Source organism: Myiozetetes cayanensis, unplaced genomic scaffold, assembly GCF_022539395.1.
Source record: "Myiozetetes cayanensis isolate MyiCay16 unplaced genomic scaffold, myiCay2020 scf18, whole genome shotgun sequence".
Lineage (NCBI taxonomy): Eukaryota > Metazoa > Chordata > Aves > Passeriformes > Tyrannidae > Myiozetetes > Myiozetetes cayanensis.
This window is the reverse complement of record NW_026087389.1, coordinates 5,661,057-5,732,119: the sequence shown is the minus strand read 5'-3', so window position 1 is coordinate 5,732,119 and position 71,063 is coordinate 5,661,057. Positions and strand designations below refer to the sequence as shown.

The 71,063-nt window shown below is 44.9% G+C and overlaps 2 protein-coding genes across 2 annotated transcripts; both read left to right on the top strand.

Annotated features, from left to right (window-relative positions):
• The first annotated feature begins 3,342 nt into the window (after positions 1-3,342).
• KBTBD8 (kelch repeat and BTB domain containing 8) lies at positions 3,343-12,897 on the top strand. Its single transcript, XM_050313060.1, has 4 exons — positions 3,343-3,437; positions 5,503-5,713; positions 6,322-7,436; positions 9,201-12,897. The coding sequence occupies exons 1-4, from the start codon at positions 3,422-3,424 to the stop codon at positions 9,662-9,664; spliced, it is 1,806 nt and encodes a 601-aa protein (XP_050169017.1). The 5' UTR covers positions 3,343-3,421; the 3' UTR covers positions 9,665-12,897.
• Positions 12,898-30,163: 17,266 nt separating this feature from the next.
• Positions 30,164-54,975, top strand: LOC126638838 (monocarboxylate transporter 2-like). Its single transcript, XM_050313061.1, has 5 exons — positions 30,164-30,290; positions 30,732-30,961; positions 43,942-44,085; positions 49,336-50,193; positions 52,941-54,975. Exons 1-5 carry the CDS (start codon positions 30,244-30,246, stop codon positions 53,231-53,233), a joined length of 1,572 nt encoding a protein of 523 aa, XP_050169018.1. The 5' UTR covers positions 30,164-30,243; the 3' UTR covers positions 53,234-54,975.
• The last annotated feature ends 16,088 nt before the right edge of the window (positions 54,976-71,063 follow it).

Below are 71,063 nucleotides of genomic sequence, written 5' to 3'. Positions count from 1 at the left end.
ATTCTGCAAGAAATGTGTGGATTTCTTGGAACCGCTAAACAAAAACCTCTCTGCTTCAATCAATGGATCAATGTATTAAATTATTGTGCGACTAAATTAATGTGCCCCTTGGTGACAGAACTGCAGAAAATGAGCAGTGTTTTATGCATTAAAGACCAACTGGTAAAAGATTGTTTTTCAAGGTTAGATTGTTCCACAGTGAATATCAAGATTTTTCCAATTAAAATATGAGGGGTTTTCGGAGTGAAGCCGCATCAGCTCCATTACTCCTCACGGAGTCACAGCACAAATTAACAGGTACAGGTAACTGAAGAATTGTAAATAGTAATTGAGACATATTTGGGAGATAGCAAGTAATGTTTCTCTTTTTTACTAATCTTGTATTTAAATTTTATAGTTAAACAATTTTACTGGAAATTAATCTGAGATAATTTTGGTGGGATTTTTTTGTTTGTTTGTTTGGGCTTTGGTCTGGGTTTGGTTTTTTCTTTTGGTAAACTCAGGAGTCATGAAAAATGCCACCTTTCTAATGTTCCCATGAAAAACTATAAAGTCTTGTCAGGCTTCTGCAGCCCTTAGTTTCCTCTGTTTGGGCTATATCGTATATGTGGGGGGATGCTGGCCCTTCCTTTCTCTGCTATCTTTCAAGTTCTTAAATATCTTAAAAAAGTTTGTATTTTGTCCTGAAAATTTTTCCTTTCACTCTTTTCTTTCTTGGGCTCATGACAAAGACATTCTTCATTCTGAAGGCAGGGATCCCAGAACACGCAGTGCCAGTTCCGAGTTCATAAGGGGGGCAATGTTTCTAGTCCCTTATAAAGGAACAGACATGGAATCTGTGTTTCTTATCAGTTGATATTATTTAACTTTTATTTTGAACCTTAGGAATATCAAGTAGGAAAATTTCTCCACCAAGTGTTTTCAGCTGTATGTTTTCAAGCTTTATCTTCAGGAATGATAAATTAGACGTGAAATTAAAGCATAAATGCAAGCATCCCAGTCCCTCAATAGCAAGGATTTCAAATTCTTGCAAAATCTTAAAATGGTACAAAGGGTTTCAGTGCTTTGCTGATCAGAAGAATTAAAAAAAAAAAAAGTACCAAAAATTATTAAAATTATTAAAATACATACCAAAAAATATTACAAAATAAAGGAATTTATATGACTATATCTATTCACAGCTCCCTGTTGTCTCCTGGCAAGCCCAAATCCATGAAATCAAACGATTTGATCAACTGCATGCAGTAAATTAGTGGCAGCATCAAGCCAAAAGCCCAATTTTCTCACTTCTACACTCAAATATTGGCCTTGGTTGCTTCCCCAACAAAACAATGTCAGGAGAGAGAAGAGAAGGATGAAGCAGAAGGAAAGGGAGATTGAACTCTTCAAGCACCTTGTAATTTCTGAAAAACAGAAATATTTGTGTGTAATGCAGATGCCATTTATCACGTGAAGCTTTAACACGGGGTGTGACTTCCATGGATTTCAGAGCAACTTGCACAGACAACACATCTCACTCTGCCCTTCAGAAATCCAGATCCCTGGACTTCCATGGGAATGCTACTCAGTTCTACACCCTCCTGAGTGCTTGGGAGTGCTAATGGAGGTTTCCACAGAGGGGAGGGGGCGATGGTGTTATTACACTCGAGAAAGGCTTCAGTGCAAGTGAAAATGCTGCTATTGATGCCTCTTAAAGCACATCTAAGCCTATTTGTATGGCAATTTATTTGCTCCACCAGAAAACATACAGAGATAAGCTATTTTGAGAAAAGCTTGTGCTCCAAAGTGCTCGTTCAGTGCAGGATCTGTATTAAAAAACATTCTACATTTGACTTGTGCATTTTGAACACTCATCCAGCCCGGCCCACACTGAAGGAAATGAACTGTATCAGGCAATGTCATTTGCTAAAAGGCAAGAGTGGAGGAATTCTCCGGCCCTTCGTTTTATATTTCTAGGGACAATTTCACAGGCCGTGCCGTTGCTGAGCGGGGAAATTGGAAAACTGCGGAATCGATTTGCAGACGCGAAGTTCTATTTTCTTTTACACCTCCTTCATCAGGGCCTCCATCACCCCCGAGCTGCGCGGCATTATCGTGGACAGCCGCCTGGACACCGCTGATAATTGCTGAGCGAGGGGAAGGCTGTGCCTTGCAAGCGAAAGCAAACCCAGTCAGATGGCACTGCCTTTAAATTCATCTGCTTTACAGCACCGGTCATGTATGGAGGCTACTGTTTCTGAGGGCTAAAGGGGAATTTGTTTTGAAAATATTATTTAAATTGGTTTTGTTTTGCGTTTATTTTCTCTAGCGAATCTTCCCAGCTCAAAGCTGTGAAATTGTGTTAAATCTGTTCTGAGTAAACCCACAGAAACATACAGGACTTTGCAGTTCTTCCTTTATTTAATTATTTTGTTAATTTCACAAAGAAAAAACAAACCACCAAACTTCTTCCACAGCAAACTTCTGATAATGTCTCAGTCCCCAAGAAGGAGACCAGTGGCTAATCGCTGCAGAAAAAAGGAAAAGCTGGTGACTATCATCCAGTTGACCTCTGGGATGGAGAGAGAAATGTGCTTTTGATATTAAAGGTCATGGGCCACAAAACGGTCGCTTATGTGCTGGAGTCGTTCAGCTGCTCTCTGTGGGATGGGTACGGCTGGGTGACTGCCCACGGCGTGTTGGGGGAACAAACCTTGGGGAAATAAAAGAATATTCCTGGCACAACGAGCTTTCAGACGAAGTAGCTGACTATTGTTTTTCATTGAAGGCCAATTCAGCTTCACACAGCTCTGGGTCTCACATCCCCATCACTGCCTTGCCCCTCACTGCATCCTTGCAGCATCACATCCCCTCACTGCATCCTTGCAGCATTAGGACGTTTGCAGGTATTTTCTTTTCCCCTTTCCTGTGCGTCTGCACCAGTGATGGTCGTGGCAGCTCTGCCCAACCTGCTGGGCAGCCATCTCCGAGCGACACCTCCGCTCCTCTTCGGGAAGGGTCTGCGCCAGGAGCCGCAGCTCAGCGCGGACAGATAAATTGCAGGAACTGGGGGGGTAATTTATTTCCGTGGAGAGGCCATTTCAGCCGGTGGGCAGTGAACGAGTTCCAAAATTCCAGGACGAGGCGCTGGAGGTGCCCCATTGCCCCGGGGCCCAAAATGGCGGCTCAGCCCTGAGGCGCCCGCCGCCTCGTTGCTACGCGACGGGGCAGAGAACTACAACTCCCACGCACCCCCGGGGGGAAAAGCGACTACATCTCCCGGCACGCCCCGCGCGGCGAGGGCGGAGTGCCCGCACTACATTTCCCGGCAGGCTGCGGGGGAGGCGGCCAATCGGCGCGGGCGTTGCTGCGGGGTGCGCGGCGGCGGCGGTGCCGGCGGTGACATTTTCCTGCCGGGGCCGCTGCCCGAGCGGGGCCCAGGATGGCAGCGCTGGGAGGTCCGTGAGGGGGGAACCCCGGGGAGGGGTTGCTGTGGGGGGTGTGTGGGGTGAGGGGAGGTATGAGGGGGGTGCGGTGGTGGAGGGGTTTGAGGCCTGTGTGCTGGTAGGGGAGCGCCGTGTGGGGGTGGGATGGGGGGCCGTGAGGGTGCCCGGGTGAGGGTGTGGGGGCAGAGGGGGTGGTGTGAGGGAGAGGGTGTGTGCAGGGGCTGCGCTGGTGAGGGCGGGGAGGGGTCCCTCAGGACCCCTCCCCGCCCCCTCACACAGCGCAGCCCCCCGCGGTGTGAGGCGAGTTCAGCTGGGGTTGGTAAAGGGGGTTCTGTGAAACTGTGTGGGGGACAGGAGGAGAGACTCACGAATTGACGCGGAGAGCATTTTGGGGTGATGTTCGCGAGGGGCAGAGTTAAAAATTTTTGAGGTGCGAGCGAGCGAGCGGAGCGTTAATAGAGGGGGGTGAAAAAAAGGGACTGGAGGAAGGTTTTATGGGGTGAAAGCTGTCGAGGGTTAAACGGAAAATAAGGAATGCGAGAATGAGTGTCCCCAGCGCTGGAAGCTGCCCTGATAACATGTGCTCGTCGCCTGAGTGACTGGCACGGTCAGGGAAGAACAAATTTGCATCTTTTTTTTTTGCTGTTAGAAAGTCAGTGAAACTCTTGTGCAACAGTAAACGCATCAGTGTTCTTGTACATCAAAGCTTTGCTAGGTAGGAGGCTTTGGAACTGACCTAGCAAAGTGTTATTTACTTGGAACTGGTGATTAACATTGTTTTTTAACAAGTACAAACTCTCCCCCTCCCTACCGACTGGTTGGTTTCAAATGTTGGAAACATTGAAATTATCAGTAAGGATAAGGAAACTCTCCTGTTGTAGATTTTACCTTTAACCATTTGCTGATTTGCTTGGAAAAAACCCACAAGAAACCAAGTGTTTTGAAGACTTTTTTCTAACGATTCTTTGAAGAGACACTGATGATGTTTGGCCTCATTCCTGCTGTGGGAAATGGGTGCCCAGCAGCAGATCCCTCCTGGTTTATTGTGTATCCCTCTCCTGGTGACTGTGTCCGAATTCTGAATAAGAGAAATTGTAGCTGCTGTGTATCACCACGAGTTAGAGTTTAAACCTCCCATTCATCATCACTGATCTCTCTGCTCTTTGCCCCTTTGTTTCTCCCAAATTTTGTTGGAAGCTCTCTCTGTTGCAAGTCAGCAGCTTTACCTGTTTTGCAGCTCTTGCCACCTCGTGTTTTTCTTTTGGGCTTTCCTTTGTTGTTGTTGTTGTTGCGTAAAAATTTTGTCGCTATTACGAAACAGGTTTTTGTGCTTGAGCTGTTGCTCAATTTTCACTTTGGGTTTTACTTCATTGGGCTTATCAGGTGTTATTTAGCAGCATGTGCTCCACTGAATACCTTTCCACGGTGATGGGTGAACTCCTTCATACCTCGGCAATTTAAAACGATAATTGTGTTTTATTTACGGAGAAAAGCATGTAACTGTAGATACAAATTTATGTGAGTTTAAGTTTGTTGCCCAACATAGTAATTGTAGGGCTGTTTCTTCACGAGTCTGTACTCAAACCATCACTTGTGTAAGGCAGGAGCCAGTTCCTGTTTCGGTGTGAAGTTAAATATTTACATACAGACTTGTGTAATGGTGGGGTATGATGGGGACTGATTTTATTCCTCTGCATTCTGTCTTTTTTTCATTTTATAAGTCAATAAGCATTGTGATTCTTGATTTCCCTCATCCCCAGTGAAGTGTCATAAATATGTAGTACTTGTATTATTTTCCTTAACATTAATAGATATAATTTTATAGGTTAATGGTAACTGACATGTACATTGTGAAAAGGAAAAAAAATAATATTTGAGGTATCTTTATATATTTACCCTTGAAAATATTAGACTTGCTGTTGATGGATGTTGACACTGAGGAACTGTGGAATAAATTTGTGCTAATTCTTGGTCACGTATGGGGTTTTTTAGCATGTGGTGAATTTCTTTGAAGGTTGTTTTTTTGTTGATGATTGTGGTTGGTTTTTGTTAAAACAGTTTCGATTTTGCTTTGTAGAACCAAGTCAGTTTTCACAAACACTGAACGGAATTCCTCCCTCAAACCCAGTCAGCAGTGGAATGGACCCCTTCCATGCCTGTAGTATCCTGCAACAGCTGAAGACCATGTATGATGAAGGACAGCTGACAGATATTGTGGTGGAAGTGGATCATGGGAAAACATTCTCCTGCCACAGGAATGTTCTTGCTGCAATCAGTCCTTATTTCAGGTATGGCAGCCCATTGCTCTAATGGTGATCAAAACAGAATTAGAACTTGTTTTTGTTAAAAGAAAATTAAAAACCCCTGCACCTGTACTAATCTTCTGTGTAATTATAGATAATATAGTGCACCTGGCAAGTAAAGATTACTGTTCTCTTAAGGTCAGTGAATTATCAGTGTCTGTTTGCCAAAGGAAAGTCTCATCAGAGAAAATGTCACACAACTGTAAAACAAACAAAACTGCCTCCAGTTGTCTTCCTTTAAAGTTACATATTTTAACATGCTGGAGTATGCAGATGAAATAACTTGTTGAAAGTTGAGTGCAAAGACTCAAGGTGGTATGTCAAGAGCTTTGCTTGTAAACTGAGTGAATTTTAACATAGGGTTAGTGAGATAATTAAGCAAGAAGTTCCAGCTTGCTGCTTTTGTTTCAGTCAGTCCAGAACTGATCTTAAACTGTCCTGTGTGGGTACCTAAATGTGTAACACCTGTAGTAAGTGTATTTGGGCTGATGTGAGGACAAACACACTGGGATCAGCTGCACAGTGTAATTTAATTTCATGCCTGTAGTTGGGAGGTGATTCCAGATAAACTGCCGAATGTTCTTCCTCTGCAGATCGATGTTCACGAGCGGCCTTACCGAGAGCACCCAGAAGGAAGTTCGGATAGTTGGTGTGGAAGCAGAGTCAATGCATTTAGTGTTGAACTATGCATATACCTCCAGAGTAGTGCTGACAGAGGCCAACGTCCAAGCTTTGTTCACTGCAGCCAGTATCTTCCAGATCCCTTCCATACAAGATCAGTGTGCTAAATACATGATCAGTCACTTGGACCCACAGAACTCCATCGGGGTGTTCATCTTCGCTGATCACTATGGTCATCAGGAACTCAAAGACAGGTCACAAGACTACATTCGTAAAAAGTTTCTGAGTGTCACCAAAGAGCAGGAGTTTCTTCAGCTGAGAAAAGACCAGCTGATAAGTATCCTCGACAGTGATGATTTAAATGTAGACAAAGAAGAACACGTTTATGACAGCATTATAAGGTGGTTTGAACATGAACAAAATAAGAGAGAAGTGCACCTTCCAGAAATATTTGCCAAATGCATCCGTATGCCTCTGTTGGAAGAGACATTTTTAGAGAAAATCCCTCCCGTGTTTGCACAGGCGATGGCCAAAAGCTGTGTACAAAAGGGACAACCCAGTGCCAATGGCTACACACAACGGCTTGGAATGACCGCTTCTGAAATGATCATATGCTTTGATGCTGCCCACAAACACTCAGGAAAGAAGCAAACAGTGCCTTGTTTAGATTCGGTCACAGGGAGAGTGTTTAAACTATGCAAGCCACCAAATGACTTGAGGGAGGTCGGAATTCTCGTGTCCCCTGATAACGATATTTACATTGCGGGTGGTTACAGACCGAGCAGCAGCGAGGTCTCCATCGACCACAGAGCGGAGAGCGATTTCTGGATGTACGACCACTCTGGCAATAGGTGGATTCCAAAAGCTCCTTTGCTGCGAGCCAGGATAGGCTGCAAGCTGGTTCACTGCTGTGGAAAGCTGTATGCCATTGGGGGGAGAGTCTATGAAGGAGATGGCAGGAACTCCCTCAAGTCTGTGGAGTGCTATGACAGCCGGGAGAACTGCTGGACAGCTGTCTGTCCCATGCCGGTGGCAATGGAGTTTCACAGTGCTGTGGAATATAAGGATAACATCTATGTTTTACAGGGTAAGGTGGTTTGGCTGACTCTGTGGCACTTTGTTGGAAGTAGGGAGTGTGAGTTTTCTTTGCTCTCTTAAGCACCTTGGAAAAACCCCTGGGGCAATGGGATAGGGGAAAAACTAGGGAGAGCAGTGGGCAAGGAAGAGGGAGGTTGCTGCTTGAATTCTCATGCCCTGGAAACGTGTCACAAAATTGTGTTGAGTGCACAAATGGCAGTTTTGGTGGTGTTCTAAGTCATCAGGATAAAATATTTCTCTAACAATCCGGTATTAAATCTTTACCTGGGTGAAAGGCACTAATGTTGAAGAAAAAATACTGTCCCATGAAAAAGCACTTTACATTTTATTGGGCTAAAGCTGTGGAAATTTCTGGTGTCTGTGTTTTTGGTGACTTGTAAAAGTCAATTAACGGCTGTAGGTCTTTGTTTCCTGCCCTACTCTGCTTTCTGAAATCATTGTAGTAATTAGAAAGAGATAAATAGTCATTCTTGATTAGCTCTGTTTCTTTGGTCAGTAATTACAGTACTGCCTTTACATCTTTCCTTCTGGTAAGTGATCAGACTTATTGGTGTATTAGATATCGATTCTTAAATGAATAAAAAAGATCATTACGGCAATGGATCAAATAATTTATTCTTCCCTTTATTTTGCTTATGGAGATCTCACATAAAATATGTATTTGAGTGTGTGCATGAGCCATATAGAGCCTACTCTGAAAGTGCTGAGACTGGTCTGTGGGGCTGTGGTAAGAGGCCCAGGAAGTGGAAAGAAAGAAAGGAGGAGGATGAGGAGGTGTCTCAGTTACCACCCCTGTAAACACCTGTAGAAGTTGGTTCTTGGATCCATACCAGCTCCCTCTTTGGGTCACTTTCCATCCGAAGCTGGACCACAGGAAAGAAACAGGATAGGGAATGCTGTAAGGTCCTTGTTATTTACCTAGAAGTAGTCAACCTGATTTCTTGACTTTGCAATCCTGGGCTTTCATGTGATTTACAGAGTTTTCTTCCACTGTTTCTGTATCAGGTTTGACTCTTGTTGGTTGAGGCTTTAAATGATTCTCTTACATTAACAAGTTCTCTCAATGTCTCTCGGGTCAGACACGTGCTTTAGGTGCTTAAAAAGGAATGCTGAACTTCCATTATCTACAGTCTGTAGGTGCTGCTCTAAGCAGTGAACAGCAGAGGTGTTTTATAACCTCATCACAAAGCTAAGGATGATTCAGTACCTTCATGCAGGTATTCTCCTGGCCTCCTTTAAAGCAAATCAACCTAAATGTGTAACTCGACCACCTCACATGAGTAGCTTCAAAATCTGTGTGCAGTACAAGGCACAGGTATTTGCTCAGTTTTAGCAGCTTTAAGCACTGAATTCTGAGGCTCCTCAGTCTGTAGATGACACGTTGTGAAGATGTTAAAAAGTGAAACAAATGTACTTCAGACATTTCAAGACTGCAGTCTTATTAATTGTCCTGAATTAATAAGCATGGTTTAGAAGTAATAAAGGGTAGCTAGGAAATATGTAAAACATTGTAGTTTTGATACGCTTCAAATTCCCTTTTCTACAGCTGGAATAGAAACAAAGTAGTTTTTACTCATGCTGTTAATAATTTTGTAATGCACTTGAAAGGAAGCAGGTGATGGTGCTGGGAGTATTTGTTATGGGAAGAGCATTTCTGTCTGTGGAAGAACACACCTGAAAGCTTGATGGCCGCAGAACTGCTGCTCTGGAAACGAAGCGTAAGTTACGTTCTATTTTTCCTCTCTCTTTCCAGGGGAGTTTTTTCTCTGCTACGACCCTCAGAAGGATTACTGGGGATTTCTGACCCCGATGACTGTGCCTCGACTCCAGGGCTTGGCGACGGTGTACAACGACTCCATCTACTACATAGCTGGGACCTGCGGGAACCATCAGCGCATGTTCACCGTGGAGGCCTACGACATCGAGCAGAACAAGTGGACTCGAAAAAAAGACTTCCCCTGCGACCAGTCCATTAATCCATACATAAAACTCGTACTCCTCAAAAACAAACTCCACCTGTTTGTCAGAGCTACTCAAGTCACTGTCGAAGAGCACGTTTTCAGAACCAGCAGGAAGAATTCGCTCTACCAGTACGATGAGGTCACTGACCAGTGGCAGAAAGTATACGAGACTCCAGACAAGCTCTGGGATCTAGGCCGGCATTTTGAATGTGTTGTTGCTAAATTGTATCCGCAGTGTCTTCAGAAAGTTATTTAAATTTCTGGGGTTTTTTGGTTGGTTGTTTTTTTTTTTTTCTTCAGTAACAGGCCTTAGTGATTTCAGTGGTAATTTGATGCTAGAGAAAACATGTCTTAAAAGAAAACAAAGAAATTCTGTCAGTATTTATTGTAAGCTGAAACAGACAGTTTTTTGTATATGGGGATGGGTGCTCTTTAAAGGTTGCAGTCTGGGGAGGGAATTGCTGGTTCAGTTTCATATTTACTGCTATCTTCCTGGGAAATGAGAAGGAGGTTACAAAGTGCAATTATCAGCATTTTTTTTCTGGTAAACACTTAATCATGTCATACTAGAAGGGTGTTGGGTGGTAAAAGCAAATTAAGTGGAAGAGCCAGGATAACTATGCACTACAGTGAAAGAAAATCTAGCATTAATAGCTAAGGATGTCCAAGATGTGTTGAAGTGACTTTTCTTTTTTTCTCTTTTTTTTTTTTTAATACGGGTAAAATTTGAGGCAATATCACTAAGTTTTGTTGCTTTTTGGTTTGTTTGGTTTTTTTTTTTACTTTAGATTGGAAGTACATAGGAATGGTAGATCCTGAGTCATAATGATCTGTTCTTTTTGTACTGTTTTTGATGTTCGTGATTTGTTTGTGCACTACAATTTGGGAGAAAAGCTCAGTCAGAATTGGATTGTGGAGTATTTTTGCCCCAGATGGAGGCCTGTTCATATTGTTGTACCACTTGCTGTCTGTGGACTTTTGTTAAAATTGAGCTTAATGATAGTGGGGGAAAAAAAATCCCACACCTGTTTTTTGCCACGTAGATGTAGTGCTGTAAAAACATTTTTTTTTTTTTAAAACACTGATTAAAACCTTTTTTTTCATCCCATAAAGGGCTTTAACCCAAAAGCTGATGGTGCTAGTACATTTTTAATACTTGTTTGTCTGAAATGGGCCAGCCTTCTGCTACTGTTTAAGACAGCCTGTTATTTTTCATGGAGTGTGTGTCTGTCTTCAGGCCCTGTCCTGTCATCAAATTGTCTTTTCTAACATAACATTTTTACTGCAGTGGTATTCTTGCACAGAATGGTGACAGGATATGGCCTTAATAATATTGGTTCTCTTTTATTTTTTTTCTTTTTTGTGTGGAGTGTTCATTCTGTCTCCACTAAAGTACAGTGCTCTGTGCAGAGTTGGCGTGTGCTCCAGTGATTTGGAAAAGTGTGGCTTAACTTCACGAGTTGTTTTTCTTTTCTCTCCACAGTCAAGCCCTCAAATATCTTCTCTTCCATTCTGATCTATAATGTGAAAAATTGCACTACTGAGCTGTCATCATTATCCAGTGTATTAAAGCAAAATTGACAATAAGTGTCCATGGCTGAAATACTCTTAGAGAAAATACAGAATAAGGATCCAATGTATTACAACACTTTTCTCTATGTATTTAACATTTAGCTTATTTTTAGGAGGTAAATACGTTCAAAGTTCAGCCTCCACTTCACTAGTGAAAACTGGATTTAAAAGGGAAAAGATGAATCCCGGAACTTGTATCAGCTGTAGTTTGCCAGGTTTAATTTGTTAATTTTTGCAGAGCTGTTAAGTTATCTTACTCTTCCTTATTTTCTCCAACTGACCTAAGTAAACCAGTTAACTTGACATGGCACTGGCCATCACTGGCTGAAAGTGCTTACCACTATCTGGCTTAACAGCTGACATTTCAGTCAGCCAAATATTTAGCTCATTGTTTATCGCTCTGGCATGGCTGAGGATTTGGATAATGTTTGTTTACTATGTGGTCTTACTGCTCCCAAATGGAATCTTTCTAATACACAAAAATACTCTCCTGGTTCTATTTCTTAATTCTTGCACAAAATGTCTAAAAAAAAATACAAACAAAAAACTGTGAAATGAAAAGGAAAATAAAAATGCCTCTTTGCATTACATACCTCATCTTCCAGAGATTCAGCAAACGCTTCTCTCCAGTGCGAGCACCTGTGGTTCTGTTTGTCCTGAATTTGGCAATTCTCGCTAAGACTGCATTTTCCGACAGTGTTGAGGTGTGTTGTTCCTTTGTTTAGTTCTCTTCTGGGTAGTTTTATATGTATGCATAGCCAAGAATAAGAGGTTTTTTGAAAAGTACAACTAATTTAATTTTTAAAACGATCCCTAGTCCTTGGCTAGCTCTCCTTGCGCTGTTGTAGGCCTCTAGCTGCAAGCTTTCTGAAGCACCCTCCCTAACAGTGTTGCATTTGTGTGTAAGACCATTTTTTTTGCAAAGTGTTATGGAGCTTTTTCCTTGTTTCTTTGTTTTTTTGTTTCTTGGTTTGGTTTTTTTTTTTTTAAGCTTGGTTGAATATTTACAAGATTTCTTGCTGCTTTTTGACAATCTTCTATATTTATTTAGTAGAACAAATTTCAATATATTACTTGAAACTACGAAATAGGATTGAGTTAGCAGTTGACTGGTCATGTGATGTATAGAAGTACAATATGCTGTGGTTAATTCTGCAGTAGGTCTGTTAATTTTGTTTATCTGCACTAAAGTACGAAGATCTCCATTCTGTTTAACCATTCAAACTGAGGGTGTGATCCGAGTCTGTCATGTGTTTTGAAAGCTAAATCCTGGAACTTGCTGTGGGAGTAGAATATACTAAATCTTTTGCATGAGGAGTTTGTTGAGGCAGTAACGTAGCTGTGACATTTTGCCAATTCTTAAACGCTTCTACGTTTCAGATTCCTGGTAAAGTTTTGCTTTAGAGTCAGGCTTGAGTAAACTTGCACAGCACAAACAAACAAAAAAATAATTGCACCAAAGGTACTGGTAATATTTGAACAGTAATCTGTACATTTTGCCCATTTGGTATTTTTTTCTGCATTCTTTTGTTTCCCTTTATGAAACGAATTTCTAGCGTTGTAAGTAAGGACTTAGGTGAGTGTAAATCTCATTTCCAGAATTATTAGTTAACTTTAGAAGGAAACATTTTGTAACTTCCACTTGATTCCATCAGTAAAACTCTAGAATAACTAAAAGCAGTTTTGGTGCACCAGACATGCAGAGTATGTTCTACAAGAGATCGAAGAGCTCCCTGTTCGCGAGGCTGTTGAGAAGTGGCATCCAACATTCAGTGCTCAGGTATGTTAGTAAGAAGTACTGTAGTCCTATGAGGGCAAATGTGTGGATTTTTAAACATTTTGCCATAATTGCACAATTTTGCATTTTTACTTAATGTCATGTTATGTTTCTTAAAATAAACCTATTGTTGAAATACAGTGGAGTTCAACTGGTTTTGTGATAAATCTCTTGTGTGCATTTCAGTAGAGTAAATTTCTGAAAATTAACACAATGATGTATCTTTCTGATGTTTGTTCAGTTCTTCTGTTCCTACACTTGTGTATCACTTGTGTGTAATGTCACTTTTTGTTTGTTTGTTTTCAAGGTGGAAGGTGCTTTGTTCTGCTTTTTTGTCTTGTTCTTTGTGCCTATTCAGGTCTAACTTTTTACTTGTTTGCACACAGGTGACATGTTCTTTCCCTTTCCTTCCTTCCTCCTTACCTTTGGCTGGAGCTGACATCCCAGCAGGAATGTCAAGTAGGGCTTTTCATCCTAATAATACTGTGTGTTGGAAAACCCTGAAACACTTTGTACTGAATTTCCCAGCGTCTTTGCTGCAGAGCTGAGAACAAGAAGCCTCCTCTCCCCTGGCTGTTTCAAGCAAAACTCTCCAGCTTTATTTGTGGTTTCTGCTGCAGTGATTTTGCTCAGCAGAGCTGCTTGTGCATGATACTGGGTGTTTGAAAACCTTTGTTCCCTTCCAGAGGGAGCAACCAGTGGAGATGCCAAGTCATGGCAGCCTGGGAGAACAGCGTGGGGTTCTCTTGTTTGGGAAGGCCCTGCTCTTGTCAGGCTCTCCAGGCACCATCTGTGTGCAGTCACAGGGCTTTGATCTCACTGGGATTGCAGAGATGTGGTGGGATAGCTGGTGTAACTGGAATGTTGACATGAAGGGCTACATGCTGGGAAAGACAAACCAGGCAGGTGTGGTGGTGGAGTTGCCTCTGTGTGAGGCAACACTTGGAATGTGTTGAGCTCTGTCTTGGGGTGGATGACAAGTTAGTCCAGAGCTTATGGGCTCGGATCAAAGGGCAGACCAATAAGGGTGATGTTGCTGTGGGCGTTTGCTCCAAACCACATGAGCAGGAGGAGGAACTGGATGAGGCTTTACAGAACTTGAAGCAGCCCTCAAAGTCACAGGCACTGGTGCTTGTGGGGGGACTCCCAGCTACCTGGATATCAGCTGGAGAAGCTACACAGCAAAGCACCAACAGTCCAAGAGGTCCCTGGAAAGCATTGGTGACAACTTCCTGTCTCAGGGAGTTGAGGATCCCTCAAGGAATGGCGTGCTGCTAGACCTCATGCTAACACACAGGGAAGGGCTTGGGGGAGAAGAAAAAGGGACAGGAGTGGTTCAACCAGGTTCTTCGATTCTTTAATTTCTCTTTTCTTCCTGTGGCAAAAAGCAGATACATGAGTTGTCCCCCAGTGCCCCAAATTCCCTCGGGGCTCTTGTGAAATCCTCTCAGTGCTTGGCATGTGTTAAAATGCCGATGATATAACAGAGCACTTTGCAAGGTCAAGTTAACCTGCTCAGGTACGAGGAGGGCAAACAGGGAGCTGGGGAGCCACAGGTCTGCAGATGATTATACCTTCTAGGGGTCAACACAGATTTTTCTTCTTCGGACACTCAAGTGAATTCCAATGTATTTTTTTGAGGAGAGAAGTAGCTGGGCACCCGAGAGATTATTTCTGTTCATAGGTTGAGGGTGGAATTATTTGCTGGGCATGTTTTTCCTTTCAGACAGCCTTCTGGAAGCAAGGTATGTTATTTTGGAAGCATTTGCTGAAGGACAGGAACACACACGCCCCCCCCTACACAGCCCCCAAACAAAGGAGCATTACTTAAATGAACTAATCCACTAGGTTTGTACCCCAGAGCTGTGAAGTAGACTCATGTGTGCTGCATGCAGGGGAGTATCTCACTTGGGCACTTGGCACTTGTGTGCTGTCAATAGGTGGGGAAATAACCACCCAGCTGTTCCTTTCTCCTTATCTCTTTACAACATGTTCTCCCCTCTGGGCCTCTCACAGAGGGAAGAGTCAGACCAACAAAGCTGGAACCTGTCCCATTTCTTAATGTCTTATTAAAGTCCCCTGTGCCTCACTCCTGATTTTTGTGTTTCTGTGTTTACAGAAGTAATGATGCAAATATCCACTGTGAGAGGCAGGTATTTACTAATTTTAGCAAAGTCTATGTGATCAAGCTATGGTTTAACAAGTTATTTCAGGAGCAGCAAAACCAGCTGACTTCTAATATATCTCTCCAAGTGGAGTTTCTGAATCATAACATAGGTGTTTGTCATCTTTCCCTTTCAGGAGCTGGTGGTGGGATCCCTTTCTTTTTTAGCCAACTAAGAGGAAACAAATCCTGTACAGACTCTTTACATGTTCGAAAGCTTTGGCCCTACACAAAATACATTTTAAGGCAGGCACTGTCTCAGAAATTGAGGTGTGTGTGGGAGCAGATAGTGGGAGTGACTGAGCACATGTACAAAACTCTAAATACTGTGTTTCCTCATGGAAAAAAAAGGCTAAAATCTCTACTTGGAAAACATTTGTCTGGGTTTGGCTGTTTTTGAAGGACTAGGTGGCTTTCTGGGCATCACAAGCTTTGAGAAAAGAATGCATAGGATCTGCCTGAAGAGGAACAAAAGGGAAAAAAATAGAGCATGATGTCCTACACTTTGTAGTAGCTGGGTGATTGTGAGGCCTTCCACCCTGGGAAGGACCATTGCTCCATGCAGTTCTGCAGAAGTGGGGCCTGGTTTCTCCCACACCTTCCCACTCTTTCTGGCTGTGGGCTAGGACATAGCCTGGCCCCAAAGCCCCACTGGGTTAACAGGGCAGGAGGCTGTGCCCAAGTGACCTCAAGCTGCTGCCTTTTAACAGGTCAGCTCCACACTTGGAGATGGTATGTGCTTATTTAGATCTTTCAAGTGTCACTGAGTGCAAGCAATGATAACGTACCTGTAAAACATCAACCAAAATAGTACCAAATAAATCTACTTTAAGGAAGATCTCTGTGTTCCCATGTCTCCTTAGAACTGCACATGACCCTTGCCCTGCAGCTTTTACTGCCCCAGAAAGCTGCCCCTGTCCAGTCCAAATGGAAGAAGTGTGAATTTTATGCTCAGTTTGTGCCGAATTTTGATTTTTTTTTTAATGATACATGTCTAGTTTTTGATTATCCATAAACTCAGCTCTCAATTTCATTAAGCATTTTGAAGTCAAGAGAGCATGTGATGCATCAGCTGCAGAAAAAGATTCATAGATAAATTTTGGAACACTTTAAACCCTTCCAGTTTGATTCAGTTTATGTTCCTTCAGTAAGAGATTTCATATATTCTGCAAAGTTTGGGACAGGAATATTTGGTGAATACCAAGTTAAGCTTCTCCCGATAAATGAAGTGCTTAAATTGTATTTGATCAAATTGGCATTTTGTTTTTCTTAAATAAAAGAGGTACCACATTTTATATCAAAACTAATATTAGAAGAAGTGTTAAGAAGAAAGAGTCACTGGCTTAGTCATTCAAGCTTCACTTTTTCACAGGCCAATGAAATAGTAAAGGAGAGTTCCTGCTACTTTTGTCCATCTCAAGCACTAAAGGAGGTGTCCAAGGTTTTCCAAAGTGATTTTGAAGAGCAATCTCAATGGTGTGAGTTGCTATTGTGTCTGAAGTGCATTGGCCACTGCCCAGTAACTGCCAGCAGCAAACCTTTATAAATTAGGCAATTGCTATTAACATGGAGATGGAAGGAGGGACAATGCAATCTCACAAAGGCACATTCATGGTTTGATTTGGTAAAGCACCAATCTGAAACGGCTCAGAGCCAAGGGGACTGTGAATTATCTGCAAGCAAAAGAGAAGGTACATTTTTGGAAGGATAGAAGTTACTAATGGGGTCCAAAGGAATTTCACCTTTTGCAATGCCATAAAGTTTTTACGATAACACCATTCCTCAAGGTGTAGCGTTGGAAGAAATGACTCCTGTGAACTCCAGGTCTGGTGTGATTGCAGCCTCCTCAACAGGCAGATCCCGGTGCCCTCCCATGGGATGGAGCACAGAGGATCCACATGCACCTCCAACAAACTGTAATGAATTCCCATAGCACCTATAACTGCCTTTAAAGACTTTTTTCCTTTTAGAAGACAGAAAAAGCACCAGACATGCTTGTTACATTTCTGGTCGTAAAACATTTTCGGAAAGAATGACTGGTAGAAGCCACGACCAGTGAGGCAGAAAGAGCTGGACCATAAGATCAATGAGCCCAAGGTATGTGCAATTGGCATTCTCTCCTGACAGTGAATTAATGGTGGGTGCCTGGGGAGACAAGCATGGAGCTACCTGTCAATACTCCCCAGGCTCCAGCAATCTGCCATCTGCAATGCCAGAGGTGACATCTCTGTGTTTAATAGCACTCAATGGATTTCTCCCCAGAATTCATCTTGCTGTCTTTTGACCACTGGAAACTTTTTTATCGTGCTGTTATAACTGGCTGGTAGAAAATCCTTTAAAAGGGAAGGGGTGTATATGTGTTGTATGTCCTGTGTTCGTGAGAAGAACGTCTGAGCTGGCTGTGGGAGCACCATTGGCAGCCTCTTTTGTTAATGCAAACTGGGAAAGAGTGTGTGGTTTTGAGCATTCATTGTGTCCTTGCAAGGAAGATGTTTCTGGTGGGGCAATAGAAAATAGTGAAGATGACTCCATGTGGCCTCAAGGCAGGAAATATTTGCTACAGTAGATGCTGACTAAGTTAGTTCAGATAGGTAATTTTTCTCTCTGTCTCTGTTTACCTTTCCACAGAGTTTTCTACTCAGACTGGATGAAAACATTGCCCTGGCCCACCTGCAGCCAGTTTTTTCCTGTTTTTCTTGTGGTTAAATAGTGTGTTGCAGTGTCTGGATTATAAACACGGCAGGGGAATGTTTTAAATCCCCCAAATGGGGATTTGCAACATAAGTCTTGTGGAAACATTCCTACAGAAATTGGGTTACATTAACCTTCCCAAAGCCCAGACCGGTGGTGTGGATGTTGCTCAATCACTATCCAAGTCAACTGCTGGGTTACTGGCAAAAAATTCAGGAATATTCTTTACTCTCTTCCCCCATTCCAGAGTGACATTTACCCCTTGATAGGCGTTGCTGTGGCTTGTGAATCCCTTAATTTGTTTTTGGGTGGTCTGAATCAATCTGATGCAGGATTTTAGGTGACTCAGAAGTCACAGTGTAGAACTTCAGGCAGAAGGTTAGAATTGCCATAGCAGGCTGGGCAAAGACACGGGATGTCCATGTGCAAATTCCCCGGGAGGAAAGTGGGAGCAGAGCCTGCAAAAACACATTGTAAAGTGAGAATAAGTTAATATGTACAAGGACAAGTGATATCTGACAAATAATTTCTTAATCTCCACAGAGAGCTGAGAGGCCAACGTTCCAAGCACTGCGAATGGAAATGGATTTGTTGCTCCTGGGTGAAGGGTAATCCTGTTCATGAAAAGTTAGTTAATGTGGGATACAGTAGCCTTTGGATGTTACATGAGGTGTTGGGTGACAGACGGCATTCCAAGTTACTGGAAGGTTTTATATCCGAGAGTAGAACCTCTGATCTCAACCTTTGATCTCAGCTGCATCTGGGGTGGGGGACAAGGCCAGCAGATGGCTTTAAAAGCTGAGCAGGTCGCTGCTGAGGGAGCCAGCAACCAGCATTCCCAAGGGAAGGGAGTCCGAGTGGTGCCCGCCTCTGCCGAAGAGGGAGCAGTCCCACTGGACAGTGGTTAGTGAGTGTGTGTGGCTGGTGTGTGGTGGCTTCCTTGGGTTGAGGGAAACTTGGCATCAGGGAGTCCCTGGATCGACAGGTGAAGCTTTGGGTTTGATTTGTCACGGTGCTCTCCCAATTAACAAAAAACATCCCTGACTGAATAAAACAACTGTGGTAGAAAATAATTGTATAGTCCAAGAACAGTCCCCAGTTGATCTGGCTTACAGAATGCAGACTGTGATTGTATGTGTTGGTTCCGAACGACAGCAGCTGGGTAAATCAGGGGTGAGGATGAGACTGACACGTGGTGATCCCTCTCCAGCATAACCTCTCAACCCCTGAGGGCCTCCAGAACCAGCAGTGCTGCCCTTGGAACACTGAGCACAGACTAACATAAATATCCTTAAATTAAATATAAATGGAGCTGAATGGTTTTGGTCTTTAGCAAAAAAGACAGTGAAGAAAGACTACAACAGGAAAAAAATCAATTATCTTTCAAGGACAGGATTGAAAATTTTCAGTGGAGGTCTGGTGATGACTCTTTTGCAGAGGGTTTCCCAAACTCCTCCCTGATGTATCTGAAAATCTTGTTGAGAAGTAACATGGTGTTCTTCTTGGTTGGGTCTGTTGTCCCTTCCACAGCCTGTAGCAGCCACTAAAATGATGGGAAATATGGACGTGAATTCTCTGTTCCCATGGTTCTTGTTAAGGAGAGGCAAAGCACAGTTCTTTACCCAGGTGAAGGGAAGGCTGGAATTGCTGGCAGATGAAGCAACGTGGGATAACAGCAGGGAATGAAGGAAACCTCTGAGCTGTATAACAACATCAGCACAGAGCAATTATAAAATAAAAGTTGATAAAATTGATTCAGATGGGATGGGATGTTACCAGCAAAAAGAAGTGGGAGGCTCTGGGACTGTGTCTTCAGGAGAGGAACAGGGAATAAATGCTTACAGCAGTTTGAGAGTCTACGACCCGGATCTCGTATTTATGCAGTGTTCTTGGAGAGTTTTCAGCTCCTTGCCTTAACGCTGTGGGTTCAGTTCCCAGCCCAGGAGTCCCACGGGATGCTGGAGAGGGTGGAAAGGAGGTAACATGTCTCTGTTTACCATGTGTGCAACAGGTTAGCTCTGACAATGCCCTTTCCTATCAGCTTCTCTCATTTCTGAGTTTCAGTATATAAAGGCACTAAACCACCTTTTATCCAAAAAGATGCAGGTGCACCTCCCTGCCACCTCTTGCTGTGGGACCTACTCCTCTCCTCTCTGGTGTAAGACCTTGACCTTGATAGAAGGCTTGTGGATTAACTCCTGAGAGGTGTGTAGGCTTTACTTCTTTCCTTTCTACCCTCTTTTTATTTTAATGGCAAAAAAAAAAACAAAATGGGAAGAATGCAAATGAGTGAATGCCCTCTTTGATCTGTGTTGCTCCTGAGAATAATCTGCTAACCTGGCAGGCACCAGGCATGAGTGGAATTGCTGCCCCTAAGTAGGAAGAAACTTCAAGCCCTTTGCAAGCAGCTGCTCAGTTTGGTTGTTGGTTTGAGGGAAGCAAAGAGCCAGGAGAGCCTTGTCCCCCTGCAGAACAGGAGGTGCTGGACACACTGGGGCCACTCACCTGCTGCTCATGTCATGAGAATTATTCTTTTAAGCAGGAATAACCTGAAACCACAAGGATTTCCACCTACAGTTGAAAGATACACAGTGAAGCATTTACCCTAAAAACAGTACAGCTGGAGCATCTGGTTCTCTCCAGAGGGACTGTGACAGGAGTCACCTGCAGAAGCCATTCCCAAGGTGGGACACCGAGCCACCAGCTGGATGGGGGAGAGAACAGAAAGTGGAGGCGTTGACTGAGGTTTTGACTGAGGTCCATCCCTGAGCCTGGAGGCCATGGGAGTATTTTGAGGGTATGTATTTAAAATACAGGTGGAAGGGCTGGACAGGGTTATTATTGGAGAGGGAAGGGTGATCTTGGTCATGTTGGAATTGAACAGCTGAACCATTGATAGGCAGCAAAAAGTTCAAAGCTTTGAGAATGGGGGATCCTCTGTATCTCTAAATTGTTTAATTCTGCTTTAAAATGTCGCCTGATTACATGATATGCATATTCTGTATAACACATACCTCCTCTGCTCTGCAGGACACCAGGAAGTGGGTTTTGCTCTGAAATCTGCTCTGACCATGTCTCCTCCAGTCCTTTCAGACCTGGGCTACGTCCCCCCTGATGGTGGATGGGGCTGGGCAGTGGTGTTTGGAGCCTCCATCTCAATTGGGTTTGCATTTACCTTTCCTAAAGCTTTCACAGTCTACTTTAAAGAGCTCCAGGCGGTTTTCAGCATCTCCTACAGCCAGATTGCCTGGACAACATCCATCATGTGTGCTACCACCTACGGAGGAGGTAAGTGAAGCAAGACTGTATTTTCCTTTGGGAAGGAGGAGGTCTGATCTCTACACCAAAAGGGGAGAATGTATTTCTGTGAGAAAGTTCTTGCTAACTGCAAGTTTGGCCTTCTGTTTTCTGATGGTGTGCATTGGCAAAACTGAGAAAACCAGTAGTGCTGAGTGTTTTATTGACAACATATATGATGTCATCAATTATTATTCCATCAGAAATCTTGCTATGTGTGGGTGGAGGCTTGGCCATGGTGGAATTATTTGACTCTTGGACTCTCTGAGAATTGCCTTTTGTTCCCTTCCTATTCTTGTCTTCCTTTTTGAAACAAAAGTTGCTGCTTTCACTCATGATTTTAAAGAAGTTGCTGGAAACTTGAAATCTAAGCTTTGCTGATGAACAGACATGGGATATGTGCACGTATATATTGATATAGTATTTAAATATGATTTTCCCTAAATCTGCTGCTAAAACTTTGCTGCAAATAATTAAGGGATGATGTTTTAGACTTTTGTGTGCAGAATCTTTCTGAAAGAACAAATATGTCCACTGGTTACTTCAAGTAAAAACGTTCACTGGGTTTTTTCTTGAACCTTGGCTGCAGAAGTTGCTGTTGTGGGAAATGTATCTCTTGCCCTCATAGCCCTCATAACTAAATCATCAAGTGGATATTCTCAGAGGGATGTTTTCCTCAGATACTGCTGCCAGGTGTCAGTCTGTCACTTTGATCTGAGTAGCCGGTGTGTATCTTGCTGTTAATGGTTAGTAGAGGACCATCTTGCTTTTAGGTTACTGATGTCTGTGAGGCTCAGCTGCTGATGGTTATTTCTGGGCTCTGAGGAGATTTCTGGTGGTTCTCAGCTTGTTTTGCAAGGGTGAAAGATAAAAGGATTAACACTTAAGAATGCAAGAATAGCCACACAACTCACATCTACCCAAACATGTATTCTTCCTCAAACAAGGTCACTGACACACTTTTGGAAAGACCACTACAAAAAAAGTTGTAGGATCTTCCTGGTACTGTGTTGCCTTCAGGACAGTGTGGTTTGGAGGCTTCTTGGGTCATGCACTGCAGACATCGGGTACCCCCTGTGTACAGAAGTGTCATACACTCCTGTGCTTTAGGAACTGGTTTTACATGGCAATAAAAGCAAGGCAGCTGTCTTGTCATCTGATATGGGATGGATTAAGGTGGAAGGAGACGTGCATGACCTGAGAGGTGTGAGGGATGAGCTGCTTCCCTGCTTGCAGAAAGAACATTTTCAGGTCTGGGTGGATTTGATCAGCTGGGCAGTGAAGCGGCTTCGTTGGTCTCTCTGGTCTATGATCTGCTGCTGCAGATGGGCAGAAGGGCTCATTTCCAGAGGGATTAAATCAGCAGCTCTACTGAACACTGATTCCCTCTTGAAACAATGAATGTGTATCCTCTGGCTGCTGTTTGGCTCTGGTGGTTTCATGTCAGGAGCTGAGAAGGTCTGACAGAGACAGAGACTGAAGAGAGTCTCATTTAGAGGGTTCATTTCCTCAGGGTGGCTGCTCAGGGCAGCCTGAAAGTTGGATGTCTGATGCTGAGCACCAGATTTTGGACATGTCTCAGAGTGGTTGAGATTTCTGGCTTTTCATTCTCCATATTCCCTGAGCCGGTGCCCTTGACACCCAAACAAAGATATAGAGGAGAGTACAGCAATGGAACTGCTGTTGGTGGTTCTGAGGGGGGAGAAGCCATTACAGTATAAAACTTATGGGTTCCATCACTGATCTTCCCATCCTTAAATACAGACTTTTATGAAATCTTATTGCTGCAGAGCTGTCATTGTAATCTACAGCCATGTGTGCAAGCGCCTGGCTCGCCCAGATGGCACGTGTAACAACAGGAGGGAGTCAGCACAAGCAGGGAATTGTGAGATGTTACGAAGCAAGGTGACGTTTCTTTTTCAGCACTGCATTTGGCTTCACACAGGCTTTGGTAGGGGGGTCCTGTCCCTTTCACAAACACCTGTGTTCATTGCTGCCAAGAGCACCTTTCCTCTCTGGGGGGGTCTGCCTGTGCTGTGGTAGCTGCTGCTCTTCACCTCCCTCATTTTTTAAATCACTGCAGCAACTGGGTTTTAAAAACCAAGCAACCCATGAAAGAAATAGATCTTAGAAAAACATAAGTCTTTGGAAGAACCCCTGTGTAATGATTATAGACTCTTCTAGAATTAAGGAATATCAATTATGTCCTCTGTTCTTGCAGATGATTCATAATTCTAAACATTTCCCTGTCATGTTCTCATCTTTCACTTGTTGCTTCCAGTAAATGGTGTTGACATCTCCATAGATCTGAAAGCAGCAGCGTGCTAGTGGTAATGGAAGAGGGAATGGCAATAATAACAGATTTAGGAGTTTCATCTCGAGGGATAAATATCTTTGAGTGAATAAGTAATTGAATACTCAGTTTGATCTTCCTTTCAGCTACAGCAGCATAAGTCCACAGCAATTGTGGAGCATCCAGTGAAGCTGCACGCTGTGTTTGAGGAGGGAGGGAATGCAGGGGATCTCTTCAAACCCCAACTTTCATTTTACAATATTCAGAGGTGCAACAGCTGACTGTCTACAAAGTAGTTGTTTGGGACAGCATGTGTTTCTTTGCGGTAGAGTAATTAGGAAAAAAAAAAGCTTCAACAAATATTGAATATCATTTCTGGGTGAAGCTTGGGCTGCACTGAAGTCAGCAGGCACCTTGCCATCACCTTTAGTGGAGCCAGGGTTTCATCCTTCAGTTGCAAAGTTTAATCTGCTGAATTATAGCGCTAGAAGCCTGGCAAATTTCAGCCCCAAGCATGGCATTTGGGAAAAGGGGCTTTCCCAAAGATCTGCAGGAATGTGAAGTGATGGAGTGCCCTGCAGACATGAAAATAGGTGCATCTTTGAGCCTGTCTTGTGAGGAGTCATTTCTATGGCACTTTGGGGGCTCTTAGGAAGGCCAGTCTGTAAACCCAGGATTACAGCAAGCTTTGAGCAAATACTCTACTTAGACCAAAAACTCTCCTCTTTTAATCTTGTGGGACAACATGGATGTACAATGTCAAAAGTTCAACAGGTTCCTAAAGAACTATCTGTGCAAGACCTTGAAAGTTAATGCTAAAGCATCATGCCTGATCTGCTGGGCAATGGTCAGCCAGGAGGGCAAAGCAACACAGAAAATTCAGGCGCAGAAGCCTGGCTGAGTTTACCTACAGCAATATTGTGCATTGCATCACCCTGTGTGAGGGGCACAGTGCTGTTGGACACAGCTCTCTGCACCACGTGATGTGGGCACTCAACTCTTCCCAGGTTTGAGTCTGCCTCTTGCTTCCATCTCCCAGCATTTAACTGAACTGGAAGGCTAAGGAGGAGCTTGCTGGTTTTCTTCCACCTCACTGAGAGGATCTGGTTGTGTGCAGAGCAGCTGCAGACTTGATCCTGTCATCCTGATCCCCTCCTGCTCTCTCAGTGCCTGGGAGCCTCACTGGTGACGAGAACTGCGTGGTGAGGAGGCCAGCTGAGATTGGCTTCTGCTCGATTCATCCTTGTCCTTGAGGCACATCAAGGGTGTCCTCCATACACGCAGCAAACAGCAGTACCTGCTCCCAGAACGCTGCAGTCCTACAGGAAGATTTCTTGGGGAAACTCATGTCAAACTCAGAAACCCTCATGGAGTTACAGTCACTTGTCACAATTTTATTTAATGGAGAACAAAGCTCCAGCTACCTCTCTGTGATATTTTGCTGTAGCTTTAGTTGACTATCCATCCAATACTTTAAAACTTGGGTGAGGTGGGGTTATTTTTGGGGAAAATACCTGCATTATGACTCAGAGTACTATGATCTGCAAACAGCAGTGTCCCAGAGACTACTTGCCAACTGGTGTGACATCCCCCTGTCCCCCAACCACTGACCTTTGCTCTGGCACAGTCAACATTGTGCAGTTCCAGGTTTTTGCTGCTCTGGAGTGGGAATCGTTCTTCATGGTGGCCCTGCATCATCTCTCCTCACTCAAACATCATGAGGGTTTAATGAGATCTAAAGCTCTCCACCTTGGTGAAGCATTATTCAGGCAGCCCTGAGGCAGCTGATGCTCTTCCTGCCCTGTTGACAACTATTTGAGAGTTTACTTGGAGATGGGCTGGAGGCAGCAGTGGTCCTCTGAATCCAGAAGTGGCACAGCTGCTGAGGGCCTTTCCTTGGAGATACTGCTTGTGGAGGGGCTGGATGTGTCACAATTCACTGGATTAGTTTTGACAGTCTAAAATGCAGATTTTTGCTAATCTGCTTCCTTTTTACTGAAGTGGGTGAAGAAACTCCCACAAGAATATCTCCATCAGAAGCCACAGGCAGGCAAAGTAGGTAAGACAGGCTGGAATAAGGTGGGATATCACACTGATTTTAGCTGGACAACACTGAAGTGCCTTTATTCACTATGTGTTCACCTTGAGCAAAAGGGTGTGAACTCATTATCCTGGGGTGAAACCTCAGAGCAAGGACAACAAGGCTGGGGTCTGGGAGTGGAGAGCCACAGGGTGGGAAGGCAGAGGTTTCCCTCTGCACATGGTGTCACCAGAGAAGGGTCCCCTTTACTCTCAGTACAAATGACAGAGTGACTGTCTCTGCTCTGGCTAATGTGTAATTACACCTTCAACACAACCTTCTGCCCCAGCTGTTTGTTTGCCCGACCTTGTGTGCACAATCTGAAATGGCACCAGGCTCTGCATTCAGCAGTGTTTGGAAAAAACCCACAGTATTTGTCCTAATTTTCAGCTGTTGGGGGCTTGGCATAGTCAGACTTAAGCCATAAAAGTTAATAGCTAAATTCTGGATGCATCTTTAAGTACTTTCAACCATGTTGTTTTTCCTTTTCTATGCAGTCATTTTCCAAATATAACAGAGAAGATTCTTCCGGGATTAAAATGTAAATGAGACAAAGATGCAATAGCAAAAGAATAATTTGTTTTAACTCCCCAGTGAAAACATTCCAGTTATTAGATTTAGATTAATTGTCGCCATCTTTTCACCAACAAAAATGCTTTGGTTTGGGCTGGTGATTAAACTCCTGCAACAGGGGAAAAACAGAAGTGATGTTGCTGCTCGGTTTATTCTGTTGTCTCCAGGAAACCAGCTCATCCCGCAGTGATGCTCCATGCACCTGGCTGGTTTGATGGCACAGACACAGGGCTGGGGCTGTCTAAGAGGTTTGATGGCTCTGGAGAGACTTATTTCATGTCATGTGCATCCCTTTGCCTGTCTGGTCTCTGTGCTACTAATACTGGGGTTTAGCACAGAACAAGTTTGACATTTCATAACTTTCTATTTTGACCTCTCCTTGACCCTCTTGTAAAACATTACTCAGTGAAAAGCAAAGCCATGAGGCTCTGCCAGTGTCCTGGGTGCTTTCAAGCAGTGCCAGCACCAACATTGCCTGGCCCCATGCAGTCTCATCCCATCACCAGGTGCAGGGTGTAAGGGGCTGGTGGCTCTGCCTGCAGCAGAACATCTCACAGAGCAGCAAGGAGGCTGCATGGAAGTTAAAGGTCCTTTCCAAATAGCCATAGAGATGTCAAGGGATGTGAACTGGCCATGTTTAACCCCCATATCCCACGTGGAGCATGTGTGGGTGCTGCCTTGGTGGGGTGCTGCCTGCATCCCTCCCGCTGCTCAGTTCCCCTGGCAGCCACCAGCCAGAGTTAGGTGCCCTTTAATTATTAGTGGTAAATCCCTGAATGCTGGAGGTCTTGTGGAGGAGCGCAAGACCTCCAGCATTCAGGGATTTACCAGCGAGGTAAATAACAAATACTGAGGAATGTGTTTTATCAGCCTGGTCACGCTCAGGGTGGGGAGAATGTGGGGTATGAGGGTAGTTCTGCACTCACCAGGGAGGGAACTGCTGCTCTTGTCCCCCAGCTGGCATTTTGTGGTGGCCTCTGGTCCAGAGCCAACGATTTTGCTGAATTGAAATCTGTTCTTGTATTAGTCTGGATTGATCCTTTGAAAACAGTTAAGAATACTATTAGGAACATAAATGTGTAGATCTGCTCTTGGAGGACTGGGATATCTCTCTCCCAGGACATCACACTGAGCAAACTGATGGTATCACATCCCAGCTGTGAGGTCCAGCCCTTTGGCTCTGTGGACAATTGCTGCCTGTAATCTCATTTATTAATTCAGGAGCTCCATTTTAACCAGGGTTATGAACTGCATTTTACTGCTGCTGCATTTTATGAGCAAATGCAACATGATAACAGAGTACTTTTGAGAAATGGGGTGTGCCATGGAAGTGGAGAGCTGCCTCTTTCAGTGTTCACTTACCAGATGCTGTTTTCATACAGCAGAACTAGGTAAAGATTTTGGGTTTTTTTTAGTGTGGAAGCAATTTCTAAAGCTTTTAACTGACTTTCAAATACTAAATGAAGGAAAAACACTCCAACAGAGTTGGAGCTCCTACCTTTGGCTTTGAATAAAATTATTTCCAAATATCAAAGTGGTCCACTGAGAACAAACAGGAATGATTTCCATTCTTAAGGAAGCCCAGGGTTTCTCCACATCCCCCCCCCCCCTTTTTTTTTTTTTCTTTTTCAAGAGAAGAAAAACACTCAGGTTGTCATCACTAGTCACTTTTTGGTGGGCAACTTATATGCTTCACTAGAGATTGGTGAGGTACTGGCACAGGTTGTCCAGAGGAGCTGTGGGTGCCTAATCCTTGGAAGTGTTCAAGAAGAGCAAGTTGGATGGGGCTTTGAGTAATCTGCTCTAGTGGAAGGTGTCCCTGCCCATGGCAGGGTATTGATCCCTTCCAACCCAAACCCTCCCAAGATTCTGTGATTTTAAGTATTGTTCATCAAACTTTGCGCTGTCAGCAAGTGAAAGATGTTAGTTCATTTGATTTAGAAATCATGACAAGGGAACTGCCACAGAAAGCTTTGCAAAGATTGGAAAATGAGCCCTTTTGGGGAGAGAGGGAGAGTTTCAGATCCTGCCTTGCTCCTGGCCCCTTTTCCTGGTTTGCCCCTCTTCTTTCACCAGCTCTGGAGTGGAGTGCTGGGAATATAATAGCAGTCACTTATTTACATGGAGCACTGTGAGAGGGAAATGAGTCATTTGAAAAGGTACTTTGCAATTTTAATCAATTTTGTTGCTGCTTGCCAGCAAATTAAAAAACCTGCCCTCCAGGAAGCGACTGCTGTCAGTGGATGAGGGGGCAGAGCCCGGCCCTGGAGGAACAGTCTGTGCTCCCGAAATGGAGGGGAAACACTGGCACAGGCAGATACTGTGAGATGAACCTAAGTCCCCCTAAATTGCTAGGAAGTCCTTTTTGACCTGGTGAGCCCAGGATTTCTACTGTCAGTCCCCCACCCTCTGCCCTCCGGCTGTTGTGCTTTGCTTGTGAGCTTCTCTTCAGAGCAGGCACATGAGTGCAAAGACTAATTGCATTTAGACATCTTTAGAAATTGTTTGTTTGCCCCCAATATCTCCTGCTGCAAATGATTTCCTGCTCCAGTTTTGAGTTTGCCACCAGTTTGTGTGAACATTTACCCAAGGCTGCTCCTGAAGGGGACATTCTTTAGCATGACATCCAATTTAACATTTCTGCAAAAGGAAATTCTCAACTTCCAGCTGGGAGTTGGAGCTTCCATGGTGGGAGCTTCTTCATCCCTCTCCCCCTGAGGGTTTCCTTCTGCCCTCCCACCTTCCATGCTGCTGCTAAGGATGTGCCAAGTTCAATCTCAGCTGTGCATTGGAGAGGGAAGGAAGCCCATTGCCCCCTGTGACATCCCCATGTGGGTGGTGTTCAGCTCAAAAAGAAGAGGAGAAAAGAAACAAGTGAACAGCAGCAGTGCCTGAAGGCAGATTTAAAACCCAGTTAATTTCTACACACCTAATTAGTGTGCCTTGGTTTTTTGAGTGTTGAGTTGTCTTTTTTTTTTTTTTTTTTTTGGAAACAAACATTGCAGCTTTTGAGGGCATTAGGGAAGACTTGATCTGAGCCTTGACACACAGAGAAACCAAACCTCTTGGGGAAGGAGGGAAGGAAGGGCCATAGCTGCAATGCAGATGGTATAGTTGTTTGCAGGCAAAATGTCTTTTGCCAAAATGATTTGTAAGATCTGCCCCATCATACCCCAATCGTGGCTATGTGGGTATGGAAGAAAGTCTCCTCATGGGAAGTGACAAGGTACTGACATTCATCTGCCATCTCCATATGAATTTCCACAAAATTGGGCCCAGGAAGGCATGTGCCTACATTCCTTCAAAACCCATGGGGCTGCTAGTTAAGCCAGAGGGAGGCAAGGTTGAGTAAGATAAACATCTTATGGTGAAACTGCAACTTTCCAGCCAGAGCAAACACTGCTTAATGTTTTCCCAAACAGAGTTCTATGTGAAAAGTAGAATATACAGCGAATTGGTGAACTAAATAGAGGGTAGAAGCCTGCAATGATTGTAGAGTAAGAGAATTCAGAATTGGGTTGGAAGTGACCTTAAAGATCACCATGTTCCAACTCTGTGTTGTGGATAGGGTGCCCACAATTATCTTACACTACACCAGGTTGCTCCAAGCCCTGTCCAACCTGGCCTTGAACACTTCCAGGGATGGGGCAGCCACAATTTCTCTGGGCAACCTGGGCCAGGGCCTCACCACCCTCATAGTGAAGAATTTCCAGCATGTAACCTAAGTCTCTCCTCTTTCAGTTTAAAACCATTCCCTCTTGTCCTCTCCCCATCTGCCGGTGTAAAAAGTCACTGTTTTTTTATTTATTATGATGATGTGGTCTGGGGGCAGGAGAGCAGTCTGCAACTTGGTATGGAGAAGAAAAAAGAAGGACGCTGATGGAAATATGGGAGGGGGGCGGGCAAAAGAACAATTTGCATTAAGTAACTGAGGGTGGCTTAATTAACGCCCGCGGGGTGGTTGGTGCTGCTGCGAGGGAGGGGGGCGAGGAAAACACGGGGGAAAGGGAGAAGCGGGAAGGGATGTAACTCCCAGGGGAGGTTTGGTGCCTGTCCCGTCCGCCGGGGCGGGCGGGTCCCGCGTGGGGCGGTGCGGGTGCTGCCCCGCCCCTTCTTGCCCGTTCCAACCCATCCCAACTCATCCCATCCCATCCCATCCCGCAGGGTCTGTGCCGGCGCCGCGCTCCGCAGGTGGGTCCGTGTGCTGGGATGCGGGGTCCCACATCACAGGCGTGTCCGGGGGGGCTGGGCAGGCAGGAGTGGGGCGGTGCACCGGGTTGGAGCTGCTATTCCTGCTTTTAACCTAAGTCCACGTGGCATTTCTGCACCGTCCCGCTCTCCCCCGGCACCACGGGACGGTGACACGGGGCCGGTGGGCTCGGCGTGAAATGGCTCGGGGGGGGCGCGACACGGGACAGGACTCACGGGGCTCAAGGTGTGTTGGGGCCACGGTGTCGCTGCAGGTTTGGGAACAGGGGGAGCAGCACCCTGGGACTGGGGTAACAGCATTCCGGGGCTGGGGGAGCAGCATCCCGATGCTGGGGGTCCAGGGGAGCAGCACCCTGCGACTGGGTTGAAAGCATTCCGGGGCTGGGGGAGCGGCATCCTTGGACTGGAGTTCCAGGCAGCAGCACTCCAGAACAGGGACATGGAGGAGCAGCCTCCTGGGATGAGAGGCCCAAGGGAGTGAGGACGGGGGTCTGGAGGAGCAGCACCCCTGGACTGGGGGGATCCAAGGGAGCAAAATCCTGGGACTTAGGGGAGCAGCGTCCCGGCACTCGGGGCCGGGCACTCTGGGACTGAGGTAGCAGCATCCCGGGACTGGGGCTCTGGGGCTCAGCATCCTGACCCGGCAACTCTGCACTTTGCATTCCAGGGCGCCGCTCGCCCCGCCGGCCATGCCGCCCCCAGGGCGAGCCCCCGTCCCTCCCGACGGCGGCTGGGGCTGGGCGGTGGTGTTCGGAGCCTTCGTTTCGATCGGCTTCGCCTACGCCTTCCCCAAGGGCTTGGCCATCTTCTTCAAAGAAATCCAGGATTTCTTTGGCACGTCCTATGGCGAGGTCGCGTGGATCTCCTCCATCATGTTGGCCACGACGTACGGTGCAGGTGAGTGATGCTGCACCGGCCCCCGCGGCGCGGTGCGAACGCAGAAATGAGCCAGAAATCTCTGCTTTGGGACAGCGTGGATGAGGGGCAGCAGCAGTGCCCATCGGCATGGGCACCACCCACAGGTTTAGTTTCTGATCGTGTTTCCAAACGTTAGCTCAAGCAAACAAGTCATATGTGAAGCCTAAGGGGTGAAGGGGAAATGTTTTTATTTGAATTGGTGTTGGTTGGGACACAGGTCTGGCGCCTTTCGAATTTGCCACTGGGCTCAGTGGGTGCAGGACTCGTTTGACCCCTCTGTGTGCTTTTTTTTGCCTGTCAGGGACTCCAAATGCCTTTGAAAAATGTGTTTTGTGACCAGTTTGGTGCTGACATCCCCTTCATTTCCAGTTGGGGTTGCAGCACCTTTGCTGCTTTTCAAAATAGGGCGTTTTTCACTAATATGGGCACAGTGTTACGCAAAAGCCTTTCTATAGGGGTACAATTTCTTCTGTGCACCAGAGGCTGAGCCACAGCATGGGATGTCCCCTTGCTGCACCCCCTTCCCCAGGACACTGCCAGCCACAGGCTGCACATCAGGGGCTTTCTCTGACCCTCTGAACACAACATGGCCCCAGAGGCAATACCATGCTATTCCTTGTATCCAAGTGGCAAAGGGATGGGTAATACTGGCATCCTCCTGCCCTGCTTTGACACAAGTCAGTAACTTTGCAGCCAAGAGGCTGTGAAGTACCAGCATGGCCAGACCCAGCGTGCTGCTGAGGGCAGCAGTGGTGGTCACCTACCCAGGAATCAGAAGATTAGATGTGAAAACTTGCCATGGGCATCAGGGACAAAGCCCTGAGAATAGACTGGTGTGAAATAGCTGCTTCTGGGTTTCAGCCAGAGCTGAGCATGGATATAGAGCAATAAATGAAGTAGCTGCTTGTTTATTGTGGCAGCTTGTAATCACAGCAATGAAATCGCCAGAGTTAGTCGTTCTTATCAGTTGTAAAGCAGTGCATATAACGTTACTCTTTTTTATGGATTTTGATATGGCTCAATGAAAAACTTGGGCTGCCCTTGATTAAATCTGCAGTGGGAGGTGGACAGGAACCGTGCTCTGTGGTTGCAGGAAAATTCAACAATGTTTATCCTGGCTATTAAAGCAACTCTGAAAATATTCTTTGTTTTTACGAAGGATTTTTTTTCCTTAATAGTGCACTGTAGTGGTTTTTGGACAGCACAGTTGCTAAGGAAGGTAAAGATGTGTTGTACAGAGCCTGTTGTAATGCACTCTGTTGCAACCCCCTGCAAAGGTTTGGTCCCACGGAGAACGCTGAGTTCCTATTTGAGAACCCACAGATGGATCACTTGAGGCAAAACCCAAGAGGTGACTTAGAAGGAGAAATCCCCTGCTTGAGCCAGTTTCAGGTATGGGCATCACAGCCACATAAGGAAACCCCCAAACTTGGCTCACACCCCTTCCCCCTGCTCCAACAGCAGTAAATGGAAGTGATTTGGAAGGTGGCCACACGGATCAAAAGGTCTCCTCAAGAGTGCGCGGGCCCTGCTGTTTGCTCAGCTGTCCTCAGAGAAAGGCCACGGTGTTTCTGTCCCCTTCCCAGTACTGGCCTTGTGTCTGGACTGTGCCATGGCTCTCAGAACTAGGACTCAGGGCAGTGAGGTTGGCATCTGGGCAAAGGAATGACCCTCCATGGAGTCTCAGCTCCCTCTGTCTCTGGAAGAAGGGGGCAGCTGGGATGTCCTGGTGCCTTGGCAGGGCACACAGGGGCTGATACTTCCACTGACCACAGCTTTTGCTTGCAAACACCCCCAGGAAACAGTTTCTGGTTTCCTTGTCGTTCTCCCTGGTGTAGGGACTTGCTTTTGGGACGTGCAGTTTACTGTGTGACAGCTTATGTTTGCATTTCATAAATAATGCAAATGAAGCTTATTTTCTGAAAATACATGAACTAACTCAAATCTTCACCGGAGAAGCTGTGTTGACTTTGACAGCATGGATGCAGATTTACAGTGCCACCTGAGGCTTTAGCTTGTAGCACTAAAGCAGTTCCAGTTTTTCAGACTAAAACTGAAAATCAGCAGCTGAGACTGTTTCTGCTCTTCACTTTCTGCTTAATTCCCTCAGGAAGCTGTTTTATACCAGCCAAGGCTCTGGCAATATATATTACAGAAGTTAATGTGTCTTATCCCCCAGTTTCTTAATCTGAACTAGGTTGCAGAAAACAATTCTGTCACTATAATACAAGTAGTAAAACAGATTACTGTGCAGTAAAGTGGATAGCCTGGACTTTATGATGGGGTACTTGTAGTTCTTGTCAGTGCTCATGTTCAGCAATTCCATGTTTCCAGTTGTGGAGGGCAGATTGGGAGGTTTCTGAGTGAGGAGCATGAGAGAACATTGCTTTTCTCTGACTAAATCCCACAGGCTGAAGCCCTGTCAATCTGATAAAGAAGGATTTCTGTTTTACAGTCTTTCCACCTTTTTTTTTGTTGTTGTCATGGGTGAGGAGCTCATTCCTTACCCCAAATGAGGAGGATGTTACAGAGCAGAGTCTTAGATGGATGAAAAGAAAAGGAACCAGGATCTGATCAATGATCTTAGAGGTATTTTCCAGCCTTCCAACCATTTTCTGATTCCGCCAGGGACCAAGGAACATGGCATCATCCTTCCCTGAAGGTGCTTGCAGCTCAGCACCCAGGCAACAGGCTCTGGGGGTGATGAGGACACACCAACACTGTCAAAATGTGGAGCCCCACAGGGCACCCATCGTGCTGCCAGATGCCCTGGGCAGGGTTTCCCATTGCAAATTACCTCCTTGGACTTGGCTATGCCAGCAAAATACCAAGGTTCCCAAGGTCTTGCCTCAGTTGAGGGGTAAGTTTTGTTCGGGAAACAACCTCATTGCAAAGCCAAAAGTTTTGGGCCTTTGCGCCTCCTGATTTGGGTCCTGTGCCTGTGTCATGTTCACAACACCAAACTGAGCTGTCCTTCTCCCATTTTTAAGGGTGACACATTTCAAGGTAAGCCACAGATGTGTCCCTGGGGATAACCATTACCTGTGGAAAGCAGGAGGCAGCTGAGCTCCCAGGAAGGAAAGTACAATAATTTAGTAGCAGCAAGGTTCTTGTAGCTGTTACCTCCTCCTGTAAGCCTATAAGAGAGGTAAGGATCATGGGAAGAAGTAATGTCTTTTATTATGGCTGACTGTTAGAGCCAGCTCTCTGGCACATGTGCCAGAATATAGAGAATAATTTAATACCTAGAGCAGTATCTGCATTTTCAGTGGGTTTTTCTTTTTTTTTTCCTTTTTTTTTTTTTTTTTTTAATGGTGGTGGTGTGGCCAAATGCTTCCTTTGTTTTTATAATGGAATAAGGAGTTGTCTGAGGGAAACTCAGATTCCGTCACAGAGTCATTTCACCAACTTGCTTTGAATAACTGGGGCTAAAGCAGGGAACATGAGACCTTCTTTTTAGTAATTTTGAAGAACTTCAGTCTTTTGTAATTGCTGTGGAGGTTTGTGCACAGCTTGTTGCTGTAAATGTGTGTTGCTTCTGTTGCCCTTTAATACATAAAAAGCTCAGTTGCATCAGCATTGTTTTTATTCAGTATGCAGTGAAGTGGAATTTTGGTCTCAGCCTTGCTGTGCGCTGCTGTAACACTCCTCCAGAATCTCCAGGGTGCTGCTCTAACACATCCAAATTTCTATTAAAATTAAGGAATCACCTTCTGTCTATTTTTCAAAGAGAGCATCAGAGAGCCACATTTTGCAAACACAAGAAAAATGAGACCGTTTCTAAAGGAAATGCCTCAACCTGAAGCCAGCCAGTGTTTATACTCTTGTTATTTGTTATTTATTGTTTTGTAATTTGATGAAATATCTGAAGATTTAATTCTGGAAACGCTCCACAACTGAATCTTTTCTCCAAAGAAACTTTTTCCAAGAGCTTGTAGCTGCTTAATAGAGCATCTCCTAAAGCAGCAAGGAAGAGATGGGGAAGCTGAAAGTCCACCATTGACCTTGAACATTTAATCCAAAATTTTATAGTGGTATTTTATTACACTGCTAGCATGATAAATTGCAGTGACAGGTTTAGAAAGCACCTTACAACATGCAGTGGCGTAAAGCTGTATTAATAATGAGTTTGATTCTGCAGTTTTTAACTTAATCAAAACTGCCAGCGTTCTCTTCTGCTCTGGTCCAGACTCCATCAAAACCTTCTCTGCCTCCAGGAGACCCCACCCAAGGCTCTCCATCCATCCCAAGAGCTTTCAAATAGCTGTGAGGTACCACAGCACTACCAGGGGAAACTGAGGCATGGGAGGGAAGTGGGTTTTTTCAAGGGCAAGGAGCGAGTGGGTAACAGAGTCCAGGCTATGCCTTGAGGGGTGCAAGCTCTCTGCAAGCCAATTTTGGCTCAGGGATGGCCTGATGGACCACAGGCACTGGGATGGGTGGAGGCTTTACCTGCTGAAAGCCTGGTGACAGGGGTGCCTGCTAAAATTGTGTGCTGTGCATTGTCCAGCATGTGGGTTTAGCAGAGAAATAAAGGGGTCAGGACACAGATAGAGTTTGTGTTGAGAGGTGCTCACAAACACATGCAGTGTGGATTTGCAGCTGCCTGCCCACTGACCTTTCCAGGAGATCCAGCACCTGTGTCCTCTGGGTCCTGGGCTGTGTTTTGCCACCCAGGGGATGTCTCAGTGACCCGAGGGTGTCCGAAATGACACGAGCATCTCCTCATCAGCCCTTAGTGCTGAGCAGGGGTTATGACAGAGGAGAGGGACAGGGAGAGGAGGACAGGTTGCTTGTAGTATTGCAGCCTGTGTCAGCTCTCTAATGCTCTGCTTGCAGCACTGGTTCAACAAAAATTCTCAGGTAGGGTTTCCTGAGGCATGCGCTTTTCCACTTGGATATTTTGTGGAGGCTGAAACAAAAGGAGTATCTCTGTTCATCACAGTGGATATCCAGCATCTTTCCATCCTGGTCCAGTCTCAGGTGCTCCCTGGGGCTGCCCAGTGCTGGACTTCACCCCTTTTTTATCCTCCCCATCTCTTGGAGTCCCATTCAATCAGCCTCCCCCTGCCATTGAAACAAGACATCTTCCCATGCTGGGGCAATCCCTGGGGTAGCAGCACCATTACAACTGTGGATTTTGATATGAAAGCTGGATGAGGAACGATTTGATTTCTGTAATGGATGGTGCTGCAGATTCATATACTTCTCCTGACTCTCAGAGAGCACTCAAGCTCTGCAAGGTCACCACGTATGGGCTTATATTTTTTATTTTTTTAAATAGCTCTGCTCTACTAAGGAGCGATAATAGCACTATAGGCTCAGGTGAAATATTTCTGTGTTCGTGGGCTTGGTCACAAAGCTTTATCATTTTGCCCTTCATTGGAGCTAGCAAGGTCACCAGGCAGCGGTAATAGAGACGTGATAGACTTAATAAAAACCAAGATTAATAAGAACTAGGAAGAAGAAAGCAAAGAGTTTTGGTTGTGGGGGTTGTTAGTGGTGCACAGCAGGTGTTAAGTCCGGGAATAAGTTATAGACCACTGCCTCAAGAGAAGCTGAAAGCTTCTTTCCCCAGTCAGTACAGCACGTGTTTTGGGTGGGCAAGAGCTCTGATACCAACCTGTCCCACAGCACTGCAGCTCTTCTGCCCCTGGATGGGCTCTCCAGCACAACTGGCCTCTTGGCAAGTCGTTCAGGGCTTTCCAGGGGTGGGTAAAGCCCTTGGAGAGCGTGACCAGGCAGGGGCCAAACTGCTTGCAGAACAGTGTGTTAAGAGAGGTAACGAGTAGGCTGTTGACCTCCATGAATAGATGTTCAGGAACTCATGCTTTGAATGATGGAAGGAAGGGATAATAGTCAGGGGTCCTGCCAAAGCAAAAAGTTAGGTAAAGAAATCATGGGAAAGCAGTTCAAAGACCGTGATGTCGTGACCTTCTGAGGGCGAGTGTCTGATCTGCTGGGTGGGTGAGATCCAGACCGGCAGCCGGGGCAGCCCCCGAGCGCAGACAGGTGGCACGTCCTGGGCACCTGAGATGCCATCCCCGTGCAGGAGCAGTTATTTAACTGCCTAAATGCGAAGTGACACGAAGGACCTTGGCTGCAGCCCCGGTTTTGGAGCTGTTGGCCTGTGGCTCCTCCGTGCGCCGCGGGAGCAGCGCGTCAGGCGGGTAATCTGGAAATTGAAATGCTGGAGTGCTGATCAGATAAGATTGCTGGATAAGGAGGAGAACACTTTGTCTTTCTGAAGCTTGGGACTCATCTGCTTTATTTTTGTTCTTTTTTTTTTTTTTTTTTTTTTTCCCCCTAACATCAGGATGCTGCTGTGGTAAATGCGAGTATTTCTGATGGGAGGTCTGGGTCATTAGCTGGAGGCATCACGATGGTTTAGGTGGGGACAGGTCTTTGGAAGCTGCCCTGTGGGGTCTGGCAGAGTGGTATTTGATGCTGTGGCTGTCACCTGGGGCCTTTGCTCACTGCCACTTTTCCTCCAGCACTGGCATGCGTGGCCATCCTGTCTCCAGCAGCACTGCCTGAGGAAGAGCCAGTTGTTTGTGGGCTCCTCAGCCAATGCAGGTGCAAACAAAACATCTGAACCAAGCAGCTGAGACTAATAATATACTTCATTATTAGCTGGTGCCACCAGTTCTTCTCCAGTGATCTGGAGCAGGCACATGTAGGGCTCAGTTACCGTGGATCAGCTGGTGAGCAGCAGTTCTCCAAGCCCTGGAGCATGAGCTTTCCAAGTCTCTTCTGCCTTGACGAAGAGTGGAAGGCTGCAGGTTTTAACCTTCTCATCCCTTTTTCCCTGCCTTTAAAACTGTGCCCTGTGTTTTCTCAGGCCACCTCCCTTTCAGGCTGTACATGGGTATCAGGAGCTGGTGGCTGATCCCTGTTGTCTCCAGAGGCTGGTGGGCTCTGGCAGCACTTTAATAACGTGGGGACATTTGCTTTCCTTTTTGAGGTAATGAGGAGGTTGCTCTTTTACAATGGGCTGGTCCCCTGGTGGATAAATTACGAAGCCAAAGGCAGTGTCGTTATTCCACGGAGGGAGGGAGATTATTACTGAGGAAATTGCAGGCCTGCTTGTGTTGTTGTTTTACTACTGGTGTAAAAACAGACTTTATTTTATTAGCATAAATGGTTCCCCCTCTTTCCTCCCAGCTAAGTAGGCTCTGCTCCTTCGTACGTCCCCAGTGACTCCCCATAGTCAACGCCAGTCACGTTGTGCTGAGTTCCTATTTGTGTGTTCACGAAAGTTTTGAAAAATATTAACTACTTGGGCAGTTCTTTTGGTGCTGAGCAATGTCCCTGCACAGGAACAGCTGTTTAGAGCCACTTCTTACCGTGGAAAACCAGGAAAAGCTGAGCTGCGTGTTGTAGCCCCAGCAGTGGGGGCACTGGTGGTCCCAGATCTCCCAACACTGCAGTTCCATGCAGTTGATGATTTTAAATTGTTGTTATTTTATCATCTCTGTGGTCATCAAATGGTCTTACCTGCAGACCTAGAACATTTGCAGTGGCTCTCTGCCACTTTACACTGTCAGAAGGTCAGTCTTGTGAAACCTGGGAAAAACCCCCGTTGTTGAGGGCCTCTGGGTTACAGTCAGTTTTTCAGGGTCTCAGCTCTTAGCTGCTTCTCTGAGAGCCCTGCACAGAAATATTTCAGCAGAAATTCATCCAAGACAAGTTCCACCAAAAATGAGGAACGCCGTGTCTATTAGTGTTAAGTTAAAAAAACCCATTAAACTTTACAAATAAGATATATATATATGTGCAGGGTCATAGATATGGGAGAGAGGAATGTTTTAGTCCCTGTTAGAAATACATCAGTGTTTTGTACTGAGACTGGAAGTTTTGCAGCTCATAAAAAATTCATAAACCTTGTTGAGGAAAACAGAAAGGCAATTCAGGTGTCTTTTTTTTGAGCGCTGTCACACTTGCAAGAGTTTAAGCCACTCTGGATTGATATTTCTCGTTAAATGCCAGCTCTGCATTATCATCCTCTCTGGATCATAGTTCAGCGACTCAAAAAGAATGAATGACAAGATGGCCTGGCTTTGTGGAGGAGAGGAGAGGAGAATCCAGAGTATTTTGCATTTTCTTTATGTGTTTACAATCTCCTCTTCAGGGTCCTTTTCACTTCTGCAAACACAAAACTCAAGGTGAAAAGTAATTGGACAAGCTAACAAATGAGTTGGGGCTTGCTGCATTCCCCGCTGGCGAGTTGCTGTGTTTCTCTTGCCACCAAGAGCAGCCTCTTTGACATGGCCTTTCATGTACCAGCTAACAAAGAATGGAAATCTGCCACAGGTATGAGAAAAGAGAGGCTTTAAACAGGACAGGCACTAAACCAGCATGATTTATAGGGACTGAGGATAGCACTTTACATTTCATCAGTCTTCCAGGGGCTCCATGATCCCAGCTGCATCTTTTGGAGACATTTGGTGCAAACTGTTGCTCACCAGACTGCAGAGTTTCACTGCAGGCAGAAGCAGAGCCCTCATTGTGTGTACCCTGCTCTGCAAGGGCTTGGGGTGCAAGTGAGGCGTTTCTGAGTGGACAGTCCTTGCTCTTACCCAGGGGTGACGGAGGCACTGGATGGAGACACTGAGCCAGGGGAGCTGCAGAGACACAGGCACATCTCTGAGCAAAGCCTGTCTTGTCTCACCCCCCTGCAATGGGTGATAAATGATGGCCATGGCTGGAAGTTTGTCAGAAGGAATGAAGTCACTTGCTGGGTCTGGGAAGGGGCTGCTGTGTTTCCTAAGGCTGAGTGCATGGGAATGCCATCCCTTCCTGCACCAAAACACTGGTGCTGCTATCCCAGCACCCTCGTCACTGGAATGTATCGGGGTGCAAGGGGTTGATTAAATGTTACTTCTGATTTCCTCGTTTGTATTTCCAGTGCTCCCGGTGGTGGGTTGTGGGCACAGCCCTGGCTGGGTGACACTGGCCCTGGCTGCTCTGCTCCCTGAGAAGCCGTGCACTGGGAGGTGCTCTGCAGCTGGGATGTCTTCTGCTCCTTGCTCTGACATTTCAGGGACTTGCAAGGTATTTGTGTGGTTCCTCCTGCCAGCTCGAGCCAGGCAAATGGCAGCTTTCTGAGAACTTTGCCAGCTGTTTCTCTTGCCCTTTTCTCACCTGATGCTGTAAATTAAGAGGCAAAAATCACCCACACTCCTGTTAGCTTCTCCTGCTGCTGGCTTGCAGGAAGAATTATTTCCTTTGGATACCAGGACAGAGAGCCTGTAGCTCCTGCACATTTGACCCGGCAGGTATTATCAAGTCAGGGTGCCTTGGGATTTAAGCTGCACATGTTGTTACCGTAAATGGTTTCTCTGTGGTAATACACAGCATCTTTATTCTTTCCATGCCGGCCGAGTAACTGGTAAATGACAGGTCCTGCTTTTCAATTCCACCGCGTTGCCAGGGGCTGTCACACTTTTAATTTTTGCAATAGCTGCAAGCAAAGCAGTAATTGTGTTTCCTGCTTCCCACAACTGCGGTGCTGGCTTTGTGTTCCCTCTTCTTAATTCCTCTGCTGATTGATGTTTTCTGAAGCTTCCCACCACACTTGCTGTTAAAGTTATCTAGTGTTTGATGGCTAATCAACCCCCCCGCAAGAAAAACACTGCGAGTGTCACGGGGCAGGAGGGGTGCACTCAGATCTTCTGGGTGTGATGCTGATCACTGAAGACACCAGGGCAGGGTGGAGGGGAACGTGCCTGTGCTCTGTGCCCCTGCCCAGGCTGGCAGGATTTGGGAGCTGAAGTGTGCAATATGTGACACATTGCGTGCGCCGGTTTGTGCTGGGAGATGGGACAGCTTTTGAAGGGCTGCTCCGTTAAATCTGTGGATGTTTCTGTAGGTCCAGAATGACTTAAGTGGAAGTAATTTTGGGGATGTGATTTTGCACTTGCTTCAGTGCATTTGAAAGGTCTGCTCGGGACTATTACAGACCCTCCGGCCTTTGAGCAGCATCTTGGGGAAGTTTGGCTTCCCGACTGTTTGAGGCTTTGGGTTGGATTTTTTGGTGTCTTGTAAAGTGTAGGTCTAGGTGATGCTTTTGCTGTAGGTTGACTGCTCATTGTGGCCTTCTCTGTGAATCCTCCAGTGGCTGAAAAGGTTTAATCCAGGTGTTCTGCTCCTGCTTTCTTCTCCAACTGGCTGCACCCAGTATCTTAGAGGTCTCCAACCCTCAGTGCTGTGTGGGGGTGAGGCTACTCACAGAGATCAAATGCTGTCACTCACAGGTGCTGTACATTGTGTTCTTTACCAAAGCAGGCTCACAGGGCCTGGACTTAACAGTTTCAAGGTGTAAAAGAGAAAGGCTTATGTGCTTCTGAAGTTTGCCTGAGTTCCCTGTGAGCTCAGCCCAGCCCAGGCAGGTGACACCTTTGAAGAGCACACCAGGCTGGCAAACAAGTGGGACTGATTATCCCCCTGTAAATCTTATAGTGCTGGTTACAGCAGATGAAGGCTGTTTGCTGAAGGTCATGCAGACCTGCTGTAAAGCACTGCTGAGAGATCACACACGACAAGAGCAGGGAGTAGTTGCAATCTTGTGGCTTAATAAATGATCACTGGGAAGCTGGGATGAAGCTGAAGACACTGCAGTCATGGAGGGTCCCCAGGGACACAAGAAGGGTGCTCTCATTTGTACAGGCAGCGGTTTGGACATGACCTTTTATTTTTCTCTGCTCCAGTGTCTACCCTGGGCTGTCCCCATACCTGGGCAGCAGAGCAGAATGTGTCCTACCCTCAGCTCTTTCCAGTTCATAATCTTCTGCCAAGGTCCAAACCATCCTTACTGATGGGTGAACCTGGTACAAGAGCTTATGGACTAAAGTGAGAGGGACATAGATCCATATTTCCCTTCTCCCAGGCTGGATGCTGCAAGAGTGGATGGATGTGAGCAGGCTGTTTCACTTCTCATAGCAGGGGCTTCTCCCCCTGGTTGCTGCCCTGGGTTGGAACAGGAGAGAGGCCTTAGAAGGAATCTCGTGGGCTTTAAATGCTCTACTCTGTGGTGCAACATCCTATAGTTTTAGGGCTCCTGTGAAAGCCCTCTTCCAATGGGAGAAAGTAATTGAAACCACATTTTCTTAGCTGAGTAATTAGATTGATTCTGGAGAAACGCGGACATGTGGAAAATTGAAAAATGGAAGAGTTGTGTGCCCTTGGGCTGCAGATGAATGTGTTGGTGCCTTTCCGAGGAACACTGGCTCGATCTGTTGAATTACAGGACATGCTGAGACCACCTCAAGCATAATGGAAATCCATGCCCTGACCAGGGGAAACTCAGACAGAAAAGGGGTCCTTTTCTTGCTGTGCTGATCTGAAATATGTATCTCTTTCCCCAGAACTTCTCCCTGGATTTTGTAGTGCTCTGTGCAGTGAAAGGCTGCGTGTGTGTGAATTCAGGATTAGGGGACAAAAACTCTCCACATAATTATACACATAGAAATTTTAATTGAGTGGTGCAATTGATGGGACCAGCTCACAGATCACACAGTTACAGGGATGCTGTTGAGACTGTGATTGTGTGTATTTCATCTGTGAGTGTTTTGACCTCAGGCATCTAGTGGAAAGTGTTTCTGTGGGCTTCATTCCCGTGATTAAACCAGTCATACCTACTGTTCTCTATTCTTGCACATTTTAACAGCTGAAAACTTGTTTGTATGCTGTCAGCCATGCTGAGAGAGTATTTGGGTTTCTGGGTCTCTTTCCTGTGCTCAGCTGTGCTGTGGTTTGCAGGGACTGGAAAGAGTTCTGGCCCTGTTTCTGGCTGAGATTATTTAAGCAAAGGTAAATATTCTTCCACATGGCTCTGTGGAAAGGTAGGTCCCCACAGCAAACTCCTAAGAGATGCCTGTAAGTTTAAAATACCTTTTTCTAGTACTCTGTGTGTGGATGGTGTGGGCTGTTCATAGTGGCAGGAATGAAGGCAAACAGGCACACTGGGCTCTGAAACACCATTGCTGTGGGATGAGTAGAACCAGAAGTAGCCATGTAAGATGAGATACTAAAAGCTACCTGTATTCCCCTTCCTCATTTCCAGCATTATTTTTGAAGCATTTTGATTCAAGGTTTTTGAGTAATAAAGAATCTTTTCCTCACATCTCATAGCTTGGACTTCTGGACTGCTCTTTCCTGCTTGGTTTGCTTTCTCTAGTTCTGATGCTTCAGCCTGATCTAACTTCAAGATCAAAGAGTTGGCTTTGCTCTGAGCAGGAGGTTGGTCCTGAGTCCATCAAAGTCCCTCAAATATATTATTCTGTGATTATGATTTTTACTGGTCCTGCATGTTTCACTTCCTCAGATTTCAATGCTTCCTTTCAGTGTGCACAGTCTTTGCTAAACCATTTCCCTCTTTCATAATTCTGTGCTTTCCTGAACCTCCTTTTTGCATAAACACAAGGCCAAACTGATTCTTTTGAGCTCTGGCTGGTCCATCATCCTAAACTGTTTCTACTTACATGGACTACTATTAAGATTTAATTAACAACTGTTCTGCTGAAGCTTTGGTCCTGGTCAGCAGTATCGGAATTGCGTTAAATGGGGGCATTAAAAATGCAACAGCATTCGTAATATCAGCCTGGTAATATGAACCACTGCTTTGTGTGTGTGGTTTAGCATCATTGTAAATCAGGAAGCTCCTCTGTTGAGATCGTGTGTTCACCTTATTAGTTGTTGATGTTTGCCTGCTCTGGTGACATCTGAAAGTCCTGGGGGCAGGAGCTGTCCCCGAGCACACAGCCTTGGTATCGGACATGCTGTCACCTCCATGTGGATCATCTTTCTCTCCTTTTCCATTTTCTTCCTGGTGTCACCCTAAAAGCTGTCAGCAGCACCTCAGGAGCACTGTTTATGCAGAGTTTTAGCTGCTTTGTGTCATATATACCCTTCTATCAGAAGATGCCAACCTCAAGGACCCTTTCTCACTCTTTCCCCAGGTCCCATTAGCAGTATTTTAGTGAACCGCTATGGCAGCCGCCCCGTGGTCATGTTTGGGGGCCTCTTGTGTGGTGTTGGGATGATCTCAGCTGCCTTCTGCACCAGCATCCTGCAGCTCTACATCTGTGTGGGCTTCATCACAGGTAAGAACAGAGCACCTCCTTCCCCTCCACGGTTGAGGTTCACTTCTGATGGCTCGGGACATCCACACTTGGGCAATGTGTGGACCAACACAAACACAGTGAGAAACTGGTGGCATGAAAAGCTGGTGGGACAAGGGCCCTCCTTATTAACTGCTCCAGATGAACTTTAGCAAAGAGCGTGTCCCTGCTCAGCACTGTGTTCCTGGCTGAATACACATCACGTGTGGGATCTCAGCAGGGCTGTGCTCTTGGCAGCTGAGTGAGTGCTCTGGGCTGGGGGGGACAGTGGGGGTGGCCATCAGTGCCCTCAGCTCCCACTGAAGCAAATTCATGTTGACTGTGCTCTGCCCTGGGCAGGGCAAGTCCTCCTGGATACAAGTGTGACTGTAAGAAAGCACCAGTGTTCCTACCTTACTGTGTGTTATCTTCCCTCTGTGAGACACATGAAATGAGATTTCAGGGGTTTGTTTTAGTTCACTTGCCCTTTACCAGTTTGTGAGGTGAGGAGGTCTTTTATCTGAAAATAATAACTTGAGAGTTGATTGAAAATAAGCAATATTCTCCCTATTGTGAAAAAAAAAAAAAAAAAGACAACTGTATTTCCTTACTGAAGTTGCAATTTGAATTGTCTGTGTTCTATCTATATACTGGAAACAGGAGAAGGCATAGGCTCAGTCCAGCACTTTAAAGCCTGCAGGTACCAGGTTATGGCTTTTAAAGGTAGATGGATCAGAGTGATCCACCTATGTGAGTACAGGTGCTTAATTATAAACATTTTTGCTTATTATTTTGGATAAGGTACAGCCAATGTTTCTTCCAGTGCAGCTAGGACATCTACTTGAAAACATGACACAGTGAGTTCAAAATTGGCTTTTGAGGTTGCAAGGTGTATGTTTTAATGAATGTTCCCAGTCTCTCCACAGATGCATTAAGTGTTACTGCTTTCTGAATGTGAAAAGTATGAGCTCAACATTTAAAATCAATAAAACCAGCCACTAGCAAAGTAAATTGGGACAGAAAGTTTGTCATCCTGCTCTTCTACACCAATATTGCTTTATTAAATAAGTAGAGTAGTGAATAAATCCCTATATAGGATTCCTTCTCTTAAACCTTGTTCCTTCTGTGGAGTGTCACTGTAATTAGATGAAACTGTGCTATTACTGGATGAATAAATCTTGCAGATTCCTTGGAAGGGATTCCAGAAACAAAGCGATGAGAAATAAAAATAACCAATATCTCCCACTATTTATGGATGCACGAGCTTGCATCCTTCCCTGCTAAACAAGTGTCCTACAGGAAGCGCATGTGGTGACAGGACAAGGGGGAATGGTGTCAAGCTGACAGAGGGCAGGTTTAGATTAGATATTAGGAAGAAATTCTTCCCTGTGAGGGTGGGGAGGCCCTGGAATGGGTTGCCCAGAGAAGCTGTGGCTGCCCCATCCCTGGAAGTGTCCAAGGCCAGGCTGGATGGAGCTCTGAGCAACCTGGGAGATGTCCCTGTCCATGGCAGGCAGTGGGACTGGATATTTAAGGTTCCTTCCAACCCAAACCATTCTATGATTCTGAGTTGATTAGCACATGGAAACTGTAAAACCTTTGCTAAAAATATAGGCATTTTGGGGAGCAGAAGCGCTCAGGAAAGAAACAGGGCTGTAGGAAGACACCAGCTTCTATGGTGAAAGGTCCTTGTCTAAAAACGTGGCAGGACATGTTTTGGGCCTAACCCAAATGGATTGATGAAGACTTTGATCTTTTTTGGTCCCTGACTATGTTTGTAAATCTGGTCTGTTGCCCACCTCAGAAAGCTGATAGTCTGCTCTGTGCTCAGTGCACACACATAACCCTCCCAACAGCCTCAAGGTACAGGGGCAAACCACCCCCACATCTCCTTATCTTTAATGCTGTGTTGTTTCCTCAGGGCAAAGCACGTTTTTTTTTGTTGTGTACATCTTTTCCTCCTGCTTGCTGAACCAGGGCAGCCGTATGGATGAGGTTCTTGGCTAATAACCCATCATTTCCAGGCACGGTGTTTGTGCTGGGGAAGGAATATTAATTTGAGAGAGAAGGGAAGATGCTTGTACGCCTGCTAACGTGCTTGATGCCTCTAATTACACCTGGAGTGCTTTTGCTGGTCAGGCCTTACATGAAAGCATTCAAGGGCAATTAGGGAGCTGCCTGCTCATCACGTGCCTGCGACAGCGTTGCTGCACGAGGAGAGAGACTTTTGTGAAGGGGATTTGCAGTAACTGCAAAGCAGCCTGTAAACATCACCCTCCTTTTAGCCTCCTTCCTGCTAGCCTGGAAAGGAAACAGGCTGATGTAAAAGACTGTGTTGGTGTAAATTGCAGGGATGGAGATGCAAACAAGGTAGCTGGTGCTGGGGGGGGGTCTCTGCTACAGCCCTGTGCCCGTGGCATATTAATGGAAATCTCTTCAGAGGAGCAGAGCAGGAAGTATCTGTTTGTGGTGGAGAGATTAGACACGGCAACCTCAGCTGCTTTCATGACTGTCTGCTGCCATTTGCATGCAGAGCAGGAACCAGGCTCTGCTGTCAGAGGCACCTCTGTCCTTGATGGCACCGAGCTCTGGGCTGCTCGAGGCTCTTTGCACACACTGCAAACCCCACAGCCTCTTCCCATTTGTTTCCCTACAGCGCTTAGAGGAAGAAATGGGGTTTGCAAGCTGTCAGGCTGGACGGATGCCAGCCTGGATGCGTTAAAGAGGTCTTCTCGACCTGCAACCTCTTCTTGAGTCTGAGGTAGAAGAAGCAAATTTCAAAGCTAAATTCAGGGCAGTAACGACTGGTCAGAGTTTAACTCAACCTGTACCAATTGGACTGCCGGGAAATCAGATGGGATCTTGGATGAGGCCTGTTGGCTGATGAGAGTAGAGTCTTTGCCACAGCCAAAAGTGTTGAACGTTGACATACCTGATCAGATCTTCCCTTGCTAATAAAGTAAGAACATGATCAATAGCTACACAGCTGACTCCTGTAGCAGCACTTACTTCCTTCTAATATGAGGGAGATGTGTTTAATCCAGGGAAGGACACTGCATCTGGCATAGCTTGCTTCTGCCCATGCAATTCCACTGACAGGCCTCTCTGTCATATCCCTGGGGAGAAAATGTGGTTATTGAGTAACAATTTCAGCCACGGAAAAGCTGCTGCAGATTCTGAAAACTGCAGTAAAATGGATGTAAATATTTCCAGCCTAAAGTCAGCCAAAAGCTTAAAGTAAATTGAAATTCCAGTTATTCAATTTGAAACTCTCCAAATTTAATTAATGGGAAGAGCATGAGGTAATATTAAATTGGATTTGTCTGACTGGCAAATTAATGTTCACATAATAAAAAAATTGAGTTGATTATTCTTTAAGTGGGTAGCTGGCATCCAGTCTGGATTCCTTTCTCTGGAAGATGTGGTAGGTCCCTACCAAAAATGATTCTGTGGAAATGACAGTTCAATTTCTGCCTTTACTGACCAGCCATGGAAATGGGGAGTTAAGGGAAGTTCTCATTCCAATATCTGAGCACCATCAAGGGTGTTCTCTAACCAAGGTTGTGTTTAGCCTCTGTGGTTCTCAGGTCAGCCTGAATTTGGCCCCATATGCATTATGAGCAGTCTGTACTTCCCAAAGGTGTGCCCCACCAAATATATGGACCATCTAGCAAAGTTCATGCTGAGAATGTGTTTCATATCAAGATTAATTTTAATATGTTGCCATTTTAATTTATTTTTAATGTTGTAAAACTTCAAAGTGATTAAAAAGAAAAGAATGTTAGACTTGGCAAAAATCATAATTTTGTAAACCCATTCAAACTGAAGCTATCCAACATCAGCTGAATTCTGCTGCATCAGTTGGATTCTACTTTATCAGCAACTAATGATAGTGTTCCTTAATTAATTTTGAGGACCTTGACCTTTCTAAATTCTCTTCTGTAAAGCAATATGCCTAATTATGTAGTGCACAGTTAAACAAACTAATTATATAGACTAATGAACAAAAAAAAATCTGCATGACCCTATTTTCAGGATTCGTGTTCTCTGATATAATCACTCCAAGGATTACATTTCTGCTTTGGTCTAATGTGGTTCATTCTTTCCTGGATGATGGAGTGGAAAATATGTGGCATGATTTTTAAATGTAATTTTGATGGAGATTCTGAAAAATTAACTTTTTAAGAGAATACTGCGGGTCATAGAAATGTTTGAAAATATTATTGATGTTTGATTATTGATTACTGATGTTGGGCATCAGGAAGCATTTTTTCACTGAAAGGGTTTGATTAAGCATTGGAAGGGGCTGCCCAGGGAGGTGGTGGATTCACCATCTTTGAGAGTGTTCAGTAAACAACTGGACATGGCACTTAGTGCTCTGGTCTATTTGGTAAGGTGATGATTGGTCAAAGGTTGGACTTGATGGTCTTGAACTTATTTTCCAGCCTGAAAGATTCTGTGTTTCTATTATTCTATATGGTAATGCTCTCAAACAGAACCACAGAAAATTAAGACCATCCCAGCATTTGGTATCTCTGCCTGTGCAAGAGAAGCTCCCTACCTGAATTAGCAATGCAGATTTATAATAGCATTTATATATATCTAAATGCAATAAAAATAAATTTTAATTAAAAGAAACACTCTGGGGTCCTGTGTAATTAGCATCCTCAGTAGCTGTTTTGCTGTGTACTTGCAGACCTCTTAATCTCTTGCATCACACCTGCATTGCTCACACCACCAAATTAGTCACGGCTGAGAGGGGTGATGTTATTTTCTGTGCAGGCAGAAATGGTGGGTGCCCAAGGCCAGTCCCAGAAGGATGTGCTTTGGTGGCTGGCACTATCCAAGCCAGAAAAACCTTCCCAGAAAAACCTTCCTCAGAGTAGGAGTTGTCATTTTTTTTTAATAAATCCATGTTCTCCCCCAGCAAGGCCACTGTGTCCAGACAGAACCCATCAGCATTCATTGAAGGAATAGTTTTAATTTTTTCTGAAGCAAACTCTTTGTCCTAGTTTTGCCACCCAAGAGGTTTACAGTGCAAAAAGTGGGGACACTGACTGAGAGGGTCTTTCTGGGGTCTGGTTACCCAAATGTGGCAGCCAGAAGCTCAGGGATACCTTGAGCAAAGTTTGCATCCAGATTATCATGTTGAAGTGACACCAGTGGTCCAATTGTCCATGAATTTCCTTAAACAATGAGCTGAGGAGAAATGGGACTCAAATCTTTCTTTTTCAAATCTTAACTGTTTTCCAGGATTTGGCCTTGCTCTCAACCTCCAGCCATCAGTGATAATCATAGGGAAATACTTTCTGAAGAGGAGACCCATTGCAAATGGCCTTGCTATGGCAGGGAGCCCCGTGATGCTTTGCACCCTGGCACCTCTCAACCAATTCCTTTTTGACAATTTTGGCTGGAGGGGCAGCTTTTTAATTCTTGGGGCAATTTTATTACACTGCTGTGTGGCAGGAGCTCTCTTCAGACCCATCGGGGCAGCCACGGCATCAGCCAAAACCCAGGATGCTCTGAAAGAAAAGATCACTGAAGATGCCATGAAAATGAGTAGTCCCGCAAATGTATCCATGGAGAATAAAACAGAGGAGGAAGGAGGAAAGGACTGCTGTGAAAAAATCAACCAGTATCTCGATCTTTCCCTCTTTAAGCACAGAGGGTTCTTGATTTACCTGATCGGAAACGTGCTCATGTTCCTGGGTTTCTTTGCCCCCATCGTTTTTCTGGCACCCTATGCAAAGCACACTGGCATTGATGAATATTCAGCTGCTTTCCTCCTCTCAGTCCTTGCCGTGGTGGATATGGTTGCTCGACCCGCCACCGGCATCATTGCAAACAGCAAGTGGGTGAGGCCGCGGATTCAATACTTCTTCAGCTTTGCCATCGCTTTCAATGGTGCTTGTCACCTCCTGTGCCCTCTGGCTTCCAACTACGTGGGGCTCGTTGTCTATTCCAGCTTTTTTGGCCTGGCCTTTGGCATGGTTTGTGCCATGCTCTTTGAAACTCTGATGGACCTGGTGGGAGCTGCCCGTTTCACAAGCGCCGTCGGCCTGGTCACCATCGCGGAGTGCTGCACGATCCTGCTTGGGCCACCTATTGGAGGTGAGTGGATTTTCCTCCTCTGCTTCCACTGGCTTGTCACTTATATTTAGCCTCTTGCAAGCACAGTTTGTAAGAAATTATTCTAAATATGTTTTCTCTGTTTCCCAACCACAATTTTTCCACTAGTAACTGGACAGGGAAGGAGGTCCTTGATGTCTCCTCCAGCATTTCCTCCTTCCTCCTTTCTGTGCAGTCCTCCAGATGAAGTCACTTTTGGAGAGTGATCTTTTAATCCCTCATCCCTTCAAACACTTGAACTGAACTTGCAGAGAGGACTTCCTACAACACCAAGAGTGTTTCACTTTAGACAGTTCCTCCTGGAGATTTCTCCTGTTGCCAAAGGAGTCCACCACAATTTAAAACACAACGGTTGTATGAAATCTTTTAATTGAGTCAAACTTAAGCCTTTCTCTTTGTCTCTAAGGCTCTGAGCACTTCACTTACAAATTTGAGTTATCTTAGTGCAGCTGATAGACTTAAGGCTGTTCTAAAAATAATTAAAAAAAGGCTTGTTTTGGGTGGTTTGAAATATCAAAAGGCAGAGACCCTCAAAGGTCCATGTGGATAATACTGATGCTTCAGCAGAACTTACAGTCATAAAAAGATAAGTGGGAACAGTGATCTGCTGTGATTTAACACCCTTAATATTCCCTCTATAGCATGTGCTCCTTTTTCCACAAGGAACCCACCATGTCTGGAAGACACCATATTTGAATCTGGCATTTGGCTCAAGTACCATCAAATTTGAGTTGAACATGAATTAAATGACTTTATAGGTGACATTCTCTCAGTGTATAGATACCATACTACCTGTCCTACAGTTTGCATTTCACCTGCATGCAATCTTAAATAACTGGAAACTGGTCACCTTCAAGTATGCAAAATTGTTTAATTAGGTTGTGTGTGCTGTCTTTATTTGGATGTATAAGATGCACAGAAAGCAGGCAGTTTAAACCCATTTCCTGGATTCAACACTGAGATCTGGCTAATATTCCATATGACATATCTTGCAGAGCCATTTAATTCTTCATATTACCATGTAGCTCATACAGTGTGACAGAAGCAGCTGTATCCTCTTGCTGTCTTGGAGATTCATTATTTAATTAATGACAAACAAAATACAATTTTAAAATGACCATTTTCTGAATTACGTAATTTTCTGTGTGGAAGATTAAGTTAATGGCCAGAGATTGCTAATGAGGCTAAAGCAGTCCTAGGTAATAATCAGTAATATTAGTTTTGTAGGGTTTTCCCCACCATTTTAATAAGCAGCAAATTTATTGGTTCTTTGGCATTTTAATAACCTACTGCAGGGTTCTGCTTTAATGAACTAAGTAAATTGTTCCCAGTGTGTTTTATGACTTTATCTTATTCTCAAAGGAAAAGAGGCAAGACTATCCTACTGTTGAATTTTCCAATACTCTACTCATTAAAACTCTCATTGAAACCTATTTAGGAGACCTCTAGGTCATCCTGATGAGCAGAAAAGGAAAAATTGTTGCAATTAACACTTGGTTGATGTTCCACCAGTAACCTGAATTGTGTAGTTACAACATAGTGCATTGAAAATGGTGTACCAAGGCAGCCAGGGATGATCCAGGCAAAACCATTGACCAAAACCGGTGAAAAATTATAATTTTTGTGATGAAGAAATCTGTTTTGTGACCATAAAATCCCTTGTTAGTGTAATGCAGTGGGATAATTAATCATCAGCTTTTCAACAGTAAGGGTCAATCTGGAAGTAATTAAAGGTCCCTCTTTTTAAGGAGGAGAACAAATTCCAAAAAGTCAGAGAGCTAATGGATGATGGGCAGTTTCAAGGAGGACTATCTATACTATGAAGGCCAGGTTAGGAGTGGGTTTTACTTTAATTAGGATTTGGGATGTTAAGAATGGTCCATGTTGCTCCAGTAAATGGGAGTTAATGCTCAGGATCATAATCCCAATAAGATTTGCATTACATTTTGACATAATGGAGAACAGTGACATTTCAATTAAGCCATCTCCCTTCAATTACTCTGTAGCTCCGCAGCAGAGGCATTAACCTTTGAGAGGAACCTGTCACATTTGAATTGGCATTGAAATTATCTGACACTGACAGCATCATCTTTGCTTTCCCTGGAACTAATGGCTCCCAGTTCCATGCTGTGCCCTTTCCTCTTTAGATCATGAGTATAAATGCAGAAAGGGCAGCTGGGACCAAAAGCTGAGTCCCCTCTAATGCTGGTGAACGACCAGCAGTGGAATAAATTGGAGGGTCTTTGTCAGGAGTCTTGAGACCAGCCCCAGTGGGCAGGTGCCATCTCAGGAAGGTCTTCTCAAAAGCTGACAGTTTTATTGGCAGCCTGAGGAGTGCCAAGTCAAATGGACATCCTTGTGGTTGGTTGTTGGAGTCAGTGGAAAGGCTGCCTGCAGGCTCTGTGATCAGAGGAACAGTTTCTCCATGGAAAAAAATAGGTGTGCTGGAAAAGTCCAGGCTTTACAGTGTAGGTTCTGTCCCCTTCTGCTTAACTCTGCAAATTATGGGTAGCATTACCTGTACAAATGTCAACTCCCCACAGGCTGTATAGTGGAACATGTGTGAAGCATTTGCAGGTTTAGGGTGTTTGTGGAAGAGATCAGAGATCCAGAGAATGCCTTATCCTACCCTAAAGCCTATGTTTAGGATCTGAAAACACAATAACCTTGCCTTCATCTCTAAGTTTCTTTTTTTTTTTTTTTCCTTTTTTTAAATATATATTTTACAGGAACTCTTATTGATACCTTTGGAGACTATAAATATATGTTCATTAAATGTGGAGCTGTGATGGTCCTGGCAGGAACCTTCCTGTTCATCATGAATTATTATAATTACCGTATGCTTGCCAAAGAGGAGAAGGAAAGAAAGACAAAAGAAGAGGATCCTAAATCTGTAAGGACAGAAAAGGAAGGCAGAAATAACTGGAACAAAGACACCACACAGGTTGGACCTGAGCTGGAACCTCTGAGAGAGGAACAAGAAGGAGTAAAGAAGAAAATGAATGGCACAAATGAATTTTAAACCTGTTCTCATGGGCTGAGCAGGAAATGACTTCTGGGTTTTTTTAAGTGAGCACCTGCTGTGAAATCACAATAGGTTTTTAAATGTTGCTCTCTGCCATGTGCATCCTCTTTGTTGTTATTGTAGGAGAAGGCTAGAACAGAATCAAGTCTTGATTCTTATTCAGTGCTGGGACCCTTTGCAGTATCCACTTGCATACCAAAGGTCCTGCAATATTATTTTCTTCTAGATATTTTCCATTTCCCAGAGGGGCTGAGTTGGGGTATAACTGCCACCCTGCTGTTATTCCCTGTACTACAGCTGTACTCAGGGAAAAGGCCAGAAAGGTGATGGTTTGCAAGGGGCCAGGACAAGACCAATATACCACAGGAGTCCTTCTTCAGGTGCTTTGTCTGTGTGGGGCAGAAATTTAGTTTTGAAGGGCCTAAACTTTGATCTGCATTCAAACAGTGCAAATTTAAATTTTCCCTGGGAGGCTACAAGTCCTTATTATCCAATTTCTGAGTGCCTTACTGTTTTTAGCATGCTTTTTCTTTACAACACCCTGGTGAGGCAGTAAGTGCTGCTACTATTAATTAATTGTACAAATGAAGAACTGGAGCACAGAGGAGCTATGGGCATCATTTCATCAGTGAATAAAGCTTAGGCATGCCAAAGCTGAAATGGGGATCCACTGCCCAGAGTTAGATTCCCAAAAAGCCCTGCTGAGCACAGGTATCCCCTGCTAGAAAATGGGGAATACCATGGATAGCTGTGCATTAAACCACAACCTTCTCTGCAGTGCAGTCTGCTCACTGTGTGCCTCGTGCTACTCAGGATTAGTGATTTTAAACACTGCCTCGGAGCTGCGACCTCGTGCCGTGTTTTTTTAACCCGGTGAAGTTGCATCCATCCTGGAGGGAACACAAACACAGCTGCATCCCCCTAGTTTGGGCTGGGATAGGCACCTCCCTGGTGCTTGCACTGCAGTGCCTGCTGGCCTTGTGCCATCCTGTGGCACTAAATAAATTTCCCCAGGTCAGTGATGCAGAGGTGGAGCTGAAATCACTTAGGAGACCGTCATCCCCTGGTGATAATTTTGAGCTGGGAAGATCAGGACTCTGACTGATGTATTTTACACTGAGCAGCTGCTGCCCAGGAGCCATGGATGCTGAGCATGGCATCGTGCTGTTGAATCATCAGACTTTTGTGGATTTAGCTCCATGTGACTAGATAAAAGCAAGGACTTTTCAGGCAGACCACCCAAATCTGAAGTTAACACCAGTCCAAAGGCTGGCTCTCCTTTTAATTTACTTCAGTGGTGCCCATGTATGATCAGATAGTATTTTTTCATGACTTTGTCACTGAAAAACTCTATTTAATTATCACTTGTGTACACACTATGAAGAAAGCCGTGCAAAAATACTTTAATAAATATGCTGTACTCTTGAGATACATCCTCTTGTACAAAAGTCTTTTATGTGAAATCTTTTATTTCACTGAAGAATAGTGTTCTTTGGCCATTGCCTTCAGCGGGGACTTAAATTTTACCCTTATGTCATATCTTGTATTTTCTCTGAGAAAACCCAAAGTCTCTAGGATATATTTAGGCTTTTGGTGCTATGTTTTTAATACCCTTTATTTCTGTCAAATATACTTATGATATTTCAGTAAAAAAAGGCATTGAAAGAAGGCTGTGAACATTTTCCAATATACCTTCTGGAAGTTTTCACGTACTTAATAAAACTATTTTGAAAAATGAAATGAGTTTACATTTGCCCACGTGTGTAATGCTGCCTTTGGATTCAGTAAGGAGTTTATCCTTAGAGGGTTTCTAGTCCTGGCTCCCTGTACATGGTCATACAACTCTTGGTCATAGCCTTTTACTCCAGGACCACCACTGGGAGCTCCTGGCCGCAGGGTTCCTTTGACATCCTCAGTGATCTTGGCCAGCCTGACCCCCACCTCCAGTTTTAGGGGCCAATGGGTCTGAAAACAGTGGAGAATGACCTGGCAAGAAGATTTTCATACCTTTCCACCAGGTCATATCAATTAAATCCGAGGAACAATGACCCAGATCCTCAGTTCTCCTTAAAAGTGGGAGCTGGCGTGAGGCTCCTTGCCCAGCAGAAACCCAAAGCAAGCTTTTTAGGTCATAAAACTTTGTTAATACAGATAAAATTTTTAATAAAAAGGCGTTCTGTTCAGCTGTCTATGAAAATCCTCTGGAAAAGAGACGCTTTGTTCAACTGTCCCTGAGGGCAAAAACCGCTGCATTGGATAAGTGGATCTTTAAGTCTTCAGAATTCTTCTAACATGAAGCAGCTACTTCATTTAACCTACTCACCCTCCTGTCATAAAAACATATACTGTCTTTAAGATTATGGCACTACTTTTGTCATGTAGGAAGCCTTAACCATTTTAAGACGATTTTGGTGATCACAGCAGGTTGTCGGTGGTGGGTGGCCTGACTCTTCCCTGTTCCCTTCCTCCTGCTCCCACCCCACACTCAAACCCCTGATCACGATGTCTCACTAATGACTGCAGCAAAGCAATACCAAGGAACTGTACTTAAAAGTCCGTGAGTAGCCCTAGAAATGCTCTGCTGACTCAAATCCCATGAATTCGGCACGTTGCAGGCTCAAGCTGTAATTCATTCTTGGAAAACTCTCAGACTTTCCTAAGAGCATTTCCAGTTATTAAAAATGACTGGTGCAATATGAAATATCCATTACAAAAAGCTCTTGTGACAGAGTAGAAGCTGCCTGTGCATCTAATTCAGCGATTTGCGTGGCAAATTGAACACAATATTCATATTTACTTAAGTCTGGAAAGCACCTGTGTAGGCAAGTCAAGAAGTGCAAGTGTTGTACCATAAATATATGTACTAGGCACATGGGGGATATTTGGGATGTCAGACATGCAAGGATGATAGCAAACACTTTCTTTGGAGTACAATTATGAGATTAATTTTTTTTTTTTTTTTTTTTTTGTATTTCATTAGCTTGTGACCTTATTAGAAGTAATTATTGTTTCCAGGGTTGCTTGAACTTTGTCAAGAGCCTGATTTGGATGCTGAACCATCATTCCCGACAGCCACAAAGGAAGCCAACAGAGCAGGAGACCACACAGCACTCCCAGCTCTCGCCTGTTCTGCTGGTGAGGCACGAGTGGTGTTTGTTGGGGAGGTGTGACAAGTGCCATGGGTTGAATTTAGATTTATCCCATGTATTCATTTCTTATTTATAGTTCCCCTCGCTTTTACCATCCCTGTATTTAACTTTCCAAATTTAAAGGCATGGAGGTGGAATTCAACACCTTGACGTGGCAAAATTTGTACACCTTCAGAGAATGGTAGAGCAGTTACTGTGCCACATGGGGGAGTGTCACACTACTAGAAGGGGGCATTTTCTACCATCACACATTGTGCCAGATGCTGCTTTGCCACACATAGAATCATCCTCCTTTAAATAACGAGAATGAACCACGTTCAGAAGGTGCAAAACACATGAGGAGACTTGAGAAGTCTGGAACTACAAATGAGAGGAGGCAACTTGGTAGTAGCTGTGTTAAAAATAAAAGTAAGCAAGCAAACAGAGAAATGAAGTGCCAACCCATGTGTTTGAAATATGCAATTGTTTTAGATGACACAAGAGATTATTCAGAAGGACAGTTCCCATGGCAGCTGATGCCAAATTTATTTGGCTGTGTTCAGAAAACACCTAATAGACAATCCAGGTGCATTCAGATTACATCTGGAATGAATTTAAAAGACATGCCCTCTACAGTGACAATGACATTGTAAAATAGTGTTATTTAGACTTATCAGAACCATGTGAGGGTGTTTTGATGAGTGACATTCATAGCTGTCAGCAAATCTTCCCACAATGGCAGCGCAGCTCAGAAGCACAGACTTGATCTGCTGTCTGCTCTGGCACTCCCTAAGGTATTGCTGTGCCCTTAGGAGCCAAAGTATGGATCTACTTCAGACCAAGTATCTGACAGTCCTAATGGTGCAAACACCTTGCTGGTACTGCCCATCAATAACACCATCATCATCTCTGAACGGTCCAACCCATGGTCCAACTCCCCAGTCCATGAATTTGTCATTTTTGACACCAGATTAAATCCATGGGAAGAAAAAAACCAGAGAAACACAGACTTCCCATTGGCTCTCTAGAGTTTTTTAGACTTGTCTGCTCGGTGCAAAGGTATCCCACCAAAATATGTCACATGAAGAAATTCCCACCTTCTGTGGCAACACTGCTGTTTGGAATAGGCACCAAACAATAATGAGCTTCAACAATTTCCTGGTCAAATCCACTGGCTTCCAAGGAGGGAAAGATATCTATTCACCAAAGACATCAGCTTCAAGGTCTAATTCTGACTAACCTCGGACACATCAGGATTCCTGATGTATCCTGGACCCCCTTTGATGTGCAAAGCAGAGCCCTTCAGATGAATGGGTACAGTTGAAATGAAACAGGAACAAGCACTTTCCTCGTGCTGCACAGCCTGGCATTCCTCTCCTGAACACATGAGATTCTTAAGTAGTTTTTAATCAGTATGTAATCAGTCCTAGCCATTAGTTATGCCATCTGATCATAAAGCACAACTCCAGAGAGAGATCCTTAGAATATCTAGGAGGTTCCACTTATTATTAAGTGAAAAAACCACAGACTCTACCTATCACCCATTAATACTATGTATAAGAAGTGCTTGTTGAGCAAACTTGCCAAGCCTAATTATTCTCCCAGCAGACTATGGGATTTCTTTTTTTTTTTTTTTTAATCTTTCAGTGTTATTTTCTAAAAGTCAACCTTGAGATTGTGAGTATTCATATGGGAAGATTTTTTGAGCATGTGTACCCCTTTGTGAGATGCTGTGTTCTCCAGAAAGCTGATCAAGAGTCTGTTGGACAACAATCCTATTGGGTTGATATGGACCACAGTGATGAGTGAGTCCTCACCCAAGAAGTTTATAAAGACAACTGTGCTGATAAATTAAGACCAGAAGCAAAACCTCCCTGCTGCTCAAAGGGTGGGCTACATCCATGAGGGACTTCTTCTGCATGGAGTGCAAACATGTCGTCACTATCATTATTGTGATACTATATTTAAACAGAGACCTATGAGGAGGAATCACCTCTCTAAAGATCAGCTTCCATTTGGGGACCTCCATCAGGTGATTGGCTTAGAAAATCCCAGACTGGGGTCCCTCTGACTAAGCTCAACATTTTGGAAAACAGCCTGACTGTTTGGGTTTATCTTTTGTTTCTTTTTGTTTTTGTTAGCAAACCATTTTCATACTCTTTTTTGATTAAAAAACCCAAAATGATTGTGGGTGCAGTGGCTGGAAATGTATTGAATTAATTTACTCACTAGCTATTTGAACCCTGGCTTACCTGTTACAAATCTCCTTTAAATACAGTATTGTGTAGCACATTCCAGTATGAAACATGAGGGACAATAACATGATTTCAGCTTTCAGCCAGAGCAGACAGCAATTATACAGCACAGAAACAGAAGTGCAGTGAAGCCACTTTATTATTACAGTGTAACTAAGCTGTACCTCATTTACTTGTATTCTGACGTGCATCTGAAGTTAGCAATTAGGGCCAGTCCATGATTAAATAATTACCTTCACCAATACCAATATATATACTAATACACTAACCTTCACCCTGTGTATTATTTTTCACTCATATCTACCATGAACCCAGATATTTTCCAGGGATTAATGATAGGCTGTGTAAAGTTGATAGCCTGAAGTTCAGCAGAGAGCCATTAAACTGGCCTGGTCATTAATCCCTAGAAAATATCATGCACCAAGGTTGTTATAAGGTGAATATGGAAAATAACTTTCCACTCATGTTGACTTTTGTCTTGGCTGTTACATCTTTGTCAGTGTATAGAAACAACACCCCAAATGCAAGTGAATCCCTCGGATTTGGGTGTGCCTGACGTTTAGAGGATGAATCCTCCCTCAGTTCACCTTTGTACATCACTGAGGCTGCCACTAAAAAGACCCTGAACAGACAGTCTGTGTCCCAGCAACTCTATCTCAGCCACAGTTGTCTGGCAATGGTTGGAGGTTAATTTTAGACTGAACCTCCATTTTCCAAAATGTCTAATTCCAGGTTCTTTGAGCTGAGAAACAACACTGGCAACCAAAACAAAAATATCCATTACCGGGGGAATATGTAAAAAACACTGTTTCATCAGTCATCCTGCTCACACAACTCCCTCCCAGAACTGAGAGTGGTAATGAAAGTAATTTAACATACATCTATAATTAATTTACTACATTCTTCCTGCCGGTGGCAATCACCTTACCTACGAAAGTTCATGAAATTGATCTTAATGCACAGGAATAGAGATGGAAACGCGTTAAGGGCAGCTAAATGTGGTTTACTTCTAAGCATGTAAGCAGTTAAGCACTGTTTGGAGAACTGATTTAGCAGGAGCCATTACCTGTGAGAAACGAGCACAGGAGTCGGGCAGGGCTTTCCCCTCGGCACACGCGGATCGTGAGCACTGCTGAGAGCAGCAGCCTTTGCTCCTGCTTTGCATAATGGGAACAGAAGTGTGAGTGTGGGTTCAAAAAGGCTTTGCAGGAGGGGGGGTAAAGCTGCTGGACAGCTGGAGGTGCAGCAGGGACATGAACTGCACCAGCTCCTGGCTCTTGCTCCAGTGCCATTTCAATCCATGAGCCCAGGACCCTGGCACTCTGTTGGAAGGACAACTCTGGCCAGTGTGCCAGACATCCAGATGTGCAGATGTGTCTGGGCACTCTGGGCACTGCACGTCTCCTGCAGAGAACAGATACCATGTGCATGCTGCAGAGTCCTATGTATACCTGACACAGGCTGTTTCTAGGGCTTCCTGGTGGCTTAAAAGCATCCTGGGGTTTCTGGTTCCTTGTCTGTGAGCCGTTATCCCTTCACCAGCCCTGGATTTTCTGCACATCCATGAGCCCTACACTCAGCTGGGCTGGTGGTCTCTGTACTCCCTAGAGCTGCAAAGCAGCACTTTGGAACTGCCATACACTTCTCTACAGACTGTGTGATCTACACTTCCCAAAGACCCTACTTTAAAATACAGGTGATGACATTATGACTTCAATATGAGCTGGAAAAATCTAGAAAGGCAGAAACCCACGAAAAAGAATGCTCTCTAGTAGCCATGTAAATATGTATATAAATAAGTAGGAAGGGTTTTAAGTGTGTCTCCCATCACTGAGACCTCCAAATGGGGGAGTACAGTAGCTTTACATGGATGGGGGCCAGAGGAAGAAGAGCTGCAGGCAGTTTTGGTGCCCCCCTCCAAGGTGAAGCACAACCTGTCCTGCCTGCACTGCAAAGGGGAAGGGAAACCCTGCACAGCAAACATCACTCCTCCCAGGGAAGAGCCCCAAAGAGAACGAAAGAAGAGCAAATCTTTCCTTTCCCTACACCTGCCTGTGCCTGAGAGCCCACTGAACAGACCCTTGGCCTCTGTAGCTGGGGCTGCTCACTGCGAGTGTGGCCGAACGAGGAGGATTCTCGGCAAGACTCAGTGAGAGGCATTTTGTACCTGCTGCTTCCTCCAATACAGAGCTGTTGACTGGCTTCTCCTTAATGCCAGGAAGAGCAGGATGTGTCAGAGCCATGCTGCCAGAGAGAGAGGCACGAATCAGCCTAAGCATCCCTACAGACAGCAGCAGGTTGCTGCAGCTCTTTTATTACCCGTTGGCTGTCACGCAGCTCCTCATCACAGGGCAGCAAATGCTGTCAGGGCTGGCTGCCGGGCCGTGAGAGGGACAACCAGAGGGAAAATGTGAAAAACAGGTCTGAAACCAGCAGAAGGTGTTCAGAGCTGGTTTGAAATGCTGGGGTGTGAGCCCTGAACAGCTGCTGCCCCCATGGCAGGAGCCTGGGAAAGCATCTGCCCACCAAACCCCAAACCAAACCTCAAACCAGGCAGCTACAGGAAAGGTGACAAAATTGAGGAGCTTCCTCTGCAGGGTTTGTGCTTCCAGCTTATGCTGCCATGCATATGACTTATTGCCATGCCAGAGGCTCCTGCCCAGCCCAGTCCTGACCAACTCATGGCACAAACTTTGTGCAAGACCTGAACACTTTCCTCCCTTTAATGCCAAAGTGACATTAAAACCAGAAAGGCCCCGTAGTGAATTCTTTCATTACAGACATTAAGGAAATTTCAGGACACAGACATTACATTGAAAGACTGAAACCTGCCCTGGTTCAGATCTTCAAATGTGAGGAACATCAGAGAGAATTTCCTTGCCTAAGAAAGGGGATTTTACTGGTGCAGTTGGTGGGAGGAGAATTAGATCAGTTTTGGACACTTAAAAATGAACCCAAACCTGCCTTTTCCATAAATTCCCATATCCCTCAGCTTGGCTTCTTCCCACTACATTACAGTTATGTGCTGATTAGGTGTTTCTGTCTTTCCCTGAAGTGGTTGTGGGTTTGGTGACAAAATTATTAGCTGTTGTTGTGAGATGCCCAGCCAGAAAATGGAGTGCAGCTGCTGTACAGGCAGAATGGAGACAACTCATGATGAGAAGGATGCAATAGGTAAAACCCCTTGAATGAACTGTGCTAAATCAATTTAGGATATTCTTAATCATATACTCTGTAATTACAGAAAGGTAATATTTTATCTGGGAAAAAAAGAGGCCTGTTTCAAAGGACAGCGATGGGTGAAATAATTTTTGGAAGTTTGTAGGCTTTTCTCTCTAGACTCATGCAATGTTCATCAGCAAATGCTATTGATTAACAATTGCTAATGGAATATGCAGAATATACAACAGGGTTATGTGTTTTAACAGCTCATAAAAGAAAGTTCTTAGATTAAGGGTTTGCGAGCAAACAGAATCATGTAAGTAATGCTCTGAATGTGTGGTTTCTGTTTCAGTGACTTGTCAGCATTATGCAGAACACAAATATGTACAGGGACTGCAAAAGCAAGAGTATTGTCACTATTAGTTTGCACCTTGAGAACAAATTAGTGGGTTTAGGTGGTACAGCACAGCCTGGAGGAACATAACTTGCCTGAAAAATCCCATATTTTGTAGCCCTTCAAAGTACACAATAGTCACCATTTTTGTCCATTTTGAAACATATTTTGGATTCCTTCTTTCCTCCTGATTCCTGTAAGTGGTGGCTAAAAGGCACCTGATTTTCCCAGTTGCCCTTTCAGAGACTCTGACTGAGAAACAAGAAAACATGAGCCATGCATTCACTGGTGCACATTTGAGCAAGAACTGCTTTGCTGACTGGCTGATGGCATTAATGTGCACTTTTCTTAGCCTAGAGTTGCATTTTTCTACTGGAAAAAACCCACCATCCTTTTTATGCCAAAGAAATAATGTCTTGGGCTGTTTTTTCCCCTTTTCTTTTTTTTCTCCCTGCGAATATTATACATGAAGGATCATAATTGTTTGTTTGTTTGTTTGTTTGTGTAGAACTAGGAAGAAAACTATTTTAAGCAAATGAAAAATACTTCAAGTCTGGCTTTGACCTCTTTTTCCTCCACTTTTTCTCCTTCCATCAGTCATAGGAGGAACTGGATTGAACAACACATAGAAGTAAATAGAAACCAAGTATTCAACAGAGAATAAAAAGAAACAATTGTATTAAACCATAACCTAAACAATTCTAGAAGGATCAAAAATCGATGTTTTCTTTTCTTATCCAAACAACTCTTGTCAAGAAGCCCAATACTCAAGAAGAGCTCTGCTCCAAGAGGGTAGTGCTGCTACAGAAATAGCTTTTAAGAGTGAAAATACACTCTGCCGTGTACTTAAAGGTGAAAAAAAAAAATATATATATATATCTTGGCAAATTTTCCCTGTGCTGTGGGTGGCGGTGCTGGAGTGCAGCCCCCGAGAGCCGCGGCTCCGCTGCAGAAGGCGGAGGTGCGGGAGCAGCAGCCGCTAGAGATCAGCCTTGCCCCGCGCTTGCCGCCGCACCAACACCCTTCCCTAGCTCTCGCCTTGCTCGGTCCCGCCCGACCCTCGGCTTTTCACACCCCATTTTTTTTTTTTTTCTTTAGAATGTGCACGCTCTTCCCTATGCATGAGACATGAGATTCCCCTGTGCTTTCCCCCCATCACTTTCAGCTTGGCTGTCATTAATTAGCCCACAGCAGGAGAGATGCATTTTCCTGCAGAGAGATTGTGTGCATCTCTCTGCAGCAGAGATGCCGAACTCCCTCTGTCCCCGGGCTGTTTGCTTTGTTTTAGCTGCTCTTTTTATACTATACTCTGCTATAAACTTTTAGAGTTTTGTTACCCCCCCCCCCGACTCCTCTCTGCTGTCAGATGACTATCTTAGTGCTAAGCCTGACATTTTCCATTCTAAGATACACACAAATCTGGGAGGGGGCATAAAAACCACAAGGGGAAAGGATATTTTGCTTTTTTACAAGGGTTCTCCCATTCCACCCCACTGCCTGCTCTCTGAGATTGTGGGCAGTGGGCAGCAGGTCAAGCCCAGCACTCCCCTACCAGCTCAGGGCAGGACTGGTGTGCATCCACCGTCCATCCTACCCTGTGGTCAACACCAGTTCCTTCACACCCTCGGGACACTGGGGACATTGATATCTCACTGCTCAGGATTTGTCCCAGTTCTTTACCAAATAGCCAAGATCAAATAGCCAAGATCGTCTTCCAAATGCAGTGCACAGTGGTCCTCCATAAAGAGCAGCTCCACAGATGCTTCCCCTGGAGCAGAGCTCTTCCAGCTCCCACTTTGTGCCCCACTCAGCCTTAATGCTGCAATTAATCTCCTGGTTTCCCCCTGTCAGGTATTTCAGAACTCCTCTGATCATCTCTCATTTTGTGCCCTGGAAATGTATTGAACATGATGTGCCGACGTAACCAGTCGTGACAAATTGTCGTGTAGGTGTGGGAAGCACAGGGCATACCAAAGGATGGGAAATGCCAGGAGCTGGCCTTCAGCTCCATTTGTGTTACAGGACCTGAGCTATATGCTTGTCTCAGGCAGAACTGTTTTCACCCTCAGGATTTGTCCCAGTTCTTTACCAAATAGCCAAGATCATCTTCCAAATGCAGAGCTCCAGATTTAACATGCATGCCTGCGTGTGCACGTGTTTATGCCTCACTATTAGAATGAAATAGTTAATCCTCAATAAATATTTTTAGTTAAGTGCAGCCTTTTTGGGAAAAATGTCCAGCAGTTCTCATTATGCCACAATGCACAAACCTACCCATGGGTTGGCTTAAACTGAGGAGGCTGCTCTCCTGATCCTCCGGCTAAAATGAACAAACTGAAAATGGAATCTAAAATGAACAAGGTGACTGTGTGCTGTACTGAGAACAGATGTGTGTTCAGTCTCCTCCTGCTCTAAGCTGGCCAGATGTGGCAGCCCCAAAGGGATGTGCCTGCCTGATGTCACTGCTGCTCTGGGAATGATGCTGTGCAACTGTCTGGATGGGTGGATTTGAAAGCCACTGTCTCCAGGTGCTGGGAACATTCCCCCTCCTGATCATCTCTGGGAAACAAAATCAGAAAGCACAGGAAGATGGCCAAAATTAATTTATGAATTCTACACAGATTGCAGTGCTCACAATTTTCTTGAGCTGGCAGCCAGTACATACAGTATCAAATGTCTCTTCTTGTACTGCAAGGACAGTTATTGACCAGCCATAAATTCAGATGCTGACACCAATATCTACCTCAGTCTTGAAAACCTGAAGTGCCAGTATCCACACAGGAGGCTTGTGATGGCTCTTTGAAAAGTCAAAAGTGACAGCATGTGTCCTGGGTGATGGAAACCAGACTGAAAGGGGAGCCAGCCATTCTTCAGGAACCACAAGCCACTAACACAAAGTGATCCCTGCAAACTGGGTTAGGAGCTTGAGAGTCAGAGTGGCAGGAGAGAAGGCTGAGAGAAGAGAGAACGCTGCAAAAAGTGTCTGCCCAAAATACCATAGCTGCCCAGACTGAGAGCTCTTTTCTTCTTTCACATGTGGGATGTGGGCACCTGTTATTCTTACACATTCATTTAGTGTCACCAAACCTCTTGTGCCTGCAGACCACAAGAATGAGCCCAGCATTATAATTTCCATTCCAGCATGTGCATAGTGCAGAGGATTTTACAAGAAACATGACAATATCTGGGAACCCAATCTCTTTCAAAATGAGAAAATAACCAGGAAACACTGGAGTGGGTCCCAAAAGAGATGTCACAGCATTTAATGTGTATTTATGCAGCTATTTAGAAGCAAACGAGAAGCAGTGATTATGTATAGAATAAAATGGAACAACAAATTTAGATTGTTGTAGTTTCCGCTCTATCTGATTAGCCAGGAAGAACAACAGACTGATATGCTCTGAACAAACAGGAATATGCTAAGCCTAAATGCTCCAGTCCTTGGGGGATTCTTTTTTTTTACTGCATGAAACAAAGAGGGAGAACAAAAGAGATTTGTTTTGAATCAGCTGTGGGGCTTGGCAGCCCAGGCTGAGCCAGTCCTCCTGTGCACCTACGTGCTGCTGAACTCAGTGGGAATTCTTGGTGCCACTTCCCTGCTCCTGGGCTGAGATGAAGTCCTCAGTTAATTGTAGGGCCAACTATGGCAGCTTTGCAAGTCAGCCCTGGCAGTTGTGGCGTGGGACAGGGCTGCAGCACAAGGTGTTCCTCTCCTGAACTCATTTAGCAGCAGAATATGAGGTTGAAGAGCTGAACCCGGTACCCCCGGGTCCCCTGGCTCAGCATCTGCTCAGTGCTGTGAGACACGAGCCAGATGCTGAGGGAATGAAAACCCCTTAGGGATACAGCCAGGCAGGATGGTCAGTGGGGATTTACAGGGCTGACCTGTGATGTTTCCAAACTCCATGCACAGCCATCAGGAGTGGTGAATCCATGGAGTGGCTGGCATGATGTTACACCTAACCAAGGCTTAGGCACCACGTGGCAAGGATAACATGGTCCAGGTAAGTGACAGAGTGGCTGGAAAAACTATTTTTAGTGGTAAAGGTAAAAGTTTAGTAGCCTTTTCATGCAGCAAATAAAATCCTACACCGACAAAGTCCCCATGACCTGAGCAATAAGTAACACTACTGGGGCAGGCAATAAGATTGCATGTAACAAGTGTTTTGTGTGCATGCAGCCATCAGACCAACCTTTCAGACAACCAGGGAGGCCAAGCTAAATCTTGTTTCCCTCCTGTCCTCTCCTATGGCCATGGTGGTGTGGGTGCCTGTCAGGGCACAGTGCAGCAGAGCAGCAAGACATTCAATTAATTCATCACCTCTGGCCATCACAGCCCTGCTCCTTCCCTGCTCTGTGGGGAGATGGTGTTGCTGTGCATGAGACAGCAAACCTGAGTGTACCTCAAAAGCTGCAAAACAACTGCCATGTGGCTTAACAAAGATTTTGTTCTCTCTCATCACAATATAGGACACCATGTGCTTCACTCTATTTAAGTTATCCTATCTCCTTAAATGTTTTAATAATATTCTTTCAGTTTCTCAAATATGCTTCACATGGAATGAGAAAGGGAGGTGTTCCCACAAAACATGTTGTGCTATAAATACCATTACAGATGTACTTGAGAAATGGCTGAATAAACACACTGATGCAAAATAGGAAGAGCTGTTCCTACTTAGCGTCGATGGTATGATTTTCAACTTTGAAAAGGATTCTGTTAAATGTTAAGAAAGGTCAGCAGCATAATTCTTTGTTCCTTTCCCCCAAAAATGGATGATTCATCAGAAAAAAAAAAAATCTATGGTTTCTGCAAACACACTTTAGCAAATTTCTAAATGAAGAATGACAATAGTTTTACAAAGGCTGGCATGGAAAAGGTCATTCGTGGAAAGGAGAGCCAGTAATGCAAAACCTGAGCGAAACAGAAGCGACTTAATAGAATATGTCAGAAAGGACTGTTCAGCTGAGATAATAACAAGGCTCCTGCATTTTATTATTTTTAGGCTATTTTCCCAAGCAAGAGAGGTTCACACAATCTTACTCCATGTACCTCTGTGTGTCTATGTCTGTTCCTCCTGAGTAGTTTTTGAATCCATGGGGCTGTCTGCACCAAATTCGAAAAGGAAGAGCAATTTCAAAGCAACAGAGATCCTGTGGCTGCCATGAAAAGAGGGGCTGCTACTCCTGCTGGTGGAAAGTCTACAACCAGACCTCATCCTGACTCAGACACAGAAGAGTTCACATAGGGAAAGATGTTATCAGCACCCTAAACCCAGGAAAATGTTCATCTGGAGCCTACCCCTTCCTGGCACCAGAAAATCAAACTATGGAGTACAACTCTAAGAAATCAGCTTTTATTAGTCCCACAGCTGAAGGAGTGCCTCACTTAGAGGTCAATTTTTCAGAGCAAGTTTTGTAAGGAGAAAGCTTTTTACATCTGGCTTTTACACACAGATCTCAAGATCACTGCAGTGATCTGTGAGGCTGCTTGTTGCTGAAAGCCAGATCTGCAGGGGACACAACAGGAGAGGTACAGGCTGTGGAACCTTCTCTGTAACTCATGGAGCCCAGGGAGGTTTTTCCCCTCAGCTCACAGCAGAGACTGGTCCCAGGGAGAGCTGCAGCCCTCCCCTACCGTGAATTTGGGAGCCCAGGATGCCTCCATGTGACTGTTCCTCTTGATGCCTTCAGAAAAATTGCAAGATTGTTGTCCTCTATCCTACAGGTATCTGCAAGTCTTAATCTTTGTAAGGGGGCAAACCTTTGGTGGAGCCAAGGGAAATCCTATAGTATGATGTCCTGATTTCAGAATGGGCAAGGCTGGAAGCTCTGACTGTCCCTTCTCATTTCACACTTCACAAGGGCACCAAGTGCCCTCCACAGGTGATGGCTGAGGGTCTCCACTGCGTGCCCTGACATCTCCCCATGCCAGCAGCCTTTGGGGCGTGTGGGAGTTGGATGCTAACAGCCAAGTAAAGCAAAGCCTCTCCCTGAAGTGCTTGTCTCTCCATTGCCCAGGTCCCAGTCTGATGTGGGGGGCTAAATGCATGAAAGGTGATAGTTTCAAAGAGCACACCACAAAACTGAAACAAAAATAGGCAAACCAAAGACCTTAATGAACTACAGCCATACAACAGTATATATCCCAGAACCTGGTATGGGAAAGCGAGCCTAGCCTGTCCTGAGAGCCTCTACTTCCAGACTGGAGCTACCCTTGCTGCAGGGTGTTACGCTGCACCATGTGAAAGTTCCCACTCAAATCAGTTCTAGGTTAGGTTTCATGGACAGATCAGGATTCATTTTACACTGGGAAGTACAGATATCCCTGGCACGGTTCTCTTTGCCCCAACCTCAGTGATACCTCACGTTGCTCTCCCAGATTTTGGAAGGATGAAGACAATCCTATCACAGCATCACAGCTCTCCTGTGCTGTGCACCTCCACAGGTGAGGGGAGAAGGCTGGGAATGTTATTTGCATGGGTGAAGGGGAGGCTGATTGAATTGAGAAGCAACATTTGTAATCCTGATTTGAGGAAACGCCTGTGTTTATCAGGGCATTCCAGCCTCCATTTATCTGTCATCTCTTCCCTTCTTCAGCTGGCCAGTGGGCTTTTACACTGGCCAGGTTTGGCAGGCTCTGTTTTGTGTATTTACTTCTTCCTTGTCACTCCTGCAAACAAACACAGGCACCACACACTGAGTAGTGTATCCATACAGTGCACACAGACTATCATCTCCTATGAATGCACCAAAAAGGTCAGAGTATTCAGCTTGCATTGCAAATCAGCACCAGTTATGTACTCTGACAGCACCAGATGTCAGCTCCAAAATGAGCTGCATCTGTTCAGCTGTACAGGAGGAGCAATGCATGTGAGGATGAGGCCAGATTCTGGGATGGCCCCTCGGAGCCAGGGCTGTGGGCTTGCATTGCAAATGCAGCAACGAGTCCATCTGCAAAGGCCTGTTTGGACTTCTCTCCTAGGACTTGTTGCTTTGCTTAAGCTGAGTTGAGAATGAGGATTGCAGGTAAAATACAGCAGTCAGACAAATAACTGACCTTGGGGCAGCCCTGAGCTTGGCAATTCCGCTTCCTGGCTCTGAGCAAGTCAGGTCTGCTCTTATTTTTCCATCAGCTCTTTCCCACTCCAAATCCTGCTCCCTACCAGCTAAGGGGTTATAAGACACACATTACATCTACAGCAGCCCCTTGCTCTGTCTGTTGGCTGGAGCAGATGACTTCCTTGCTTGGCTTTAGGGACAAGAGGGGCTTTTCTACCCAAATTTCCAGCCTATTGCACAGGTGCCTGATGTCACATCAGTGGGTGCTCAAGTTCAGCTGAAGTTCAGACATGGTGTGCATTGACCTTTCCAGTTCAGATTCTCATCCCCATAGTCCCACTGCTCCAGAAGGAAGATGACCCTTTCCTGACATGGTACAGGAAACACCTTGGGAGGACCAGTCCTAACTCATCCACCACTGATAAACAATCCACAGCGTCTGGGTCCATGGTGTATTTGGAGTCAGCCAGCTGAAGGGGCACTTGGGCTACTTTGTTCCTCATATGTTGGAGTCTGGGTTGCATTTTGCAGTGTGAAGAACCTTGTTTACACATCATTTCATGGCTGGTTCAGTCAAGATCTGACCTGACTGCAGCTACATGGATGGGAGCAGGGCCAGGGTTTGAGCTGGAGATACAGAGCTCTGTGCTTTGCCAAGAAACTCCTCCAGTTAAAAATTTTCTAGTATATTTGCAAGCCAAATAATTAGCACCCTTGAATAATAAAGGTTGGAAAAGTAATCCAAGATTGAGTCCAACATTTTGCTGATCACAACCTTGTCACCAAGACCAGAGCACCGAGTGCCATGTCCAGTCATTTACTGAACTCTTCCAGGGACAGTGGTTCCACCACCTCCCTGACCACCCTTTCAGTGAAGAAATTCTTCCTAATGTCCAACCTGAACAATTATCTGGCACAGAAACTGAGATATCTTTTTGCCCCCTACAGATTCTCAACTGCTACATTTGCAGTAAATTGCTAAAAACCAGACAACTTCTACCTTCAATGAGCATTTCAGAATAAACTCAGTAGCACAAAAAAGGAAAATCTGCTTTAACGTTACTTGTTCATTAATATTAAAAAACTTCCATTTTAACAGCAGTGACACGCTTCCTGCCACCCTCTAGAAGATGTTATGGACTCAAAATGGTTTCCTTCATATTGTCAAGCCCTCAAGCAGCATCTTCCTTCCAGAGTGCCAGTTTTCACTGACACTGAGGGAAGAGCTGGTTTGGCAGTGACAGCCAGGACAGGCAGACCTGTCCTGCTCCAGAGCATCCAGCCTGGAAGGGCTCCTCAAAGTCACACCTTTGAGTTAATCATGCCCCTCCTGAGTCTTGGCAAAATGTATGCTCACTGAGCATGATGAGGACAATTTGGCTTATTTTGTCTGTTTGATTTTTGTTTTAAGGTAAGGGCAAGGAAAGTTTTCCTTTCTTCCCTTGCACATTGCACCTGACATGATAAATCTCAGAACAGTAATGAGAACAAGTTAGTATGGGTCTATATTTTCTCCTCTCATAATGAGCTTTGTCATAGAAATGGATTGATTTTATGTCACTTTCTTTCCTCTTTATAATTTTTATGGGTGGAATGAGGTAACAGAATTTTATCTCTCGTAAATTCAAAATAAATTTGTCTTAGCCCACGTAACTTCATGTTTATTTTGGCCACCTATTTCACAGCTCCCCTGTTTACAGCCTGGGAAATGGGGGAAATGGCCAATCAATCAAAATCTGGAATATTGAAAAGGTCACAGCCATTCTCACGACATCACCATCCCCTGCAGCATCAGGCATTTCCCAGCTGCTGCAGCGCTCCAGATGTGC

Excerpts from the sequence above, each read along its gene's own strand:
- KBTBD8 (XM_050313060.1), top strand. Across the intron at positions 5,714-6,321 it reads GCAATCAGTCCTTATTTCAG|ATCGATGTTCACGAGCGGCC; the intron begins GTATGGCAGCCC and ends CTTCCTCTGCAG. Across the intron at positions 7,437-9,200 it reads TAACATCTATGTTTTACAGG|GGGAGTTTTTTCTCTGCTAC; the intron begins GTAAGGTGGTTT and ends CTCTCTTTCCAG.
- LOC126638838 (XM_050313061.1), top strand. The coding sequence starts at position 30,244 with ATGGCTCGGGGGGGGCGCGACACGGGACAGGACTCACGGGGCTCAAG. Across the intron at positions 30,291-30,731 it reads CAGGACTCACGGGGCTCAAG|GGCGCCGCTCGCCCCGCCGG; the intron begins GTGTGTTGGGGC and ends TTTGCATTCCAG. Across the intron at positions 50,194-52,940 it reads GCTTGGGCCACCTATTGGAG|GAACTCTTATTGATACCTTT; the intron begins GTGAGTGGATTT and ends TATATTTTACAG.